Source organism: Nelumbo nucifera, chromosome 1 (genome assembly GCF_055504915.1).
Source record: "Nelumbo nucifera cultivar China Antique chromosome 1, China Antique-T2T, whole genome shotgun sequence".
Taxonomy (NCBI): Eukaryota; Viridiplantae; Streptophyta; class Magnoliopsida; order Proteales; family Nelumbonaceae; genus Nelumbo; species Nelumbo nucifera.
In genome coordinates, this window is record NC_142649.1 from 85854274 (window position 1) to 85924831 (window position 70558).

The 70558-nt window shown below is 37.3% G+C and overlaps 3 protein-coding genes and 2 non-coding genes across 5 annotated transcripts; 4 read left to right on the plus strand and 1 right to left on the minus strand.

The window, feature by feature from the left end:
- The first annotated feature begins 6285 nt into the window (after window positions 1–6285).
- TRNAE-CUC (transfer RNA glutamic acid (anticodon CUC)) lies at window positions 6286–6358 on the plus strand. Its single transcript has one exon. It is a non-coding gene; the product is annotated as a tRNA-Glu (tRNA).
- A 24644-nt stretch (window positions 6359–31002) lies between these two features.
- On the plus strand, window positions 31003–31075 carry TRNAE-CUC (transfer RNA glutamic acid (anticodon CUC)). The gene has a single exon. It is a non-coding gene; the product is annotated as a tRNA-Glu (tRNA).
- A 5036-nt stretch (window positions 31076–36111) lies between these two features.
- LOC148803511 (uncharacterized) lies at window positions 36112–36870 on the plus strand. The gene has a single exon (XM_088896465.1). The coding sequence runs from the start codon at window positions 36112–36114 to the stop codon at window positions 36868–36870; it is 759 nt and encodes a 252-aa protein (XP_088752591.1).
- A 10379-nt stretch (window positions 36871–47249) lies between these two features.
- LOC104599621 (uncharacterized) lies at window positions 47250–47741 on the plus strand. The gene has a single exon (XM_010262229.1). The coding sequence runs from the start codon at window positions 47250–47252 to the stop codon at window positions 47739–47741; it is 492 nt and encodes a 163-aa protein (XP_010260531.1).
- Window positions 47742–60660: 12919 nt separating this feature from the next.
- LOC104599521 (peroxidase 19) lies at window positions 60661–62917 on the minus strand. The gene is made up of 3 exons (XM_010262095.3): window positions 62441–62917; window positions 61979–62173; window positions 60661–61446 (listed from the first exon to the last, which is right to left on the minus strand). The coding sequence occupies exons 1-3, from the start codon at window positions 62708–62710 to the stop codon at window positions 60868–60870; spliced, it is 1044 nt and encodes a 347-aa protein (XP_010260397.1). The 5' UTR covers window positions 62711–62917; the 3' UTR covers window positions 60661–60867.
- Window positions 62918–70558: the final 7641 nt, after the last annotated feature.

Consider the following 70558-nt stretch of genomic DNA (forward strand, 5'->3'; position numbering starts at 1 on the left):
TGTAGTTGGGGACCGTCCATACTTGACTTTTGATTCCTGAAAGACTATCCTATTGTATGTTTTACATTTTAATATTTTTGTTAATAAAATATTAATTATTTTTTTTAATTTTTTAATTTTTTTTAATTTTAATGTTTTATCAATAAAATTGTATTTTAAATATTTAAAATATATTTTTAAAATTTTTATTATTTTTCTATTGTTTTTACAAAAAAGTTAACATTTATTGGTTAATATTAATTCATTGATGCATTTTTCAATATATTTATCATATAAAATGCAAAAATTAGATATTTATGATTAACTATGTAGATCAAGGTTTTTGAATCGTCGTTGACCCGGACGGTCGGACCATTCAGCCCGAGAACCATCCAATCTAGCAATTCCATTTTACCCTAAACCCGATTTTTGGCCAAAAACCATTGAAAAAGTCAACAACCTATTGACCTGAGTGGTCAAACCGTTGACCCATTCAACAGTTTTTTACCGTTTTTTATTTTTAATTAATTTTTTTTATTTTTTTTTAATTTGTTTGCCAGAACAGGCCGTCTGTTTGAATCGAATGATCGAACCATCGACCCGAGAACCAGTGGCCAGAATGATTCCGTTTTCGGGTCGTTTTTTAAAATGTTGGTGTAGATCATTCATAAATATATATGAGATACATGGAATCAAAAAGTGCGGTGTGGAATGGTCCACACCACGCCTACAGAATGCCGTTGTGGGTGTAGACTGGTTCAATCCACACAATTTGTCCATAATTCAAAACAACTATGAGATGTGGTGTGGTATGAATTGATCTCTGCCATAGGGTATGGTGTGACCAATCTACACCCACCAAATGCTGATATAACAAAAATGCTGATAATTTTTAGGGTAAAATATCCTCTACTTCAAATGTTAATATAACAAAAATAAATAAATAAATGAAAGTTATTGTAACTAAAGCAATGCTAATTTGGATCATAAAATGCATTCAAACATAATTTTTTAGGGTAAAATACTAAAACCTCCCTTAAGCTTTTGACAAATAGTAATCCATCCCTTTCTTCTTGAAAAGGATTAAGACCTTCCTTGTTGGGTGAGATGACAAAGATCTTTCCTCTCTGTCAAGATTTGTTTGCATGTGTCATCATGTTCATCTTTTTTTAGAAAACTCACTTTTATCCGTTTATAATTAGGGCTCATTTGGCGCATCTTTTTCTCGAAAGATCTCAACTTAATTTTTATCGACACTCTCATCTGTTACTAACCTCACGTCCAGACCACCATTAAATCAGTCCATTTATTTTCCATTCTGCACTATATTATTCATCTCCTCTTGCATGTGCATCCATTCAACTAGTTTTGTTGAAAAAGAGCAAGCATGTTCACATGATGCTACAGGAACGTAACCATGCATGGGCGAAGTTATCTTTTTATATATCCTATAACATACAAACATTGAATGTATAATAAATTTATCTATTTCTTTTAGAATATTCATTTCTATGGTTGAATTGATTCAAATATATTTGACTTGTAAAATTTAAACGAGAAATGAGAAACTATTTTCAGAAATTAGACCCAATCATATTTGAGGTTTATAAATTACCTGTAATATAACAATATTTCAAACTTAAATTTTGATAATATAACCTTAATAAAAGGGTAATAAATAATAAATTAAATTATATCTTAATAAATTACCTTGTATGTCTGTGGAATATACCCTTTGAAACATAAAGTATAACAAACATTACAAGAAAACTATGATACCTTTATATATTACTAAATGCATAATCAATTCAAAGAAACAAAAACTTGTCATTACCCAATTTTAATCGGGGCACAAATGTGTAAATGTATTTAGTGTAAATTTCGATTTACTATTGCTTTAGGTTTTACTTAGCTTAACGTGTTTGGGATGACTAAAGTTGGAAGTAAAATGATGCAAGTCCCAACTCTATATGATTAAATGAAAGTGGGATGACGGTTATTTATATGGGAATAATTAAATATCACATGGTTTTTAAATCCGACCCGGAGAACGAATCGGTCATGGGTCCGGTTTCTAGGTCAAACAATTCGATTGTTTGAATCAAACGGTCAACCTATTCTAAAAAAAAAAATTAAAAAATAAAAAACGGTTAAAACCATTCGAATGGTTCACTATCTGGATCAGCAGTTTGCTGACCAAAATCAACGGTTTTTAACAAAAATCAGGTTTTGGGGAAAAATGGAACCGGTCACCTGACTTGACCGACTTCTAATTTTTCCGGTCCGATCCGATTTTGAAAACCATAAAATATCAAATAAATGATTTAATTACCAGTAGAAAATGAGAGTAAGGTGATGAAAATTTAATTATCAGTCAAATTACAATTACTTTTCACTTTTCCCTAATATTAACTCTCATTTCTGCCTTACAAATGGGTCAACCAATGATCTCATTGTTAAATAACACAAATCAAAAAATAAATAAAAATATAAATATTACAAAAAATTATAACATTTTGTGAAGAAAAATTAGGGCACACCTCTAATATAATATATTTATCATATTAAACAACAATTTTTATTGACGATTGTCAGACGAAGATCATCACTGTGCACTTGTCCCCCATCTTCTGCCAATATGGCTCAAACATTTTTGGATCACCACTGTTAAAAGTCAAATAAAAAATACCATCAGGCGTCAGTCCGAGAATATGAAATTACTATATCTTGGGAAGTTCTACATATCAAAAACCCAACTTCAATTGTAATTGAAAATGTTGGAAGCAAATAACGCATAGGCTTCGAATTGGAAACTTAATTACTGATCAAAGTTAATAACGGAGTCAGAGGGGAGCTTCTTAGACATGTTGTTTTGTTTCGCTTGGAAAGCAATAGAAGAAGGGGAAGAGTGGCCATTAATGCGCACCTCCTGCTCAGTACCAGGCATCTTTCTTCTATTCTCTGTTTAGTTACCATCAGACGCGAAAACAAAAAACTCCTGAAAACTCGAACAAGCATTGAAGAGAGAGATCATATCCAAAAATCAACACAGTTTCTCGATAACATACTGCTGCTTACCTCTTGCTCCCGATCATCTTTGATTGTCAGAGGGCCCCTGTACTAGCCGTCCGAAGCAGCCATTCTTCATCAACGGAAGTGAGCTTTCCCAGCCATCGTGCACTCCATCCGCCGAAACAATTTCTCGGTTACGTTTAACGGTGAAGACTTTAACGTTTTTCTTATCTTCAAATGAATTTCTTTTGTGAAATACGATTTAAATGGTTGTTTTTGAAATCGATAAAAACGATACTTTTTCCTTATAATGATATGTCCTTTCATTATTCTTTTATATTAATAAAATAATATTAAAATAAAAGTTGATTTTATCAAGAAGTCATCACGCTCAGTGTTTTTGATAAAAATAATATCAATATATTTATTCAATGTGAATAAAGACAAAAGATATAAATGAACATACTCGATTTTATCAAAGTATATCATTATACTTAATATTTTAATATATTAATATATAATCGAATAAGATATTTATCGAATTGAACTTGGTTATATCCGAATTCGATTGGATTGGGTTCCATCAAATCTCAATTCGAATTCGGATTTTTGAAAACAGTTTATACCCCTATTTCGGTTTAATTCATCTATTGCTCATAGAGTGATAGGTTGGCTCAAATCTTTTGTCCTTGAGTTGGACCCAGGCTCATAAGTTTGGGATTATTTTTTTTAGGTTGGGTCCAAGCTTAGCGTTTGATTCCTTGAGTAGCCCATATTAAGCCTGAATACATACATACATACATATATACATACATACATACATACATACATATACATATTTGCATACTTGAATACATATGTAATTGTATACATACATTTATGTTAAATTTTGTTGTGGGGCTGATTGATAAATCTAAAAACCAACCAAAATGCATCAAATTTTAGTGTGAATTGGACCCAAATTGGAAATATCAGGCTTGAGTTTGGTCACATGTCTTAGGCCCAATGCATAGAGTTAGCAGTAGGTTGAGCTTAAAGTTTACCCAACCTAATTGACTTGCAAACATAACAGTTTAATCGTCTGGATAAAATGGGTCAACCAATGATGTCATAATAAAATAATAAAAATTAAAAAATAGATAGAAGTATAAAAAATTACAAAATATATAAAAGTTATAAAAAAAATGACATATCTAAAATATCATAAACTTATCGTATTAAACAAAAACAAGTATGATAAATAAGAATTGCTTTTACAATTAATTATGAAAATGAAATGGAAAATTTAAATGTGCCCAAAAATTATTTCTCTTTTTTTTAAGCCGAATTGGTCAGCACAGCATGTCGTAGAAACTAAAAAAAGATAGAAATAAAAATATAAAAAACCCAAAAAAAAGTGAAAATCCCTAATATTAAATATATGTCATATTAAACAAAAAAATATGATAAATAAAAAACATCTTTACTAAAAATAAAAATGAAATACAAAATTTAAATTCAGCAATACACCACCACGATTTGACTACTTATCATTTCTGGTAAGTTCTAAAATGAATATTGAGATTATTATTGTTATTTGAAATTATCATATGCAATACATGTGCATATTCACTAGTAAACTCAGAAAAAAAGGCCATTCAAAGTAATTTGATAGTTGAAAACCTCAACATTATATAACTAGTATGCTGTTTACGCTCAAAGTTACGTTGGACCAAGATACTCGACCTAAATCCAAACCAAATTCACATTTGGGCCTTGGGTGCAACATAAGTTATTGGCCTGGACTTAAAAGCTTGGAACAAGGCTAATTAAATCGTAAAAGCAATGTCAAAAGAACTTTAACGAGTTATAAAAGTAATAGTAAGGGCATGATATATATATATATATATATACATATAATACTGTGCATAGTGAACATTAATTGATGATATTCTCTTAATAATGTCTTGGATATGGCATTTATGTGAAATGTCAGTAATAGTAGAACTATAATTAACTCATGAAAAAACCAATAAACTAATAAAAACATGCACCACCTTCTAAAGCCTATATCAATGATGCCAACAAAATATGAACTATAGGTTTGGCCAAGGTCTCTCAAGCTACCACTACCGCATTATAGTTAATGTTAAAGAATATGAAATAATGATTTTTCACCTAACTTCAGTTGTTAGTTTAAATTTGTAAAACCCAACTCCTATTAATAGAGTCAAGTGGTATCTATAACTTTTATATATTTTATAATTTTTTATTTATAATTGAAAAGGGATACCCAAGGTACAAATGTCTCTATATGTATCTTAGTGTGTCATATGATGTATATCGATTTTCAAGGTCATCATGCTATGTTTGAATGTTTTGTACACTATTATTAAATTATATATCATACCAAAATAATACAGAGAAGAGTATCCATTGATACATAAACTCTCAATCCCTTAATTTTTGGTAATGCTAATGTGAATGCTTTGAATCTTTAGGAACACTTTAGAAATGCATGTCGATTTCTTACTCAGAGGGATGAAGTCTAATCATTTTAGTTAATGTGACTCAATATTTCATATGACAATACACATCTACTGATCAACCTTTCCAGATAGAACCAGCAAGATCCCAAACACAACATGATCAAAGAATGGAGCCATGGAGGTATGTTGATATCTTTTGAAATTAATATCTCTGATTCGAAATTTCGGTGTAGAACATATCTACCTATAGCGGTTCAACTAATGTTCTGTCGTCCAGCCATGAATACCTAACAAAAGAATTTATATGTCAAGCTGAAAGGAACATATGGATTGATTGTGCCTATATAGGCGGTGTCATTATCACTGGGCGGTACTATATATGTAGTATTAATTGGGTTAACTGATAGGTTGGCTAACAACAGGAATGCATTTGTGCATCTTCATTCACATTGGAAAAGCTTGACATCCCAGAAAAAATGTGCAGAGTTGCTTTCAATTCATAAGTTCCGTGCTACTGAAAGAACGAAAGAAAGATAGAAAACCAAATAGCTGTTGAATAGTTGAAAAAGAAAGAAAGAAAAAAAGAAAACCGTAAAACTTGAAACTTTGGGGACATGCTACCCTAGATTTGTGTGAGAATTGGGGAAATGTCATTTCAAAAGAAATGAGAATGGGATTTCAATTCCGTCCAATTAAGCAGTTGGAATTGAAATGCGCTATTTGGTTTACTATGTCTGAGAGAATTTGGTGCAAGTCGAGCTCGTTCTCGTCCATTGACCTTCCCAGAAGAATCATGTTATTTTAAGTAAGCTTATATTTCCAACAATCCGTTGTAGTCTAGTTGGTTAGGATACTCGGCTCTCACCCGAGAGACCCGGGTTCGAGTCCCGGCAACGGAATTCTTTTTATTTTATTTTATGTACAGTGTACTGAAGAAAATAAAAACCACTCTACTTGCTGTGTGACCTTTTTATTTGTTTTACACTCTTCCAAACTGAATGTAAGGTGCATCCTTTGGAGCAAAGTTTTAAAAAATAACCCAGAAACGGAACCGTTTTGGCCACTGGTTTCTGGGTCAAAGGTCCGATCATCCAGTTCGAACGAATGGCCCGCTTGAGACCTGGGTTTGAGTCCCAGCAACGGAATTCTTCTTATTTTATTTTATGTACAGTGTACTGAAGGAAATAAACATCACTCTGCTTGTTGTGACCTTTTTATTTGTTTTACACTCTTCCAAACTGAATCTAAGGTGCATCCCTTGGAGCAAAGTTTTAAAAAATGACCCGGAAACGGAACCGTTTTGGCCACTGGTTTCTGGGTCAATGGTCCGATCATCCAGTTCGAACGAACGGCCCGCTCTGATAGCAAAATTAAAAAAAATAAAAAACCGTTGAACGGGTTGACGGGTCGACAGTTTGACCGCTCAAGTCAATGATTTGTTGACATTTTCAATAGTTTTTTACCAGATTCTGGGTTTTGGATAAAACGAAACCAGTTATCTGGATGGTTCCCGGGCCGAATGGTCCGACCGTCCAAATCAATAGCGATTCGAAAATGTTGCTTTGGAGTACTCTTGTTGAAAAGACAAAAGATGGTTTTCATAAAAATTTACAAGGGTTTGATTGGTCAAAAGCTTTTTCAATACCATGTCTTTTTGGCATCATAGATTTTTTCTTTGTACTTGCTTATGGGGTAGATTATGGGTAGGGATGGCAAGGGTTAGTTTATTCGTGAAAAACGTTCTTCCATTGATCATTCCCAAACCGGCTTAAGCACCCTTGGTTCCAAATCTGTTTAATATCTCCCAATTTTCCAAATTCAAAAAATCCATCACATAAGTGAAATGTGATGTCCATCTTAAGCAAAAATGGTAAGTGGTAACGACATGTATAATGGGGCATAAGGGGAAGGATTTGAATCCTCTTTTAACCCTTTTCACTATATATTTATACTACTTATAAAAGTGTGAATGAGGAAACATTGGCTTCTGAAATTTTTCTTTACTGAAATACCCATCCCAAATTCAAAAAATCCATCACATAAGTGAAATGTGATGTCCATCTTAAGCAAAAATGGTAAGTGGTAACGACATGTATAATGGGGCATAAGGGGAAGGATTTGAATCCTCTTTTAACCCTTTTCATTATATATCTATACTACTTATAAAAGTGTGAATGAGGAAACATTGGCTTCTGAAATTTTTCTTTACTGAAATACCCATCCTCTTTAATTTAGTCCATCTCCATTGAAAGAGCAAAAAATGTAATTAAAAGAATACCATTAAATACATTCAATTGTCTCTTATTAAGTCTCACATTTAAGTCATTAAATAAATCACATTATTCCTCATTGAATCCAACATTTATACTTTTGTTTATCATTATTACACTAATAAATCCATACACAATAATTATTAATAGAATGGAATTTTATATTTTTAAAATAAACATAGAAATGAAATCATATTTTTCATCTAAATGGTGGGTAAGTAGTTCAACCATTTGGATCAAATGGATAATTTCATGATGTCATAAATAAATAATACAAATTTAGAAATATAAAAAATACTTTGTTTGTCATCATTAAATTCCACCAATAAATCCATACACAATAATTATTAGAAGTATGAAATTTTATATTTTAAAAATAAACCTAGAAATTAAATCATATTTTTCATCTAGATCGTGGCTAAGTATTTCAACCATTTGGGCCAAATGGATAATTTCATGATATCATAAATAAATAATACAAATTTAGAAATATAGGGAAGGTTTTTCAAAAATAGAGGGGAGGTTTTTATGATTGTCAGAAACTTCATAGGAGGTTTTTGTATTTTACCCTTTTAAAAATATTAATATATAGATGTATGTGTACATATATACATATAACGTATGCATACATATATACATATATATTAGTGGGGATCCCACAGGGCGAGGATCGGGGTCCCCACGGGGTGGAGAGTGCTCTCCCATCCTCGTGGGGGGAAATCATCCTCATCCCTACCCGATTCAGGGCAAATCTCCACGGGGATCGGGGAAATGGGGAAAATTGCCATCCCTATTTAAAACCAATTTGAGAATGAAACCATTTTCATATCTAGGTGGTAAGGTAGGTCAACAATCTAATATTCTAGGCCAAATGGGTCAATCTATGATGTCATAACTAAGTAACGAATATTAAATACATACATATATATAAACTCAAAGAAAAATATAAGAATACATGATTTAAAATCAACCGAAAAAGCAAAATGGTTTTTCGATCCAAGTGGTGGGTTAGTGGTTAAACTATCCATGTCAAATGGATGTTATTATTAAATAATAAAATTCATAAAGTTCTAAAAATGTAGAAATTTGTCGATAATTTTGGGTGCATTCTTTAATATTATATATTCATCATATAAAAAAGTGTGATTAATGAGAACTATTTTCATTAATAATAGAATTGGGATAAAAATTATGATAGAAAATAAAGAGCATTAATGTCTAACTAATGACTCGACTAACCATGTCAAATGGTTCAATAATTTAATTAGCTAGGTCATCGTAGGCAAGTGGTTTGGTAGGGATGAAAATAAATCAGATTATATTTGAATTAGGATATATCCAAATATGATCAGACCCAAAGATTCGACCATATCTCATAAATATTGATTTGAATCCGAATCTGATCAAGATGTCAGATATTCGAATATGATACGAACCGATTTAATTTTTTTAAAAAGTAATAAATTGTTAAAAGAAAAAGAAAAATATAATAGTTGAAATAAAAAACAAAAAATATAAGTATTTTCTCAACTATTTCCATCATATAAAAAGTTTACAAAAATGCAATATAAATAACATAGTCATAAATAAATAATAAATAACATATATATTATATATAAATAATATATATACTATATATATATAAATAATTTATTTGACCACAACATTAAAAACCAATGTTCAAACAATATTTTGGAATGCATTTACTCTTGGTAAATAAGTAATTTTTATTATCTCATAAATTAAATAATAAAAAATATAAATATAAAACTTTTTATAAATTTTATAAGAAAATTTGAACATACATTAATATTATATATTCTTCATATTAAACAAAAATATGTTTGAAAAAATGAGAATTATTGTTAGTGAAGATAGAAATGGCTAAAATACAAAGAAAAAAATGAATTAATGTCTTAATCATAGTCCATTTTCCTAGTTAAATAGGTTAATGGTTCAACCAGTAAGGCCCTTTGGTTACTGATTATTATCATCATCATCATTTGATATTGCCATGTGCAAAAATAAATACGAAATAAGAATTACTTTTGTTGATGATGAAAATGTAATACATGATTTAAAATCAACCAAAAAAATGGTTTTCCATCCAAGTGGTGGGTTAGTGGTTCAACTATCCATGTTAAATGGATCAACACATGATATGATTATTAAATAATAAAATACATAAAATCATAGAAAATGTAGAAATTAGTAGATAATTTTGGCTACATTCTATAATATTATATATTAATCATATAAAAAAGTGTGATTAATGAGAATTATTTTCATTAATGATAGAAATGTGATAAAAATTAGGACAAAAAATAAAGAGCATTGATGTCAAACACATGACCCCACTAACAATGTTAAATGGTTCAATGATTTAATTAGCTAGGTCATTATAAGCAAGTGGTTTGGTAGGGATGCAAACAGATCAAATTAGATTTGAATCACGGTATATTCGAATTTGATTCGACCCGAAGATCTAATCGGATCTCATAAATATTGATTTAAATCTGAATCCAATCAGGATGTTGGATATCCAAATCTGATACGATTTTATTTAATTTAAAAAATAATAATAAATTATTAAAAGGAAAAGAAAATATAATAGTTGAAATAAATAAAAAAATATGTATTTTTTCAACTATTTTCATCATATACAAAGTTTAGAAAAATGCAATATAAACAACATATTTATAAATAAATAATAAATAACATATATATTATATATAAATGATATATATATAATTGAATTGACCACAATAAAAAACCAATACTCAAACAATATATTGGAATTGTGTTTCCTCTTGGTAAATAAGTAATTTTTATTATCTCATAAATTAAATAATAAAAAATAAAAAACACAGAATTTTTTTATAAATTTTATAGAAAAATTTGAACATGCATTAATATTATATATTTTTCATATTAAATAAAAATATGTTTGAATATAATAATTATTGTTAGTAAAAAATAGAAAATAGCTAAAATACAAAGAAAAAAATGAATTAATGTCTTAATCATAGTCCATTTTCCTGGTTAAATAGGTTAATGGTTCAACTAGTAAGGTCATTTGGTTGCTAACTATTATCATCATCATCATCATTATTTCCACGTGCAACGCACATATATATATATATATATATAGTAGGGTTTGACTATGATACGAGAAGAGCTGATAATCAATCAATTGGCATCACAAAATAGGAATGGCAATGGGGCGGGGATCATATTTCCCGTCCTCGACTCCCTTCATTGTCGGGGATTATATCATATAAGGGCAACTTTTGGGCCCTAATATCAATAAAAGTAATATATTTAATAAAATTTCAAAAATAATATCAAAAAGGGGCAAGTTACTGTTCATCTTCTTCTTCTTGCCGGTGTTCGACTATTTGTTGTGTCTTTAACTGTTGATCCCCCCTCCTCTCCTCCCCTTCTCATATTTGTTGTGTCTTTAACAATTAAAACACTTCAGACTTCAGAGTATTATGAATATGATTTCCCAGGGGTTCTGCTATAGTATATGGCCAAATTTATGCTTCTAAGTAATTTATTGTTCATCTTCTTCTTCTTTCCAGTGTCTAGCGTTTTAACTGTTGCCGCTTTCTCGATCCTTTGAAGTCCAAACTCCACCACTTTCCAGTGTCTGACTATTAGCGACACTTTCTCGATCATTTGATTGATGCCACCGCTAGATAGGACGCCATTAACTGGATGTTGAAATGTTGCCTTCCCTTGTTTTCTATGGTCCTGTGGCCAGAAACGTTGCTTCTCATGTCAATCAAATCCAACGCCTGATGCCATTTTTTTATTGTTTCGTCAAACAAACAGCATGAGAATGGGTGGTCTCTATAACTGTTGTCGGTGGCGTGCATCTCTATAGCAGCGAAAATGGAGGAAACGAGCGTTCTCCTCTTCTTAGACTTACAGATGGTGGACAGAGGCAGAGGCGGAGGTGTGCTGGAAGCGGTGGCGGGTGGCTCTAATGAATAGTCTATAAGAAGAAGAAGAAGATGAACAATAACTTTGCCCCTTTTTGATATTATTTTTAAAAAGTTAATTTATTTTTGAAATTTTATTAAATATATTACTTTTATTGATATTAGGGCCCAAAAGTTGCCCTTATCTGATATAACCCCTAAAAAATATCATCCATCCCCAATCCTCAATGGAGATGAGTTCGCTGTGGGGGCACAAATCCTCGAAATTTTTTAATTAATTGTATTTTTAAAAAATAATTTTACTTAAAATAAAGGAAAGACTTAAAATTAAATACTATTTTAAATATATTTTGGTATAAATAATATAAATAAATATCACATATAATAATATATTTAATATATATAATCGAGGTCAGGGCGGGGCAAGGATTTCATTCCTCATCCCCAACCCCACTGGGTCAGAGAAGTCAAGTATTCAACAAAGGTGGGGAAAATTGCCATCCCTATCACAAAAGTGCTAACAAATCAAATGTTTTTTGTTATTAAAATTCATAGGGGATTTGATCGGTAAAAATTATTTCAATGTCAAATCCTTTTGGCATCATAGATATCACCATACTTAATAATGGGAGTGGACCAGTCTTCACCATAGATTTCACCATACTTAACAAATCTGGCATTAAGTAAGGGTGTTCACGGGTCGGGTTGGGTCGATTTGAGTCATTTTCTTCATCCAACCCAACCTAGTCAGTTTACTTATTGACTAAACCGAAACTAACCGACCCTGAAGCAAAACCGACCCAAACATGAAGGGTCTGTTTGGGTTGGTTATATATATATATATATAACATAAATATCTATTTATATTTAAGTTTATTTGTTTCTAGTTTTATTCTAAACCAAAAAAAATATATATTTAAATTGATTAGTTTTTCATACAAAACTGAATTTTTTTGTCAATATATATATATATATACAAAACTGAATTAAATATTATACCATTATATTATATTTGTATTGGTTTTGCATTTTTAGTTTTATGATAAATAACCATTTTTTCAAAGTTCAAACAAAATACAAATAAAATATATCAACATTTAACATATAGGATAGGGACTAATTAGTAATTCCTCAAATATATAGGATCACTTTGAATCGATTTCGGTTTTCATGTATGAAAACCATACTTAACATATAGGGTAGAGACCTCAACTTTCTTGAATGGAAGAGGCAAGGACTTGAGTAATAAACTGGTCCGACCCATCATAGATTTCACCATACTTAACATATAGGGTAGGGACCTCAACTTTCTTGAATGGAAGAGGCAAGGATTTGGGACTGTTATTTATTTATTTTTTTTGTCAACGTTAAAATGGTTGATAAAGAAAATTAAATGACCCTAAAAGGGCATTTGTGTCTTTTTCAAATGTCACTTAACGACAGATACTGGATTGTCACATTTTGAAAGTTTGGGTACTGAATTGTTGAATTTTAAAGTTCGATAACTAAAGTGGCACTAAGCCTAAAGTACAGGGTATTAATCGACAATTTTCCCTAAAAATAAAGATTTTTTTCTTCTTTTTGACATAAATAGAAAACTAATTTTCCACATTTTGAAATCAAGAGATATCATGCAAGTAAGTTGCTTCAAAAATTCTGCAATAACTTTTTTCCTAGGTTTTCTTTACAGTGAAAGTAACATAACCAGAAATGAATATCACGATTCAAGTAATGAATACAATGCTACTTTTCAGCGGCTGAAGTGTAGGCTTTATCAAGCCATAGGAATGGGTTTCCTCTTTTGGACATAGAGATGAGCCGGATGGAAATTTTTACCCTACCGGCGAGTATTACTCCTAATTTCTTTGATAAGGTAGTTTTTTTTTTTAAATAGATTTTACGGTGAGAATGGGTTTTGGGAATTTACAACCTGTGTGCATACTGATAGGGTATAGCATTTATTGTTCTCGTAAGACATGAACTTATTGATTATGTGTTGAATTTAATAATACTTTGAATCTTATATGAGGAATAATTGGTGGTTTGTATTTTGTACTTGTTTCAAGTAAAATAATTGGATATTTTGGCATTTGTTCATATTGTGTTGTTTGTTTAATGTTTATATATAACAACAAATTACATTCAGGTTCTGGATCCACCCCATCTTTAAAAACAAAGAAGGTAAGGTTGGAGAGGGTTTTGCATTTTTGTGTAAGAAAAGGGTTTAGATTTTGAAAATCTTATTCATTACTGGTTTTGGAAAGGGTACAAATTAAGAGGTATAAAAAAACAAGAAGAATTTAGAATTTACAAAACCCTTCTTTAACCTACCCAAGTGCAATCCATTTTTGAATGACATTACCATATCAAAATTGGAATTCTTAACTTTCAAAATTCCATAAAATGTGAACGAACTCACTCAAAATGAAAATCGTATCAACGGCTAAAGATAAACACCATTGTCTTACTCAAGACTCAAGAAGATTTAAAAATATAAAATAGAATAAAACAGACGAGAACAACAATAGGGTGGACAACGTAACTTTTGACAATAAGTTTTGGTGTTAATTTCAATTACCCAAAACAACTCCCAACTTCCTTAGCATAATTTGTTTTTCAGCAAAACTTCACCTCATCCTCTAGTATCTCACCCTAGATTTGGGGTGTCATGAATTCGCATCAGCACCCCACAAAGCGTGCCTCACATCCCATCCCAACCGTGGATTGGGAACATCTCCTCCTGACAAGTACAGAAAATTTTTCCAATGCATGCTGAGCTGTGCATGTAGGGCGGCAATGTAGCACACTTTATGGGGCATCAATTTGATCTCGAATGTCATTGGATCGGGTTAGGTGGTAAACCCATATTGATCCCACATGTTGATACCACTGCCTTGAAGATATAAATATAATTGATGAAACGCTTTTTGGCAGCACCCCATTGTTCTAACTACTTCTTGATGTCTGATGACTCAGAGGTCGAGTTGGAGTATTTCTGCTCGGTGAAGGCTTAGATGCCAAACTAACTGCATTGAATTAGGAGGTTGCTCAGGTGCTGAGTTGGGTAGCTCCTCGAAGAAACCTGCATGGAAACAGTGTCAGAGTACCCGAGGTGGCTAACCCGGCGAGGTCGCTCCTCGAAGAGAACTAGAATGTACTTAATCGCATGTCCCTTGTGTCATTGGGGTTGGTGCCTTTATATAGGCATTGTTTGTTGTGTGCATCACGCACCACATCTGAGATTTCCAAGAGGTCGTGCCTAACCAGTCCGAAATCCTCAGAGGTTACCGCCATGCATGTTGACCATCCTCTGGAACATTCGATACGTGGGCCAACTTCCAAGAAACCCAGGAGTGTCAGGATATGCATGCTGAATTTTTCGGTGAGCACGATTCGTAGGTCATCGCCTGGTCCTTAGTCATGTCGATAATCCCTCGAGGGAGGTCACGCCTCGCATCGAGGTCACTTCAGACGATGATGAGGTACTATAGGTTGGCCCTAGACGAAGTGTTGCAAGCCAACCTAAGTTGTGGTCGAGGTCACCAGGTCAAAGGTAAAGGCAGGTCGCCAGGTCGAGGTGAAGACAAATTACGATTTGAGACTCCAAATCATCGCTTAGGTGGTGTCCATGTGAGTGGAGGGCCAAATCTGCCCTCATCAATTTCCCCCTACTCCCAAGCTGAGGGCAGCTCGACAAAGGGAGTAGATCATTCCTTTTGGCCCAGAATGATTGTTTGATGAGCTCGTAGTCGTAAGCGTCGGTCCAATTTGCTTCTCAGGTCGAAAGAGTTCAAGACTTTGTGGCCTTACGCAGGACCTTGCCGTCTTGATTTCCGTGGCATGAGTGCGAATTCATCTACTCGATGAGAGGCGAAGCAGGTACCCCGAGGACATCTACCTTATTAGGGATGTAACCATCAAAGGGTTTTACAATCTGGATAAGTACCTCAACAGCAAAGCTCATCATGCCATCCTAAAGAAGGGGTTCTAATTGCATGACTACTTTATTAGGCCGCTCCACCTAGGTAGACTTTGATGCAGTGTCACTCGAACTGGTTCTCAGAAGAATAGCCAGTGAGTTCAACACAGAGCCCAAAACTGAAGTGAAGAGATCGGCCAAGTTTGCATCCGTCATGGTGCTAAGAATGAACTAGTCTTTCCTTTGTTCTCTTTCTCGTGTTGAATGCAAACTGCTTTTCATTTCGCACATACAAAAGAGGCGACTGGGTCTTATGTGGTGCCGAGGTCTTTTATCAGCTCGGCACCTTAGCCCTTAAGCTCTGCGAGCGACTCGCCGTCCACTCTCCTTATCCTTGATTTTGCCTATGCCGAAGAGGCGACTGGGTCTCATGTGGTGCCGAGGTCTTTTATCATCTTGTCACCTTAGCCCTTAGGCTCTGGGAGCAACTCGTGGTCCACTCTCCTTATCCTTGATTTTACCCATGCCGAAGCGACTGGGTTCTTGGTTGCCTATGCCGAAGCGACTAGGTCTTAGGTCGCCCATGCCGAAGAGGCAACTGGGTCTTAGCACGCCTATGCCAAGAAGGTGACTAGGACTTATTTGACCATGCCGAAAAAGCGGTTGGGTCTTAGCACGCCTATGCCAAAGAGGCGACTAGGTCCTAGCATACCTATGCCAAAGAGGCGTTTAGGACTTATCTGCCCACGCCAAAGAGGTGACTGGGACTTATATTGTGTCGATGTCTTTTGTCAGCTCAACACCATAGCCCTTAGGCTCTGGGAAAGACTCATAGTCCACTCTCCATAATATTATTTAGCTAACGTGTGGCCTAACCAATTCGCTTAAGCGGGTGGTCATTATGTTGTACCCTTAGATATGTAGCTACTTCTACATCATCACTTGAGATTGGCTTCCTCGTGAGGTGCTTGCAAGATCATAGCGTACTGCTCCTAGAACCGCTGACTGTCTGCTTCTATTGGAGTCATGGAAGGTTCACCCTGAGGGGACAACTCTGTTGTTTGTGGGTTGCCTACTCTCACAGGAACCCTAAGGGGCTCGACCTATAAGGGTGGTTCCACTTTCAGCTCGCTTCCAACTCTCATGGGAGCCATAAAAGCTCGATCTGTAGTGAGGCTTCGCAGTTTAGGCTGGACGTAGTTCGGGTCAGATCGCTTAGGCTCACTTGGGCTAGTTATTCATTTCTGTTATGTTTGCATTGGGCTTCTCTCATGCTCAGATCTGGAAATTCATGCTTCATCTCATAGGACTGCCACGCTTCAATCTCGGCGGAACCGCTGATGGTTTTAACGCGGGGAGAGGGGCATTCACATGCGGTAGCGGTGTATTTATCTAGGGCACTAGGAATGTTGGGTTCGGCCTGAACTTGTCCGATTGTGACATGGGAGTTCTCAAGGTTCATCATAGATGTTCTTGCCCCCCCAGTAACTAATATTCGTTCTAGATGTTAGTGCTGCTCAAAAATGCTTTTTAGTTCATAAAAAATAGAAATTATAGAGTGAGAACTTAAATTTTTAAAATGCGAGATCTTAGCTTTCTAGAGAATGAGGACTTAGCTTTTTAGAAGGTGAGAACTTAGCTTCTTGTAGCGTTTTCCACAGACGGTGCCAATTGATGAAGCGCTTTTTGGCAGCACCCTGCTGTTCTGACTACTTCTTGGTGTCTGATAACTCAGAGGTCGACTTGGAGTATTTCTACTAGATGAAGGCTTGGATGCCGAACTGACTGGATTGAATTAGGAGGCTGCTCGGGTGCCGAGCTGAGTAGCTCCTCAAAGTGACCTGCAAGGGAAACAGTTTCAAAGGACCCGGGGTGGCTAACCCGGCGAGATCGCTCCGATGCTTAAGTTAGAACTCTTGTAGTAGATTGCAAGGTAAAAATCAAAAAGTATGAGAGCTAGAATGTACTTAATTGCCAGTCCCCTGTGTTATTGGGGTTGGTGCCTTTATATAGGCATTGTTTGGCATGGGCTTCATGCACCGCATCCAAGATTTCTAGGAGGTTGTGCCTAACTGGTCTGAAATCCTCGGAGGTAACCACCATGCATGTTGACCATCCTTCAAAACATTCGGTACATGGGCCAACTTCCGAGAAACCTGGGAGTGTCAGGATATGCATGCTGAATTTGTTAGTGAGCATGACTCGCAGGTCACTGTTTGGTCCTTGGTCAGGTCGGCAAGCCCTCAAGGGAGGTCGCACCTTGCATCAAGGTCACTTCGGCCGATGACGAGGTGCTACAAGTCGGCCCTAGACAAGGTGCTGCAAGCCGACCTAAGTTGTGGTCAAGGTCGCCAAGTCGGCAGTAAAGGCAGGTCGCCAGGTCGGGGTGAAAACGAACTATGATCTGGTACTCCAAATCATCTCTTAGGCAGTGTCCATGTGTCATCTACCTGTTCCAAGATGCCATGTGTCAAGATGTGACTAGAGGGCCAAATCCGCCCTCATCAATAATAATATAATATCAATTGGATATAGGTTTGTTATACATGGGCGGGGCATGTTCGGTAACCCCCTCTTCATTTAGTTGGTTGGGTTAGGTTTGGAATGGTATTGCTTTGGGTTGGGTTTGAGTTTAGACAAACCCGTACCAAATCCAACCCATTGGCATCCCTACCCTAGATTATAGAAGTTTTTGCTAGGGCTATCAACATGTCAGATTTGGGTGGATTGTAGGTAGAATCAAAGCCAAAACTCATTATTAACAGGGAAAAAAGAGTAAACCCATAACTGTCTCGATTAGTAGTCAGGTGACTCAGGTCCTACTGGTTTTTTACATGGACCTGATTATTCTGAAAGCTATATTTATTTATTTAAGTAATAATTTAAAACATAAATTTTGATAATATAATTTTAATAAAAATGATAGTAAAATACTATACTTTTTATACCTTAATAAATTAAACATTTTTAATTAATATTGTCATATATATTATTTGTCAAATTTACCTTTTCAGACATGAGATATAATAAAATTAGGTTAGGACAATTGAACAGAACTGACTTATTGGTCTTCCTAGTTTTTGCAGAATGCCTTGGATTATAGAAGTTGATTAACACGTTACTAAGATAGTAAGGTGCCAGAGTTCTTAAGTCCCTAGCCAGTGGTAATGGAGATTTGGGTTGAAATCTCGCCCTTGATCATGTTCTCATAAACATTTTTAGGCTTTGTTTTGATAAACTTATATGCTTTTGAGTTTGGGCATTAGCAAACAAAAATGAGCCAAATTGATTTGAGAGTTTGACAAGAGTTTCTTTTAAAAGCATATAATAATTTGAAGCCACAACACTTTCAAGTCCAAAATTGGGGCCCTGTTGTTTTGGGTTTTGAAAGCTCACACAAAATTATCCAAACACAAGTTTAATTAATTAGTTTATTAAAACTTTAATTATCTATATTATATAATACTCTTATTTGGAACTTGATGATGTTCGACCCGAGATAGTTCTTGAATCAAGGTCGCAGTCAGATAATCCTGTCAACTGGGTGGAGCCAAGGTGGTAGGACGAGGTCGTGCTCCAAGATCTGAAACCAAGAAAAGTCAGAGGCCTGAGGAGTTATCCCCGGGTAGATACTCCGACGCTCATGTTAGTCGAGGAAGGTCGTACTGAGAAGTTAGGGAACGGTGCTGGTCTGAGCAGAGTAGCAGTATGGAAATCAAGAGTTGGCTCCCTTACCTTGAGCGAGAAGTACCTTCTTATAGCCGAAGATCAGTGTCCTGGTCGAATGAGGCTTCCGGGGTTGTCTAGATGAGGCTAACTGCTAAGGTCTTCGGGATAAGACTTGATCCTCAACAGAGTCCTCATCCGTATGACGTTCTCCTGTCTAGGTCACGCTTATCCACATGACGTGGTGCCGATGTGGCTGGGAGATAAGATAGGTCGTGGAGGTGATGCGATGCTGATGTGGCTGAGGATATAAGGTGGGCCACGGAGGTGATGTGGCATTGACATGGCCGAGGAGATAAGGTGGACCGTGGAGGTGACGTAGCGCTGTCATGGCCAAGGAGATAAGGTGGGTTGTGGAGGTGATGCGGTGCTGGCGTGGCCAAAATGATAAGGTGGCCACGGAAGCGTCACGAGGCACTCAGGGTTAGCTCAACCATAACCCGAACACCACTCCCCCAGTTCTAAAGTCGAGGAGTGTAGTGCTTGGTCGCAGCGTGATGTGGTTGAGTTCTTCAGTCCTTAATTGAGGAACTCTAGTCTTTAGTTGGTTGAGTGCACCATCTGAACAAGGGACCTTGGAATTAAACTGATTTTTTGGCGAACCGGCCGGTTCGATGCTCACGTCATGCTGATGGAAGCGACGTTTTGTCTTCCCAAGGTTACACGCATGCGACGTTTTGTAGTGTCATTTCGTCTTCTTGATCTGTTAGAGGGCGGCGTTTGATCCACACTATTGATCTTGCCTTGATCCGGACCGTTGGGCCAAGGTTCAAAGTATCGACACGTATCAGCCCGTATCAGTCGATACGTAAAATTCCGGGGCCCCTCTGATACACCCCTACAGTGGGTGTATCGAAGGTTTGACCGGTTCAAGGGGTAGAGGAGACCTAAACGGGCCCCCCTGAACCAATTGCAAAAAAATATAAAAAAAGCAATAAAAGTGTGTATCGATTCTCCCGATATGCCCCTATCGGCGTATCGGGCGTATCGATATTTTGAACCTTGGTTGGGGCTCCCATAAAAGGAGGTGAAGAAAATTTATACTTTGTCATTTGCGAAAGAAGTTGCACTTAGAGCTTGGCGAGAAGTAGTCTCCAGTGCTTGGTGTTTGCTTCAGTTCCGCAGCCCTAACCTTTCAAAGCTTGGTAAGATGTCTTCCTCGTCTTCCTACTCTTCTTCCTCTTCTTCTACTTTTTCCTCTTCCAATTCCTCTTCCGCTTCCTATTTTGAGTTCGAGTCAGGGTCTCTCACCGAGGTTGCCATGCTCGATAAAGGCTAATGGCCAGGAGGGTGGACACCGAGGCTGTCCATGGCTAAAAGATATTAATAGCCATGGTTATAATGTATTCGTGACTATAAGTTATAAAAGCAGAATTTGACCTTTAGCTATAGCTACAGACAATTTGTCTATGGTTAAAAGTTGAGCTTTAGCTATGGACAATTTGTTTATAAAGTTATTCAGTCTACAGTTAAAAGATATTTATAGTCACGATTATAATGTATTTATGGCTATAAGTTACAAAAGCAGAAGTTGAGCTTTAGTTTCAAACAATATGTCCGTGGTTAAAAGTTATTTTGTCCGTGGCTAAAAGATATTTATAGCCACAATCATAATGTATCCGTGGTTAAAATTTATTCTACCCGTGGCTAAAGAGCTATTTATGAGTTTATCACTATAGCCACGTATAACTAAAATTCCATGGCTATAATTATGAAATTAATCATATTTAGGTACAATCATTTTATTCCTCACCCCATCCCTTTCCTTGCCCTATACACTCTACCCAATCCCTGCCCCGTCCCCAATGTCACATGGGTTCAGGGCAAGGTAACCACTCCTCAATGTCGGGTGAGTTCAGGGGCAAGGCACCCCACTTCTCATCAAGGATGGAGAATCTTCAAATTTCCCTACCTCGTCCCCAATATTGGGCGGGTTCAATTAGAGGTGTAAATTGGGTCGTGCCATGCTAGCCCACAAGGCATCCCGAGCTGTGCCTCCCTCCTTTAGGATAATTTGGGGGGTTGATTTGGCACGACTCATGGCCCGAGCCTACACGGGCCCGTGCCGTGCTGTGGGTCAGGCTGGTCCATGGGCTGGGCCTTGGGCCAGACCAAGCCAAGCTCAAGGCAAGGCACCCACTCCCCGTCCAAGGTTTTTAAAATTGGACTAGATTGGGAACCGTCCGACTGTTCAATCCAAACGGATGACCCACTTTGACAAAAAAAATAAAAAATTAGAAAAACAAAAAAAGGCCAAAAGCTGTTACGGGTTGACGATTTGACCGCCCAAGTCAACAGTTCGCTAACCAAATAAACAGATTTTGCACAAAAAGCGGTTTTTAGGTGAAATGGTGTCTAGTTCTCAATTTTTCCAGTCTAACCATCTGGTTTAATCCAATTTTGAAAACACTATCCCCGTCAACCCAATATTCAATTTGATGAGAGAAATGATCAAAATGATATATTGAGTACCAACAACATGGTAAATTTCTAAAAGTACACTAAATTGTCTTTAACATTCAAAAATGCAATTTTATGAAAATTTTGGAAAATGTATTGTACTTGTGTAACTTTAAAATTTTATTCAAATTTATTTAAATATTTATTAAATAATTTATTTTCTTTTTAAATGGTTTACTCACAGAATTATACTAATTTATATTATAATTTCTAATATAAACTAACCAATAATTTCCTTTTTCCAATATTATACTAATTTACCTTAATAATTTGTGTAATTATTTGTTCAAATTATAATTTTCCATTTCCCTAGTCATTTATCTTTAATAATATGCAATGAAAATTACATAATTTTTCAATGGTTTTCCAAAATCTATCAAATGTAATAAAATTTACTAAAATTTCCAAAATATTCTAATAATTTTTAATAATTATTTAATGCATTTTAAATAAACTTTCAAATACTTTATATCTTTTAATTTCAAAAAATGTTATTTTATAAAAATGTAGTTTTATGAAAATTTTTGAAAAAATTATTACATTTGTGTAACTATGGGGATTAATTGATTTTTTTAATTGTTATTAAATATATATTTTTATATGGCAATTTACTAACAAAATTGCACTAATTTATCTTTTATTTTTCAATATAAATTAATTAATAATTTCATTTTCTAACATTATAATATTTTGTTCCCCCATTTGTATTTGGTTTTTAATTATAATAATAACAGTAACTAAAATTTTATACTTTTTGATAATTGTTAAATATAATTCTCAATTTTATAGAAATTAGTTAAAGAGTTTTCAATTTCTATAAAATATTGTTAATGTGTTAATTAATAACAATATTTATTAATTTTTGGTAATTTACTAATTGTATTTATTAACTTTTGGTAATAACACTATTTAATACTCATTGAATATGGGTGGGATTAAATATTAACCATATTTAACTATTTATTAATTAATATGAATATTTTAAATGAGGGAGAGTGGATATAGATTGGGGGGATGCATTTTAGGAATTGATTAAGGAATGGGGCAACATGATACTTTCCTATTGGTTTAAATGAAATACCTTAGGAGAGAGATTATAGGAATATTTTTAGGTAGTTGTGTGACATGGCTTAATGGGAGTGGTGGGGAAGGGGAATGATAGAAAGTGAAAGAGAATGCAAGGGGGGGGAGGGGGGATTATAGAGCAAGGAGAGGCATGGTGACTGGAACTCGTACGATGCCCGGGCTTTGTTAAGTGAAAGTTAAACAATAGAAATACATAAGAGTATATAATTGTTTTAAATTTTAACTTTTTAATAAACAATACGATCAAACTCAACCCGAGTTGGTCGGTTTTCTAGTATTTCAGATCGACTTTGGTTTAATAAATATATATTAATATTTTATATTTTAAATTTAATTCTTTAATACCGGAAAGTAGGAAATTTCCATATTTCTTATTCTAAAATATTTTATACCATAGATTTAATTTTTGTAATTTATTTTTTAATAATACCATTGTAATTTATGAAATTTAAAGTTAATTTTTTAAGTTTAAATCTTTTGAACAAACAAACAAAACTGAAAATAGACTCAAATCGATACAACCTGAGTTGGTGGGTTTTCACTAATAGTTAATCGGTTTCGAGTAACAAACTACGAACTTGACCAGATCAATTTGGTGGCGAAACAACTTGCAATTGAACTGACCCAATCATTGAACACTACTAATTTCAACTAAATTTATAGTGTAATCTCTAATAAATAACAATAGGATAATCTCCAATAATTATTTAAAATTTATAGAAGATGTACACAATCATTGAAAAAACATTTATAATGAAAATATAATAGATAAATAATAAAAATACAATAAATACTGAAAAATATACTAAATTAGTCAATAAATAGTGTAATCTCAAATAATAGTTTAATCTCTAATAAGTATTAATCTATAAATTATAAAAGATATATAATTACTAACAATAAATTTATAACAAAAATACAATAAATACGATAAATTAAATTTCAAAAGTTAAATAATAGTTTTTTAATCTCCAATAATTATTGATAATTTTCTATAAAATAACAAAATAAAAATAGATTTATAAATAATTATTGAAAGCATACATATAAAAAAAGAATAAATAATTACTGAAAATAAAATAAATATTAATTATAGTATATATGAATATGTAATGAATATACACTATTATTGTTAAGTTATTACAAATAAATATAATTTTTTTGATAGTTATTTTCTATAATTATTAATTGATATAAGTTAAATTAGTTATTTACAATATTATTTAGTTATTGAAATAATATTGTTATTTAAATTCTTAAAATATAAATTATTTATTGAATTTAATAATCCATAAAATTATAATTGAACTATTATTACATAATTCGTTATTAATTTTGTAAAATACTAAATTACTATTAATATGAATATTATGAATTCTATTTTAATTATTTTTCTACTTTTAAGAATTTTTTTTTTAAATTTATTACATAATTCCGTTATTTAAACTATTTAAAATTTTGTCACGTTAAATATTTTTTATTTAAAAGTATTGAATTATTAATAATATTAATATTATAAAATCTATTAATTATTTATGTTTTGAATAAATATTTTAAGTTTAGTATAGAATTTCGTTATAACATTTAAATAGTTCTGAATTTTTTTAAGGGTAAAATACAAAAACCTCCCTTGAATTTTCTGACAATTATAAAAACCTCCCCTCAGGTTTTAGTTTAACAAAAACCTCCCTTAAACTTTTGAAAAACTCTAAACCTACCTCACTTCCGTCACTTACCCAGACAGAAAACATTCAACCGATGCATTAAGTTTTACAAAATACCCATTCTACCCTTTGCACTGTATCTTGAAATAACCCATCTGTCATCCTCTTTCTCTTTTCAATCTCCTACCGTGAAACTCCATCGAGTCACGAAGAGAGGTAGCATTCAGCCACCATAGACTCTTTCTCCCCTAAAACTTCCTCCGATCAAGTACAAATAATTTTTCTACACCGAATATAGAGGATGCGAGCTCTATTCTTCCCATAAAAAAAGCCCTTAATCGTTGCTTCCGTTAATTTTTCTATACGAAATACAGAGGATGTTTGCTCTGTTCTTCCTATCAGAAAAGCCCTTAATCGTTGTTTCAGCTGTTGACAACCCAATGGGGATGGGTGATCAGTAGATTCTAGAAATACTTGCAAATCAACACAGCTTATTCGAAACCCGACTCCTCCACGGCTACAAATTCCATCCTTTCTCAAGCTAAAGCCCCAACTCTAGAATATCCGGACCTTGCTTTTAATTCTCCTGAACTCACACACAAACGTTGCTCCCATTAAGCTTCAGAAATGGAACCACCTACCTTTCAATGCCCACCTCGACCAAGCTTATGCCAAAGGATTACAGTACGTAAAATTTGTTGGCATGCAGTGAGGACCATTTACTTACCTTTTATCCCCGATGAGGAAACCGGAGGTCATGATTCTTGCCAAGTGAATTTCCTTTATTAAATCAGATATGCCAAGTGAATTTCATTCTTTTCCTCTTCCTTGATTAATACTACTTTAAATATTCATCACTAGTTATTGTCTCTTTGATTTTTTATAGAAGGTAAAATTTTGTGGCACCAGTCATCATTATCTATCATCTTGACAGGACTGGGTGAGCAATTCTTCCTCAACCAGAAATGAATAATGGATTTCTACCTAAAACAAGAAAAGAAAAGGAAAATGCAAACCAGGACATAACGCAAAAATCCACATAGCCATCTGCAAGTTGTCCTAACGTAACCAAACATACCGATTCTAACCATATGAAGTTGAAACATTCACATCATTCTGATATAATAGTTACAAATCAAAGAACTTCGCTTGGGTTCATTCTACAACTAATCTTTGTAAAGGTCCGTCGGTAAGCTCCTCTGTTGTTGCCGGTGGTGACAGGAAAGTCTCTAAGAAGTCATACCAATGGCACAATGGCACTAAAGATGAGGATGAAGAGAGATATTGTAGGGAAAATGTTGTTCAGCTTTCACTCTCTAAATCTTGGCCAGAGTTGCAGAGAGATGCCAATGGAAAAGCAAGAGCAGCTTTCAACTAGAAAGTCTTCTATAGTGACGGGTATTTTATTTTAGTACCCAGGAACATCTGATTTCAGTACCCATTTTACATAAGGGTAAAATGGGTATTTTGGAAAAAAAATATGCATGGATTTAACGTTTTTTTTTTGTCTTGCTTAACGGAAGGGAGGTTTTTGTTGAATTTTTTAAAAATTAAGGGGAGGTATTTGTCAAAGTGAAACTATGGGGGAGGTTTTTATGATTGTTAGAAACTTCAAGGTTTTTGTATTTTACCCTTTTTTAATTGAAACTTTCTTTAGATAGATATAGATAAAAAAGTGGGGGAGAGGATAAATAGGAATTAGAGATAGTTTAGAAGAGAATCTCTCTACTAAATTAAAGATAATTTAAGAGATAAATAGGAGTTAGAAATAATTTAGGCGATAAATAGGAATTAGAGATAATTTACGAGGAAGTGGGGGAAAGTGGTGCCACTTGGCTAAACATTAGAAAAGCAAATCCCTTTTTCTTTATGGTTGTTAGAAATAGTTAAGCATATGTGATTTCCTTATTGGTTTAATGGGTAATTATGTGGAATTAAAAAAATAAAAAAAATTCAAAAAAACAGAATTAAGAAGGAGGGTTTGAAGCAAGGAGAGGTATGGTGACGTGGACAGACCAATTTTAATATATATACTAGCAGGAACCCATGCGATGTACGGAATTTATTAACAAAAAGCTAAATAATAGAAAGGGTCCTATACTAAAATACCCCTTATAGTTTCAAGGATTTACTAAAATCTACCCAATAGTTAGCATTTTACTAAAGCACCACTTATAATTTGGAATGGATTTAATTAATCTTCCATTAGATGATAGTGGAAAATGATAGTGTTAACCCTAATGTTTATTCTAAAAAAATTAATCAAAAGAAAGTAAAAATTAAAATACCATTTTTGCCCTTAATAAGACATGGGCAACCACTCTATTGGCTATATTTGTTCAATTTTATTTTTATACAAAAAAGTGTTAGGGGTATTTTTGGAATAAAAAATATGGGCCTAATGGCAAAACAAACACTCCTAAATGAAATGTTGATTAAGTAAATAAGTTGTAAAATATATGGGATGTTTTAATAAAACGAAAACTATAAGGTAAGTTTAAGTAAATATGTAAAACTATAAAGCGTGTAGGAATGGCAACGGGGCGGGGATCATATTCCCCGTCCCCAACCCCGATTCTAAAATTAACCCTCATCCCCGATCCCCGACAAGGATGGATTCCCCATGGGGACCCAAATCCCCGAAATGTTTTAAGATAATAGTATTTTTTAAATAAATTTATTTAAAATAAATAAAAAATTTACTTTATGAATAATGTTTTAAATATGTTTTCATATATATAATATAAATAATATAATAGTATATTTAATATAAATAACATTGCATATATATATATATATAATCGGGGTCGGGGTGGGGCAGGGACCTCAATCCCCATCCCTAACCCGGACCTCGACTGAGAATTGCTATTAATCCCCATCCCCACCACCACCCCGCCAAAACAATCCCTATCCTAGCCCCATCGGGTCAGGGAAGCCGGGTCCCTGTCAGGGAAAAGGAAAATTGTCATCCCTGAAAGTGTGTTCTAATAAAATTTTTATAATGCAAAAATAACAATAATTAATTTCAATTAGGTTTATTTATCAAACTAATGAAACCAACCAACCCGATTAACTCGATCCGAGTTGGTCGATTTTCTAGTATTTTAGGTTGGCTTTAGTTCAAAAATTTCCCAATTCGACCAAGTTGACTCAGTTTCACTTTGGTCATTTGTAAATCAACCAAAATCGAATGACCTAACCATGGATACAACTTGAGTGGGTCAGTTTTCACAAAAGGTTAATCGGTTTCAGCTGAGCAAATGACCAGGTCAATTTGGTTGGCCAAATAGCCTATGACAGAACCGAACTAACTCATGAACACTCATAATTTTAGCTAAATTAATAATCTTATCTCTGATAAATAATAATAGTTTAATCTCCAATAATTATTGAAAATTTATAGCAAAAATACACAATTATTGAAAATATATGGATAATGAAAAATACAATAGTTACAAAAATTACAAAAATACAATAAGTACTAAAAATATATTAACTTAGTCAATAAATAGAATAATCTCAAAAAATAGTTTAATCTCTACTAAATATTAATCAATAACATATAACAAAAACACAATAAATACAATAAGTACAATAAATTAAATTTAAAAGTTTCAATAATAGTAATTTAATCTCCAATAATAATTGAAAGTTTTCTATTAAATCACAAAACAACATAAATTTATACATAATCATTGAAAATACATTTATCACAAAATATTTAAAATCTAGAATATTAAATTATTATTATTATTATTATTATTATTATTATTATTATTATTATTACTATTATGGTGATGATGATGATTATGATTATTAAAATATTATTAATTTAAATATTATGTTATAATGATTTTTCTACATTTTAGAGTTTTTTAAATTTATTACAATTTATTTATTTTAACTATTTAAAATCTAGTTGTGTTAAATATTTTGTTATTTAACATATTTAGTTATTTAAATACTTCAATAATATGTAAAATATTTAAAATTTAAAATATTAATTATTTATTGAATTTAATTATCACTAAAATCATAATTTATACGATTATTACATAATTTCATTATAAATTTTGTAATATATTAAGTTATTATTGGTCCCCAAAGTTCTAGTAATGGATATGTATCTAGTATGCGATCACCATGGTCCATGGCCAACACTTATTCTCTAGAACAGTGCCTTTGAAAAAGTTTTTAAATTTACTATATAATTTCGTTATTTTAACTATTTAAAATCTAGCTATGATAAATATTTAGTTATTTAAATATTTAAATAATCTATAAAATATTTTAATTCTTTTGTTATTTGAATTTTATTAATGTAGGAATTAGAGATGATTTTGGAGATAAAATCCATACATAATCATTGGAAATAAATTTATCACAAAAGATAATAAATATTAATTTTAGTATATATAATTATATAATAAATACATATTAAGAGTTTAAAATTACTATTAATAAATATTATTTTTTGAAGGTTATTTTCTCGAATTATTGTTTGATATAAGTGAAATTAATTATTTACATTATTATGTAAAAATATTAAATTATTATTAATTTCAATATTATGTTATACTTATTCTTCTACATTTTAGAATTTTTTTAAATTTATTACATAATGTATTTATTTTAACTATTTAAAATCTAGTTGTGTTAAATATTTTGTTATTTAACATATTTAGTTATTTAAATACTTAAATAATATGTAAAATATTTAAATGTTAAAGTATTAATTATTTATTGTATTTAATTATCCATAAAATCATAATCTATACGATTATTACATAATTTAATTATTAATTTTGTAATATATTAAACTATTATAGTTTAAATTTTATGTTACAATTATTTTTCTACTTTGAAGAAATTTTTTAAATTTATTATATAATTTGGTTATTTTAACTATTTAAAATATGGTTATGATAAATATTTAGTTATTTAAATATTAAAATAATCTATAAAATACTTTAACTTTTTTGTTATTTTAATTTTATTTATTTAAATCTATTGCATATTATTAAATATTTAAAAACATTTAAATTGATAATCTAGAAAAATAATTATTTAATATGTTTATTAAAAATAATTATATATAAAAACATTTAAATTGATAATCTATTGCATATTATTAAATATTTAAAAACATAGTTTTGTGATATATTTTATAAAAATATAAAATTATTTTTGTGTTTTTAATAAATATTTTAAATTTATTTTATATTTTTTAGAATATTTAAATAATTCTTAAATTTTTTAATCCAAACTTTCTTTAGATAGATATAGATAAAAAGTAGGGGAGAGGATAAATAGGAATTAGAGATAATTTAGGAGATAAATTCTCTACTAAATTAGAGATAATTTAGAAGATAAAGAGGAATTAGAGATAATTTTGGAGAAAGTGGGGGAAAATGGGGGACGTAGTTTAGGAATAATTTTATGAAAAGGGATTATTTAGGTTATTTGGAAATTGCATCTAGTTGGTTGTTTAAAAATGACATGGAATTAAAAAATAAAAAATTCAAAAAGGGGAGAAAATTTCTAGACTTCCTTGTTAATATAATAAATTATTATTAATTTGAATATTATGTTATAATTACTTTTCTACTTTGAAGAATTTTTTTTAATTTATTACATAATTTCATTATTTTAACTATTTAGTTATTTAAATATTTAAATAATCTATATAATGTTTAATTTTTTTGTTATTTTCATTTTATTTATTTAAAGCTATTACATATTATTAAATATTTGAAAATCATTTAAATTGATAATACGGAAAAAGAAAAACATAATTTAAGTTGTTAGTACATAATTTCGTGATATATTTTGTATAATATATTTTTTTTGTGTTTTTAATAAATATTTTAAAGTTATTATATAATTTTGTTAGAATTTTTAAATAATTCTTAAATTTTTTAATCCAAACTTTATTTAGATAGATATAAATAAAAAGTATGGGTGATGATAAATAGGAATTAGAGATAATTTAGGGGAGAAACTCCCTACTAAATTAGAGATAATTTTGAAGATAAATAGGAATTAAAGATAATTTTGAAAATAAAGAAGAATTAGAGATAATTTTAGAGAAAGTGAGGGATAGTGGGGGAGGTTGTTTAGGAGAAATTTTAAGAGAAAAAATTATTTAGGTTATTGAGAAAATGCATTTCATTGGTTGTTTCAAAAATAACATGGAATTAAAAAAATAAAATATTCGAATAAAAGAAAAAAAAGGATAAATAACTTCTCTCAAAGAGAGCTATGTTGACATGACAATGACCAATTTTAATATATATATATATATATTCTCATAACCCAAACGTTAACAGCCCTTTGTTTGTCGCAACAACCGCAGTCATTGATTTACTATTATATCTGAGAGAATTTGGTGCAAGTCGATCTCGTCACCTTTCTATAACCTTCCCAGAACAGTCAAATTTAAGAAAGATTATGTATACAGGATATCAACAATCCGTTGTAGTCTAGTTGGTTAGGATACTCGGCTCTCACCCGAGAGACCCGGGTTCGAGTCCCGGCAACGGAATTTTCTTAATTTTATTTTATGTACAGTGTACTGAAGAAAATAAAAATCACTCAGCTTGCTGTGACCTTTTTCCATTTTTCAGCATTCTAACTTAACACCCTTAGGGCTTAGGCTGTGTTTAGTTTGAAGGGTAAGAGATGGGGAAACCTAACAGCCTTATTAAATAAGGACAAAGAATTAACCAATGAAGTGGGTTTTCATCGAAATTCTTGATAGGCCAAAGAGCTTCTATCTTATGGGGCACCTTTGTACTGTATATATTTGTTTCACTCTCTAAACGGAATCTGAGGTGTATCCTTTGGAGCAAAGTTTTAAAAAATGATTCGGAAATGGAACCGTTTTGGCCATTAGTTTTCGGATCAATGGTTCAGTTATCTAGTTTGAATGAACAGCCTGTTTTGACAACAAAATAAAAATAAAAATAAAAATAATTAAAAAAATAGAAAAAATGGTCAAAAATTATTGAACGGGTTGATGGATCAATGGTTCGACCGCCCAAATTAACAGTTTACTGACATTTTCAATGATTTTTTACCAGATTACAGATTTTAGATAAAATGGAACCGATTGCCTGGACATGGGCCGAACGGTCTGACCATCCGAATCAACGACGATTTGAAAACATTGCTTTGGAGTACTCTTACTGAAAAGACAAAAGATGATTTTCATCAAAATTTACCGGGGTTTGATTGGTCAAAAGCTTTTTCAATACCATGCTTTTTCGGCATCATAGATTTTTTCTTTGTTACTTGCTTATGGGGTAAAGATTATGGGTAGGGATAGCAAGGGTTAGTTTATTCGTGAAAAATGTTCTTCCATTGACCATTCCCAAACCCGCTTAAGCACCCATGGCTCCAAATCTATTTAATTTCTCCTCCCAATTTTCCAAATTCAATAAATCCATCACATAAGTGAAATGTGACGTCCATCTTAAGCAAAAATGGTAAGTGGTAACAACATGTATAATGGGACACAAGGGGAAGGATATGAGAAGAGCTTATAATCAATCAATTGGCATCACAAAATAGGAATGGCAATGGGGCGGGGATCATATTTCCCGTCCTCGACTTCAATTCTTGTCGGGGATAAAAGATATCATCCATCCCCGATCCTCGATGGAGATGGATTTCTTGCGAGGATCCAAATCCTAGAAATTTTTTAATTAATAGTATTTTTAAAAAATATTTTTACTTAAAATAAAGGAAAAACTTAAACATAAATACTATTTTAAATATGTTTTGATATAAATAATATAAATAAATGTCATATATATAATAATATATTTAATATGAATAATATCTAATATATATAATCGAGGTCAGGACGGTGCGAGGACTTCATTCCCCATCCCCAACCCCACCGGGTCGGAGAAGTCAAATACTTGACAAGGATGGGGAAAATTGTCATCCCTATTACAAAAGTGCTAACAAATCAAATGTTTTTTTATTAAAATTCATAGGGGATTTGATTGGTAAAAACTGTTCAAGTATCATGTCTTTTTGGCATCATAGACTTCACCATACTTAACGAATGTGGCATTAAGTAGGAGTGTTCACGGGTCAAGTTGGGTCAGTTCAAGTCATTTTCTTGACCTGACCTACTCAGTTTACTAATTGACTAAATCGAAACCGACTGACCCTAAAGCAAAACCAACCCAAACATGAAGGGGAATTTTGGGGTGGTTTAGTTTTTATGCAAAACCAAAAAAGATATATTTAAATTTACTAGTTTTTTATGCAAAACTGATTTTTTTTGTCAACATATATATATATATATATACAAAACTGAATTAAATATTATACCATTGTTTTATATTTGTATTGGTTTTGCATTTTTAGTTTTTATCATAAATAACCATTTTTTTTTTCAAAGTTCAAACAAAACACAAATAAAATATATCAACATTTAACATATAGGGTAGGGACTAATTAGTAATTACTCAAACATACAAGATCGGTTCGGTTCAATTTCGGTAACCGAAACCGAACCGTGTTGTCGGTTTATTTTCTCACACAAACCTAAACCAATTGATGGTTTTATAAAACTGACCAACTCAGGTTGGATCGGGCCGGTTTGGTCAGTTTGACATTTAATGTGAACAACTCTAGCATTAAGTATCTTAAAGACAAAACCCAAACCCTATGGATTTTTAATTTAAAATCCCAAAGCTTTTGATAAAGGGGTCCTATTAGAGTCAAAACAAGTCAAATGTACAAAAAATTCAGTACCTGCTGTTAACTAGTTGTTAATCAGCTGTTAAGTGCCATTCGAAATAGACACAAATGCCTTTCTAGTGTCATCGAATTTTCTTTATCAACCATCCAAACATTGACAAAAAATTAACAGTCCCAAATCCTTGCCACTTTTATTATAGAAAGTTGAAATTACTAAAATGCCCACTCAAGCGTGACCCCAACTTTCTTGAATGGAAGAGGCAAGGATTTGGGACTTTTTTTTGTCAATATTTAGATAGTTAATAAAGAAAATTAAATAACACTCAAAGGGCATTTGTGTCTTTTTCAAATATAACTGAACGACAGATACTGGATTAATTATTTGAAAGTTTGTGTACTGAATTGTTTCATTTTAAAGTTCGGGGACCAAAGTGGCACTAGGCCCAAATTACAGGGTACTACTAATCAAGAATTTTTCTTAAAAAAAAAAGATTTTTTTCTCCATTTAGACATAAATAACAAATAATTTCCCACATTTTGAAATCAAGAGATACCACAAAAATTCTGGAATAACGGTTTTGTTCGGTTTTCTTTATGGTGAAAGTAACAACCAGAAATGAATATCACGATTTCAAGTAATGAATACAGCGAACGTGCATGCTACTTTTCAGCAGCTGAAGTGTAGTCTTTATAGGAATGGATTTGCTCTTTTGGACATAGAGATGGGCCGGATGGAAATTTTTACCCTACTGGCGAGTATTACTCCTAATTTCTTTGATAGATTTTAAGGTGGGAATGGGTTTGGGGCATTTACAACCTGTGTGGATATTGATAGGGTATGGCATTTATTATGCTTGTAAGACATATGAACTTATTTATTATGTGTTGAATTTAATAATATTTTGAATCTTATATAAAGAATAATCGGTGGTTTGTGTTTTGTACTTGTTTCCATAAAATAATTGGATATTTTGGCATTTGTTCAGATTATGTTGTTGTAATCTCCCGTCGTAGTGTGGGTTTTCCCTCCTGTCTTCGCACAGGCTTCTCCCTACTTTCACACCCTTGATTCCCCTCGGTTCATAAGCATGGCTGAGGAGGATCTACTAAAAGATTTATCTCACATTCTTCTCCCTACATCCAATCATGCAGTTGAGGCTAACTTGGACGATGCTCTTCCCAATGAAGCTTGGAGACGATAGTTAGTTTTCAGGGTCCTTTCCGACCGTCCTGTTAAACCTGCAGGTCTAAAGGAAATGGTTTCAAAAGCTTGGCAAATCAAACCATCAACTATTTCAGAGTTTACATCAAATACTTTAAGAATGAATTTTCCAAGCAGTTTTGAACGTGATCAAATAGTGGATCGAGGCCCGTGGCTCTTCGAAAATGATCTCATCACTATGCAAAAAGGTGAACCAAACAAGAGTCCTACAGACTACATTCTAGATCGTGCAGATTTCTGGGTGCATCTATATGGCTTCCCTGTTGTGTACCTCTCAGCAAATGCAGTCAAAAAGGTTGCATCAGAGATAGGTAAACCATATGAACCCGATCCTAAGGATATCCCGAAGTGGAGTCAATTTGCTAGAGTTAAAGTTTCAATCAATATTTTTGATCAGCTAGTGCAAGAAGTTCCTTTTACTCTGTTAAATGGCGAAACAATTTCTATTGGTGTTCAATACGAACGTCTCCCTAGATTCTGTGTTTTTGTGCTAGAATTGGACATGAAGTAGTGGGTTGTAAAACAAAACATAGGTTGCAGGTTGCAATTGAAGATTGTTCTAACCAAGAAATAAAAGCTAAATTTGAAGCAATGTTGGTGGATAAAATATCAAGGACTTACGAGGTTTGAATCAACCTCGCCCTGCAGCTGGCCAAAAGAGACAAGACCTTTCATCAGGCCCCCCTACATCGGATTCTCACCAGAATCCGAACAGCATCTTACCGGAAGGGACATTGAATCCGAACGGTTTGGAAGCAACCACTGAAGCTCGAGCACTCCCCTTGGATGGCGGAATTTCTGCCGATGAAATCAGAGGCAATCTTGCCAATATTGGCAACGCATCTTGAATGCCGCCCTCCCAGTCAGGAAAACATGTCAGGTCCCACCCCAATCCTTTCAGAGATGACTCCACAAATTCAGGCTCATCTCATTTAATCAATTTAAATGATTCCAATCTTTCCACTTCAACTTCCAATCCTACTGTTATAGGGGTTACTTCCACGTGCATGGATCACATTATGAAGGAGCAATTACTTTTGGACCATGAAGCTGCTCTCTTGGAACTTCCAGGGGATGGGGAGCCCCTGTGCAGTTCGTCACATTTCAAATCTCCTCGACAGCACTAAGCCTGATATTATTTTCTTATCTGAAACAAAGGCTAGAGAACAAAAAACAAGGAGCTTAATGGCCTCTCCGGTGGCCTTTGTTTAAGTTGGTACAGCAATATTCATCTTCAAATCTTGAGCTCTAGCCACAATCTCATTATTGCAAGGATCGATGATCCCATTGGAAGAGGGCAGTGGGATCTTCTGTGTGCCTATGGTTTCCCCAACAGAGAAGATATATCTAAGCTCTGAGATTTTATCAGTTCTTACCATGCTTCTACTACAGTTCCCTGGGCTATAATTGGAGACCTGAATGCCATTATGAACGACAAAGAAAAAGAGGGTGGTCGCCAAATTTCCATCAGAAATACAAGAGAATTTAACTCTCTCATTCAGAACTGTGGTTTACTGGATCTTGGCTTTCATGGCCCAGTCTACACTCGGACGAATAGAAGATCGGCCCATCTACTCATTAGAGAAAGGTTGGATAGGATATTAGTGCAACCTCTGTGGCTAGAACTATATCCGAAAACAATGATCAAGCATCTCCCTGTTGTTGGTAGTGACCACAGCCCTATTATCTACAGTTTGGTGGGTTTCCACAAGAAGTTTAAACCCACAAGACGTTTCGAAGCGGCATGGCTGACCTATGCAGATTATTCTGAGAATCTTGTTCAAGCTTGGAATTCTAGTGAAGGTTCTTTCATTACCAAGTGTAGTCAAAGTAAAAGCAAGTTATGGCTTTGGTATTCGTCTAAGCTGAATTTTAAAGCTAAGATCAAGGATTTAACTCACCAAATTGAAGATTTACAATGCAACCCTTCTTCTCCATGGACTATTGCTGAAGAAACTAAGCTAAGAAAAGAGCTCGAAGAATGGTATAACAGGGAGGAAATCTATTGGAAGCAAAGAGCAAAATGCAACTGGTTAAATTATGGAGATCGCAGCAACCGTTACTTCCATATTTCAGCTACAAATCAGAAGCACAAGAATGGTATATATTGGCTCAAGGACTCTCATGGTGAGTGGTGCTCTGACTTTGATGATCTCAACGAACATTTGATAATGCCTTGCATCACTGATCATGAGAACTCGATGTTGTGCACTCCACCTCTTAACCTGGAAATCCAACAAACCCTCTTCAGTATGAACCCACTAAAGGCTCCCGGCCCTGATGGCCTACATGCTCTTTTCTTTCAGAATGGTTGGAATGTTGTGGGGGAGGACTTTTGTCATTTCATTCGCACCCTATTTGTTGAACCTTCCCGCATTGCATCCATTAATGATACCTAGATTGCTCTTATTCCAAAGAAAGGAAAGGTGGAAACTGTAAGTGATTTTCGCCAAATTGATTGCGAACGGCCTTAAACCTCTTATGCAGAAAATTATTTCTCCATTTCAAAATGCTTTACAGATAATTGATAATGTTGTGGTAGCTCGTGAACTTATTCACTCGATGAATAGAAACAATTGCCGAGAAGGTTTCTTTCTATTGAAGGTGGAACTGTCAAAGGCCTACAATCGGGTGGAGTGGCCGTTCCTCATTCAGTGTTTGAATCTATTGGATTTTTCTTAATCTGTTTACAAATTAATTAAGGCTTGCATTGCCTCTAATTCTATGAAAATCTTGATTAATGGAAAGCCAAGCTATGGTTTCTCTCCTGAAAGGGGCTAAAGACATGGTTGTCCACTTTCACCCTATCTTTTCATCATATATTTGGAAGTTCTTTCTCCGATGTTATCTAATGCCTTGGAGACTGGCATGTTAAAAGGCTTCAGATTCGGCATGTCAAATGTGAAAATTAACCACTTGATGTTTGCTGATGATTTAATATTTGTGGGAAGAGTTGAAATTGAAGAAGTCCAACATTTGAATGCCATTTAAAAAAAAAAAATTATGTGATTGGACAGGTCAAGTGATTAACCTTGAGAAATCATCTATTTTTTCAGCAAAAATACCCCTTTATCTACATAAAACTCAATTAAGAATTTGTTGGGTGTTGCTGATATGAAAAAGGAAGATACCTACCTTGGTGGTCCACTCATTGGAGTTAGCAAAAAATTCTCTTCTTGGTAGTTTTTGTTGGACAAAGTTAAAGCTAAACTCAAAGGCTGGAAGATGGGGGCTCTCTCTCATGCAGGAAGATCTACTCTCATTAAATCTACCCTTACCTCAATGCCCATTTACCACATGCTATCTTACTCTCTGCCCTCAACCATTTGTAAGGATTTAACTGCCATCTACAGAGACTTCTGGTGGGGTGTGTCTCATGGGAAAAAACCTCTTTACCTCATGGCTTGGAATTCTTTTTTACTTCCTAGTGAGAAAGGTGGTCTAGGCTTCAGACATTTTGGCTTGGTCAACAAAGCACCCATAACGAAGATTTCTTGGCATTTCTTAAAGGAAAATAATTCTTTGTGGGCCCAGGTTCTCCATGCAAAATATCTTCTAAATGGTTCTTTCTAGCGTCAGAAGAAAAAATCTGGTGATTCACCCCTTTGGACTGCTATTCTTGATTGCAAAAATGATTTAATTAAAGAGTGTAAGTGGATTATCTGTAGCGGGTGGAATGTTAACACTTTTGATGATCCTTGGTTGCCAAAGGGCCTAATTGACAAACCTACAACTTGGAACCAACCCATACACATGGTGGCTACTCTTATAGATCAACACTCTCATAATTGGAGTAATGTTGTGTGCACACAGGGTTTCAATGAGGAGATTGTTAATATGAATTTGAGAATTGGTATCCCTTCTACTTCTCATTCCCATGGGGATACGTTGGTTTGGACTTTATCTCCCCATGGTAACTACACCTGTAATTCGGGAAACAAACTTATTTTCAATTCTCCAGAATCTTCACACTCTATGTGGATTTGTCCAGGACTGAACTGGAAATCTTTTTGGAAGATAAAATTCATCCTACCCAGAATAAAAACCTTTGTTTCACGTTGTTGCAAAGGAGCCCTTCCTGTGTCTGCTGACCTTGCCAAGAGATCGAATCACATTGATCCTACCTGCAGACTTTGCCATGAAGATCTTGGACCACTTATTTTTCCACTACCCAGCGGTTCAACCAATTTGGTTTGCCTCATCCATGGGTTTGCGAGTCAACATTTGCAATGGTCAAGGTTTTCTTTTCTGGTTAGAGGAATGGAGGAAAATGGATAACATTATTGAAGAGGAGTCTGATCTCTCCCTATTTACTAGAGGCACTATTCTTATGTGGTATATTTGGAAGGCTAGATGTCAAACCTATTTTAATGGGAAGCCATTCACTCATTCAGCCATTCTCATTCCCTATAATTCCCACCTTGGAGACTTGGTGAAAATGCGTGAAAGACCTTTGTTAACCCAGCCAGAAAACTTGGGATTTGCTCCTTCTTCTCTTCAAAGAACCTCATCAGTTTGGATCAAACCTCCTCATCTACACACTAAAATTAATACTGATGGAGCATGGTCACCATCAAAAGCGGCAGTTGGTGTCATTGCACGAGATGAATTTGGATCTCTCCTGGTTACTAGAGCCTTGTTGGTGAAGAGTTCTTCTCCCATTAAATCTGAGTTCAAAGCAATTCTAGAGGGTCTTCGACTAGCAAAATCTTTCATCTTGGACCCGATTATCTTAGAAAGTGATGCAAAAGTTACTATTCAAGTCCTCTCTTCGGATCTGGAACCCCCTTGGAGTTCGCTGCTAGTTGCCTTGGATTGTAAAACCATCTCAAAATCCTTCACATCATGTTCTTGGAATCACACCCCTTGGTCCTGTAATAGAGCAGCCCATGGGCTTGCCCAATTTGCACTAAGACAAAACCGATCATTTACTTGGTCCTCTATTCCAGATTATATCCAATCTATTATTTTGGATGAGATGTAACCTCCAAGTTGAAAGTTAAATAAAGCTCTTGCCCTATGGCTTCAAAAAAGTTCATATTATGTTGTTTGTTTAATGTTTATATATAACAATAAATTAGATGCAGGTTCTAGACTGACCCTGTTGTTGCGCGATCTGACTACTCCTACCTGGAGGGCGATCTGGCTTCCAATCGAGTAGCGAGCTGGATCTATCTACAAGACAATCTATCAAAGAATCCGGGGTGGCTAACCCGACGAGGTCGCTCCGATGTTTAAGTTAGTATGCTGTAAACGCAAGCTAAGTGCTTAAGAGCTTGAGAGCTTGAATGCTATAGAGTAGAGCAATCACGCGTACCTTTGCCTTGAGGTTCTTGTCTTTATATACTGGAGTAGTCGTTCTCACGAAAGAGCTCTGGGATCTTCAGGGTGTAGAGATAAGATTCATTCCGCTTCCAAAGAAGCAGTACGTAGATAAGGGTTATCGTTTCACTTTCATCTCTAGCGGAGCTGGGATGAATCCTCATCGTGATCTCGAGAAATTCGGGATCTGTTAGCTCATCGTGATCTCGAGTAACTTGGGATCCGTTGGAGAAACCTCTGGAGTTGGTTACATGGCGATTCGGGTTGTTAGCCCCGAGCTGATACTTCGATTCTTTAGTTCCGAACTGGATTGGATGTCGAGGTGCCTCGACGCTGAGGTGAGTTTTGGGCCAAGGTGGCTAAATACCCGAGCTCAAGAGTTGCGAACTAGGCTTGCCAGGATGAGCTATCATCCTTTAATCAGGCCGCGTCCATGTGTCCCCTTCTCGCTAGGTCAAGCCAAATCACCCTTCATCAATTGCCCCCCACTCCCCGAGTCAGGGGTTTCAACCAGGTAAGGAAGTTCATGACGAGTCTAGGTGGATTGACGGGTGAATCGTTGGTCGGACCTGTTCAACCGCTCGGCTCAACCAGGAATAACCCAGGTCACATCTAAGTTACACACAGACGTCACACCGTTTTATAAACTCCGCGGACATCAAAACACGCGCTAAATCGATTTCAACCACGGGGGTCGTGCAACTGGTTTTCCTAGGAGTCATTGGATCGTGTTGATCTTGACCGTTGGTCCCCGGATACACTGGCTATAAATAGGGGCCAAGGGGCACATTTTTCTCGCCACAAGTCCGCAAATCCACAACCTTTGAGGTCGCGTTCAAGTCTTTCCATGGTCGCTTTCCTTTCTTCGGTCTTCCTTTTGGTGAGTCTTCCTTTGCTTTTTCTTTTCGATTCCGTGTCTTTTAATATGTCTACCTTAGTTTTGATAGTCTCTTAGAAGGAAGCGGTGAATCCGCCGGAGCCGAGGTGGGTACCTCGGCTCAGGCCGTGGATCCTCATCCTATCGAAGAGGTTACTTCGGGCCAGGATGCGGTCCACGGTCTTCCCGAGGTGAACTCAACTCAGCGGAAGCGAGAGGCTTCAGGTAACCTGGCTTCCACCTCACATCGACGTTGGCCGCCAGATAACTTTGGCCCGTCGACAATGATGGTGGACAGGCTCCTAACCCTAGTAGCTCAGTACAGGGTTCCCAACAACTTTGTGAATAGCGTCCCCTTAGGTAACTTCCCTTGGGATCATGATCTTCGGGGAGCAGCTCACAGTTGGTCTTCGCCTCCCACTTCACCCTCTCATAGTCAAGATCGTAAAGTTTTTCAACATCACCATAGCTCAGTTACACCCGAACTCTATCCGCAACGTCGTACGGACCATCTCACTTTTCCAAGATTACAATCTTCCCCTTGACCTCGACATTTTTTCTTCTATTCTTTCCATAAAGAAAAATTTGTCTTGTGTTTTGCCCGAGCATAGGTGAACTTATTATCTATCACCTCATCCCGGTTTCAAACTTTTGCACGAGCTCCCTAACAAGGTCCCGGCCTAGAAGAGGCGCTATTTCGTGGTCTGCAACACTGAGGGGTGGCCTTTCCCGACTCATTGGAGGGCAACCATCCAAGACCCCAGTGTTAGGCTGGACCTGAAGACAAGGGAGGCGCACCGATCTTGGGTGGAGCTCGACCTGATGTTCGAAGACTTCGTGACCGAGGAGAAGCTCGTGCAGGCCGGTCTAAGTCCTGGTAAGTCATTGTTTGTTCTACTTTCTCTCTATTTTACTTCAATACTGTATCTGACAGTTCATTTTTTGTTGCAGCTATCATGGACATCCCTACCAACGAACTCTTCGGGAGCATGAAGAAGGGGAAGAAGAAGAGAACCACCAAGAAGGCTCACGTTGAGCCCCCACCAGCTACCGTTCCAGAACCTGAGCAGCCGTCAACTGCCGATCAGCCTCCTGTGATAAACCTAGTTGAAGAGGACTCGGGCAAGCCCTCCCCACCCCGCATGCCCGAGGAGGCTACGTCTTCGGAGCCCGTCCCTGTAACTGTTGCTTCTTCGGGCAACGACGACACAATTCGAAGTATTTTGACTCCGAAATTCGGCCTTCTCAAGAGCAAGGGCGCGGTATTTGCTGGAAAGGTCGCTAGTTGGCCTGAATTACCAGTTGCTCAGCTCGGAGCCCGAGCGGCTACTCGCTGCATGGTGGTAAGTTCTCGGACTTGTCTCTTCAATCAGTCTTGTACTTGGATTTTCGTATACTGACGCTTGTTTTCTTCTCTTGGTAGGTGAATTCCACCATCCACACCTTGGCTTATCAGTCTGAGGTAAACTTGAAGCGGGCCCTCGGAGCTGAGGAGTCTTCCCGAAAAGCTCATGCCGAACTGAACTTAGCTCGCAACGAGAATAACCAGCTTAAGAATGATGCGTGGGCTAAGAAAGAGCTGCTCACTTTGCTGATGTGAGAGAAGAAGGAGCTCGAGGAGCGTTAGGTAGCATTGAAGAGGGAGGTGGAGAACCTCGAGGCTCATGTAAAGGAACGAACCGAGCTATTTCTTCAGTTAATGGAGGAGGCCAAGGCTAAGGTGGTCGAGGAGTACAAGTCCTCAGCGGAGTACCGGAAAGAGATGGTTGAGGTAGGGATGGCGAGCTACCGCAAAGGATTCAAACTTAGCAGGTTGCTAACCTGACGTGAATTTCCTCAGCTTGACCTCAGTGTCATAACTACTTCAAGGATCATAGAGGAGATGGCCGTCGAAGCTTCCCAAGATCCAGACTCCGAAGCAAAAAGTGACAGCGACCTGCTCGATGAAGGTGAGGAGACCAGTGTTGGCGAGAGTCGCATGGAGACGTATCCTCCTGCCGAAACCTCTAATAAGGATGAGGAGCCTCGAAGCGACTAGATGCCTCTTTTCTTGGGCCCCCTTCTATAATACACCAATCGGTCTATTGTAATTTTTTTTTGTATCTGAAATTCTATATCAATGAAATACAAATGTTTTTGCAATCTTTGTGTGCAAAAATTTCTTTTTTCCTTCAAGTGTAGATAACTCCCGAACTGACGAACTAAACCAAATAGGAGTGAATTTTTTTCTAAGTGTAGGTTACCCCGAATTGTCGAGCTAACGGGCTGGACTCCATGTAGGGACAACTTCGTATCATTGTACGCCGAGGTGGGCAGACACTGTAGGGTATATACCCGACCGGTTTGCACACGGGATACTCACTTAGGTGTTGGTTATCCCTTAGCTCGAGCCATTGGGCCTGACTTCAAATGGGATTAACCTGTTGTTATACGCGGAGGTGGGCTAGACATCGTAGGGTTTGTATCCGAACTGTCTATGCCTCAGGCGTGAGAACTGGTCTGCCTATGCCAAAGAGGCAACTAGGACTTGTCTGACTATGCCGAAGATGCGACTAGGACTTGTCCGCCTATGCCGAAGAGGTGACTAGGACTTATCTGCCTATGCAGAAGAGGCGACTAGGACTTATCGTAGTGCTGAGGTCTTATGTCAGCTCGGCACCATGGCCCTTAGGCTTCTAGGAGTGACTCGCAGTCCTCTCTCCAGTTCGGTGATCCTTTTTGACCAGTTCGGTGGTCACAAGTAGTACCTTCTTAGGTTGTTGATATTCCATGCTCAAGGTACCTGCTTCCCTTCCAAAGTCTCGAGCTCATACGTGCCTTCCCCGAACACCCGTCTTACTCAGTACGGTCCTTCCCAATTCGGTCCGAGCATACCAACGCCGGGCTCAGGTACCATAACCTTCCAAATAACTAGGTCACCGGCACAAAAGTGTCATTTTCTGACCCCGGGCGTTATAGTACCGAGCTACTCTCTGTTGCTAAGCTGTAGTCCGTATGTAAGCCAGGTCTCGTACCTCTTTTACCAGGTCTAGGTTGGTATGGAGCTCGTCATCATTCATCTCCTTATCATAAGCCTCCAACCGTAGTGTGGGCACCTCGATTTCCGCTAGGATCCGCTTCTATACCGTAAGTGAGGTTGAAAGGGGTTTCACCTGTGGTGGTCTTAATGGTAGTTCGGTAGGCCCAGAGGACACCAGGCAGTTCATCTACCCACAACCCCTTGGCTTGAACTAAGCGAGCTTTTCAGTCCACGAAGTCTCACTCTGTTAGTGACTTTTACTTGCCCGTTCGCCTGGGGGTGTGCCGCCGAGGTGAAATTTTTTTGAATTCCCATTTCGGCACAATAGTTTTGAAACTTCATACCCTCAAACTGCTTCCTATTGTCGGAGATGAGTACCCAAGGTAGCACAAAGCGACATTCTATGTTTTTCCAAAAGAAATTCTGTATGTTGCGGGCTGTGATCGTTACCAAAGGTTCAGCTTCCACCCGCTTCATAAAGTAGTCCACTGCTATGACCAGGTACCTCCTCTGCCCTGTCGCTGGCGGGAAAGGGCCAAGGATGTTGATTCCTCACTGTGTGAAGGGCCATGGGATAGAGAGGTATTTCAAATCAGCAGCAGGTCGATGGTGAATGTTGGCGTGCCTCTAACACCTGTCACACTTCTTGATGAGCTCGAGTGCATCTGCCTTCATCGTGGGCCAATAATAGCCTTGTTGTAATGCTTTCTGCGCAAGAGCCCTGCCCCCCAAGTGCCCGCCGAACAAGCCTTCATGGGTGTCGCGGAGTACATGCTCGGCCTCTAAGGGTTGCAAGCAGCGCAAGTAGGGGAGCGTAAAAGACTTTTTGTACAGCTGTCCGTCTATAAAGACGTACTTAGCTGACTAGCGCCCTACCCTTCGGGCCGCATTGCGTTCTGCAGGTAGGGCCCCGTGAAGCAAAGAACTTACAGGTGGCTCAATCCAGCTCGGTTCTACTTGTGATACTGGAGCGACCTCTTCTGTCCCCCCCCCCCTTGCCTGAGAATGTTGGGCCGAGGTAAGTCCTCAATGTACACGGTCCACATGGTATTACTGCTTGTGCTGGATAATCGGGACAAAGTGTTGGCCTCAGCGTTCTCGGACCTCGGAATATGTCTGATGAAGTAGGAGACAAAGCCGCATAGGATCTCTCTGACTTTGGCCAAGTAAACAGCCATAGTGGGGTCACGGGCTTCGTACTCACCAGTAACTTGGTTGACCACCAGTTGTGAGTCGCTGCAGATGACGAGGTGTTTTGCCTTCGTTTCCCTTGCTAGGGTTAACCCGGCGACCAATGCTTCGTATTCTACTTCATTGTTTGATGCCGCGAATCTGAACCGGAGTGCGTATTCTAGCTTCACCTCGCTTTGATAGTACAGAATCAGTCCTACACCGCTTCCCTGCTATTTGAACGAGCCATCAACATGGAAAATCCAGGGCTCCTCGTCTCAGGTTGGTCCTGCTCTGATTGGGACTGGCGCTACACTGGTTGAAGCTTCCGTCGTGTGTTCGAGCTCGGCCCGCTTGGGGGTCATGGTACTAAACGTGCATTCCACTACAAAATCGGCCAAGGCTTGGGCTTTGATTGCCGTTCGAGGTTCATAATAGATACCGTACTCGCTTAGTTCGATAGATTACATCGTCAATTTGCCAGACACCTTGGGTTTGAGTAGAATCTGCCTCAGAGGTTTGTTGGTGAGGACGACGATATTGTGGGCTTGGAAGTACGGGCGAACCTTGCGAGCTGCTATGATTAGCGCATACCCTAATTTCTTGATCTTCGGGTACCTGATTTCTGCATCCTGCAAAATTTTACTAACATAGTAGATGGTTCGTTGGACACGATCTACTTTATTGATTAGTACCGAGCTGACCACCTCGTCGCTCGTAGAGAGGTACAGCTTTAATACGTCCCCTTCCTCGGGTCAAGTTAAAACTGGAGTGGTTTGGGCTCTACAAATAGAACCCCATACACACACACACACTAGCCATCCATCGGTTAAGAGCAACCGTGACTAGAGAGAAGAGTTCCCACTATACTCTATTTTTCAGATTTTGCAGTTCAGCAAGGAGCAAAGTGTTCACTGGTTCGTTTTCTTACAGAGAAGAGAAAGAGAGAAAATAACAAAACTGCAAGAGGCGTTTCTGAAGGTCTCTAATGTCGGAATAGAGCCATGGATGCCAATTTCACATCAACAGCTCAAGGCCGGTTTTACTTATTTTAGTCCATTTCTAGAGCAAAGAATGCTTCTATAGTCATCATCATATCTAACAATTGGTATCAGAGCCACTCTATGCTTTGAAATGGCTGAAGCTTTGCTCTTTTCTTCTCTGTTTCTCAAGGAATCTCAGACTTGAAAAACATCAGATTTCGGTCGTTTTATTGTCGGAAAAGACCTTTTGGGTGGTCGGCGGTGACATTCCGATCAGTTCGCTGTCTACCATCCGCCCTTCAACACTCGTCCAGTGCTGCCGTGTTCGCTCGGTTGAGTGAACACTGTAGCACCAAATTTGGGCAAAGAAGAAGTTGCTCGAGGGCCAGGTGCCCGAATGTCCAACCCGACCCGGTAAACTTATGGTGCATGATTTCGGTTTGACCCGTTCCAACCGGTCCAACCTAGTTCAGTTTGAGTTTTACATTGAACCGGATCGATTTCATGTGGGTTGGATCGGAGTTGTCAGAACCGGTTCGGTCTGGATCAGGTTCGGTTCGGCTCAACCCAACAGACTATGACAACATCATAGCTATGTGGCTGGTTCAAGGTGTTTTTGAACTCCGATTTAGCTGAAATTTTGTGGGCCCCCACTAGACCCTATGACCCTATTATGTAAGAAATTTCAAACAAAAAAACCCTTTGGATAAGGAGATATTGGACCGGTTTAGTGACTGATCTTCCGGTTCACTATCATATTAATGACTTCTTGAGGTCGGTTCAAGGAATTTCCGACCTCGGATTGAGCTGAAATTTGGAAGGATCATAGAGGACCCTATTGTGTATTTTTTTTTTCAAAATTTCATTCAAAATGAACCTATATATGTATATATATTGTCTTTATTTGGACGTGATTGTGAGGTTCTCTATAAATAAGTCACATATTTACACTTAACTACGATGGGTAGCAGATCGACCCAACAAAAGAATGCTACCTTGAATAGTTAGAGTGGGATGGAAAGACTAAATAAGGGGATCTGCTTGGGGAAACTTGTAACCCAACGGTGATGAGCTTACCCAACCGACAGAATCACTTACATAGTCTGGACCATTGAGATCATTTGTAGAATTATTGTTCAGCCCAACGGAGGAACGATATCCTACATCGATCTTGGGTCAAGACCCAATCAGAATTATGCAATGGTCTTGATGAGATCTAACTAATGATTACCCCATTTTTAAGTTAGATTATTGATATGTGTGTGTATTTTATGTGGCATGACATTTTGTATGAAACTTGCAGTTATTAATCCAGCAATGGTTACTAGTTATCTATAAGGCATTGAAATATTAACTGCTAAAAACTTTAACAAGTGGAAAGACCAAATTATGATTGTTCTATGGTGCATGGATTTAGATCTTGCAATTAGAATAGACAAACCCACTAGAATCACTAGTGCCAATACTGGTGAGCAAAAGGCACTTTATGAAAAGTGGGAACGTTCTAATTGCATGAGTATCATGATCATAATGAGCACCATTTCTACTGCAATCCGTGGTGCAATTCCTGAAAAGGAAAGCACAATGGATTATTTAAAGGCAGAAGAAGAACACTTGGTTGGCTCCACAAAAACATTGGCAAGTACCCTCATGATCAAAATAATCACCATGAAATATGATGGTCGTAGTGGGGTACGTGAGCACATTATGAAAATGAGGGACATGGCGAACCAGCTAAAAGGAACGAATATGGAAACATCTGAAGGTTTCCTTGTGCACTTCATTATGACTTCTCTTCCTGCACAATTTGGTCCATTTAAGATCAACTATAATACGCAGAAAGGGAAATGGAAAATGAGCGAGCTAATTGCCACGTGTTCAAGAAGAAGAAAGGCTTAAGAGTAAAATTCCTAAAAGTGCTCACCTAACCACTGGACCACATAAGAGACATTTCAGGAAGAAAACTCAGAGAAAGGGCAAAGAGAAGGTCATTGTTGCAGAAAATGGGGATCATAAAGCCCATTGCTTCTTCTGTAAAAAGAAGGGACACGTAAAGAAAGAATGTCCCAAATATCCAACATGGCTCAACAAGAAAGGTAAGAAGTATGCCATTATGTTTTTTGAATCCTATTTGGTTAGTGCACCTTCTAATACTTGGTCGGTGGATACGGATGCTACAACTCATGTCACGGTTTCTCTGCAGGGCTTTCTGACAAGTCGACAGCTTCATAAGGGAGCACCATAGCCGTTGGAAATGGAATAGAGATAGATGTTGAAGCCGTAGGAACATATCATCTTATTTTGGATACCAGCTTTCATCTAGACTTAGTAGATACATTATATGTACCTACATTTAAGAGAAATCTTATTTCAGTTCCTAAACTTGATTCCTATGGCTTTGAATTTAAGTTTAAGAACAAAAGTTTTACTCTACTCCATAATTCCATTAAAGATGGGAATGGTGTATTATGCGGAAATCTTTACAAGATTAATTTGCACCTTATCTTTGCTCATGGCCTATATAGCTTGCATGAGAACTATAAGGCCAAAAATAAAAGAAATCGAGCGAATGAGAATTCATCCATTCTGTGGCATAAAAGATTAGGCCACATTTCTAAAGAAATAATGGAATGTCTTACAAAAGATGGAATCCTTAGTTCGTTGGATTGTTCTAACTTCGACATATGTGTGGATTGCATAAAGGGAAAATTCACCAAAACCACTAAAAGGGGAGCCACAAGATGTGTAGAGTTATTGGAAACAACATACAAATATTTGTAGACCATTCCCTACTACTATGGGAGGACACAAATACTTCATTACCTTTATAGATGATTTCTCCAGATATAGTAACGTGTATCTAATTCATTAGAAATCAGAAGCACTTGATGTTTTCAAGATCTTCAAGACAAGTTGAAAATCAACTCAATAAGAAGATCAAAAGTATATGATCTGATAGAGGAGGTGAATATTATGGTAGATACACCGGAATAGGCCAAAATCCAAGTGCTTTTGCCTTATTTTTACAAGAACATGGGATCGTTGCAAACTACTCTCATGGACATGGTAAGAAGCATGCTGAGTAATTCAAGTCTACCTAAGAATTTATGGGGAGAAGCCTTAAAGACAGTTATACATATTCTCAACAGAGTTCCTACTAAAGCAGTCCCTAATACCCCATATGAATTATGGACTAGTAGGAAACCCAAATTAGGGTATCTACGTATTTGGGGTTGTCCAGTTGAGGTAAAAGCACATAACCCACAACCAGGTAAACTAGATCCCAAGACAATTAGTGGTTATTGTGTTGGTTACCTTGAAAGATTTAAGGGTTATAAATTCTTTTGCCCTACTTTAAATACTAGAATTGTGGAATCCAGGCAAGCCGAATTTCTGGAATTTGGGTATTCTAGTGAGAGCTCTGGATCATGGCAGATCACCTTTCAAGAAAATCCAGTGGTCATACCTGTACCAGTCATACAGGAAAGAGTTATACCAAATGAAACTCTTGAGGCTGATACACAAGGTGTACAGAATAATGAAACTGCTGAAAATACAATGCTAGAAGAACAAATCCCACTTAGAAGATTTCAAAGAGCTCGAAGATCGGCAATATCAAATGACTATGAAGTCTATTTAAATGAGTGTGAGCATGAGTTGAATTTAGAAAATGATCCTGTATCATTTATTGAGGCCATCAACTCAAGGGAATCAACTCATTGGTTGGAAGCCATGAAGGATGAGCTTGAATCCATGAAAAATAATGATGTCTGAGATCTTGTTGTTCTACCTGAAGGAGTTAAGCCAATAGGCTATAAATGGGTTTTTAAAACCAAACAAGACTCTAAGGGGAACATTGAAAGATATAAAGCTTGGCTCGTTGCAAAAGGATACACTCAAAAAGAAGAAATAGACTATACAGAGACCTTATCTCCAATATCAAAGGACTCATTTAGGATAGTCATGACCCTGGTTGCTCATTTTGATCTAGAACTGCATCAGATGGATGTTAAGACAACCATTCTAAACGGAGATCTACATGAAGAAGTCTACATGCAACAACCAGAAGGTTTTGAAGTAGACTACAAAAAAGGTTTAGTCTGCAAATTAAAGAAATCCATTTATGGTCTAAAGCAGGCATCTCAGCAATGGTACCTAAAATTCCATAATATTTTGTGTAACTATGGATTTAAGGAAAATATTGTTGACCAATGTATATACCTGAAGGTCAGTGGGAGCAGATACATCATCTTAACCTTATATGTTGATGATATCCTGATTTCTAGTAACAGTCTTGCAATGTTACACGAGACCAAAAGTTTTTTATCAAACAATTTTGATATGAAGGATCTCAGTGAGGCCACTTATGTTTTAGGTATTCAAATTTTCCAAGATCGGTCTCATAGTATCCTAGGATTAACCCAGAAAGCATATATAGAAAAGGTGCTTAAAAGATTTAACATGAAAAATTGTGCTAGCATTGCTGCCCCTCTGGTAAAAGGAGATAAATTCAGTTTACTTCAATGCCCTAAGAACCAGTTAGAACAAGAGCAGATGAACAACATTCACTATGCACCAATCATGGGAAGTCTTATGTACGCAAATGTGTGTACCCGTCCTGATATAGCATTTGTTGTTGGTATGCTTGGAAGATACCAAAAGAATCCTGGTATCGACCATTGGAAGGCAGCCAAGAAAGTCATGCACTATTTACATGGAACTAAGAATTATATGCTCACTTATAAACACTCGGAAAATTTGGAGGTAATAGAATATACTGATTCTGACTTTGCTAGAAGTCAGGATACTCGTGCATCTACCTCTGGTTATATCTTCATTATGGCAAAAGAGCCTATTTCATGGAGAAGGGTGCAAAACAAACTACAAGAACTGCTTCATCTACTATGGAAGCAGAATTCATAGCTTGTTATGAAGCAACTAGTCATGCCATATGGTTGCATAATTTTATCTCAGGTCTTCGAATAGTGGACTCGATTCAGAGACCAATGAGGTTTTATTGTGATAATGTTGCTGCCACGTTTTTCTCAAAAAATAACAAGACAAGAACAGGATCGAAGTACACTGACATCAAGTACCTCATTGTGAGGGAAAGGTTCAGGATCAGATTGTGTCAATAGAACATATTAATACTACACTCATGCTAGCTGATCCATTAACAAAGGGACTCCCACCCAAGCTCTTTCTGGAGCATGTAGCGTGCATAGGGTTGGTGGATAGTTTTGATAAATTGGATATGTATTTGAGTGTGATGATTCTTATTGACACCACTGCATGTGATCACAATAAAGTTACTGATTCTGATAAACATATATCTAATCTTCCTCTCAAATTAAATGTATACAAATAACATGAGACAGAGAAATATGGGCCATGCTTAGGTTGTCTAAGCATTGTATGCAGTTTGTTCAGATTGGTTGAAGTTGCTAACTCTATAACCATCGATGGTCATGAGACAAATTAATAGAACTCAAGTGACTTTGATGATTTGGGATAGTCATAGAACATATACCCTTAGGTTTATCATACTGGGTCATTAATGGCCATATAAAGTAAACAAAAAGATTCATCTCAACTAAGTGGGAGATTGTTAGAACTTAAAGCTTGAGATATACCAGCAACTGGGACCCAGTAGTGTCTAGAACTAGCTGCTGAAATGGCAAGCTATTCTAGAAGCCCACCCAAGGCTCCTGATGTAACCGTTTCTAGTCACGTACCAATTTTTTTCATGATGTATCAATTTTTGGCTAAGTATTTCGTCATTTGACATGCTCCCAGGTGGCCTGTGACTCAGAGGATGATGGAGATCCCTAGTGGCGAACTGCCTGGTGGTGAGCTACTTGGTGGCGAACTACCTGGTGGTGAGCTACTCGGTGACGAGCTCCCTGGTGGTGAGCTACTTGGTGACAAGCTCCCTGGTGGTAAGCTACTTGGTGACGAGCTCCCTAGTGGTGAGCTACTTGGCGATGAGCTCCCTGGTGGTGAGCTACTTGGTGACGAGCTCCCTAGTGGTGAGCTACTGGGTGCAGTGCCCTGGTGGCGAGCCTCCTAGTGTAGTGCAACCCGACTACCCTCTGCATGAGATGATCTTCTCCACTTTGTATACAGTGGGAGCCGATGAACCTGCGAGAACTGAATCAGAGGACCCAGGGGTGTTTACCTGGAGAGGCCACTCCGATGGCTAAGTTAGCACTCTGATAGTAAAGAGCTTGAAGATGATATTAGAGAAATGAGAGAGCTAGAGAGCAGGGGTTACCTCCATTTTTCATCCTCCTTCCCCTCTAGGGGGTCGAAGCTCTTATATAGCGGTGCTCTGACAGATCTGGCGTAACCGCCTCTGATTCTCTGTCGTAGCCGTTACTTGCCAGGGCTGAGCTGGTGGGCGCAGGTAACCGTTGCAGAGTACGTCCCTCCCAGACAAGGGACAACCTCTTAAGGTTGGCAGGCACGATGCTGCCTGGCGAGAGATGAGGGCGTAGGTCTCCAGATTTGGTAGGTACGGTTGTCAGGTAGGAAATCTTCTTGTGATACGCCGAGCTGCTCTGCAACGAGCTACCTTGCACCGAGCTACTTTTCACCGAGTTGCTTTTCACCGAGCTACCGATAATGTGCCGAGGTGCTTCTACTCGAGGAAGGTCTCCGTGGCCTACTAAGAGGTGAGTTGTTCGTAAGATGCCAGGCTTCTTGTGGTGAGCTGCCTGTAAGTGGCCAGCTGCCTGTGGCGAGCTGCCTATAAGTGGCGAGCTACCTGTGGTGAGTTGCCTATGCCGAGCTGCCTATAAGTGGCGAGCTACCTATTTCGAGCTGCCTGTAAGTGGCGAGTTGCTATATCGAGCTGCCTGTGGTGAGATACCTATGGCGAGCTGCCTGTAGCTAGCTCGAGCTGTCTAGTTGTCAAGAGGTTGCACTTATTTGGCATGAGGTGCCAGGTGTCATCATTTCACTAGAGGCCAAATCTGCCCTCATCATTTGCCCCCCACTCCCAAGCTAGAGTAACTCGGCGAAGGGAGTAGGTTTCTCCTTTTGGCCCGTAAGTCAACGAGCTAGTAAGTGCTAATACAATTTCTTAGGCTTCGGGAGCTACCTGTAAGTGGCGAGCTACCTGTAAGGTGAGGAGGTCTTCGCCAGTTCAGTATTGTAGCCCTTAGGCTCTGGGGGCAACTTATAGTTCACTTTTGCTGATTTTGCCCATGCTGAAGAAGCGACTGGGTCTCTAGCAGTAATGTGGCCCATAGCCTTTGGGAGCGACTCGTAGTCCACTCTTCTTGACTTTTCCCATGCCGAAGAGGCGATTGGGTCTTAAGCACCTGTGTTGCCCATGCCGTAGAGGTGACTGGGTTTTTCAGCAATAATGTTGCCCGTAGGCTTTGGGAGCGACTCGTAGTCCACTCTTCTTGACTTTGCCCATGCCGAAGAGGCAACTGGGACTTATGTTGTGTCGGGCTGACCAGGTGTCGAGCTGCCTGTGAGGTGCCGAGCTGACTAGGTGCCAAGCTACCTGTGAGGTGTCGGGCTGACCGGGTGCCAAGCTGCCTGTGAGGTGCCGAGCTGACCGGGTGCCGAGCTACCTGTGAGGTGCCAAACTGACCAGGTGCCAAGCTACCTGTGAGGTGCCGAGCTGACCAGGTGCCGGGCTGACCGGGTGTCGAGCTACCTATGAGGTGTCTTAGAGCTATGACTGCGTTGCATCAGCCTCGTAATGTCGGTCACCCACTCCTACAAGAAGCTACTAGGAGCTCAACCTTTGGGGGCAGCACTAGTAACTTTAGGTCACCATCTCGTGGGGTAACCCACGAAGAGGACTGACGAGGTTTTATTTGAATTGAAAGTAAAGTTGGTAGAGTTGCTTAGTCTGTTAGCTCCCTGCATAGTCTTTGAGTTCATAAAAAATGGAAACTATAAAGTGAGAGCTTCGGTTTCTAAAAAGTGAGGACTTAGCTTTTTGTAGGGTGAGAACTTAGCTTTTGTAGGATGAGAACATAGCTTTTTGTAGCGTGTTCCCACAGACAACGCCAATTGATGTAACCGTTTCTGGTCACATACCAATTTTTTTCATGATGTATCAATTTTTGGCTAAGTACTTCATCATTTGACCTGCTCCCAGGTGGCCTGTGACTCAGAGGATGATGGAGCTCCCTGGTGGCGAACTGCCTGGTGGTGAGCTACTTGGTGGCGAACTCCCTGGTGGTGAGCTACTCGGTGACAAGCTCCCTAGTGGTGAGCTACTTGGTGACAATCTCCCTGGTGGTGGGCTACTTGGTGATGAGCTCCCTGGTGGTGAGCTACCTTGATGAGTTGTTGGGTGCGCTGCCTTGGTGGCGAGCCTCCTAGTGTAGTGCAACCCGATTGCCCTCTGCATGAGATGATCTACTCCTCTTTGTAGATGGCGGGAGCCGATGAACCTGCGAAAACTGAATCAGAGGACCCGGGGGTGTTTACCCGGCAAGGCCACTCCGATGGCTAAGTTAGCACTTTGATAGTAGAGAGCTTGAAGATGATATTAGAGAAATGAGAGAGCTAGAGAGCAGGGGTTACCTCCATTTTTCATCCTCCTTCCCCTCTGGGGGGTTGAAGCTCTTATTAGCAGTGCTTTGACAGATCTGGCATAACCACCTCTGATTCTCTGCCACAGCCGTTACTTGCCAGGGCTGAGCTGGTGGGCGTAGGTAACCGTTGTAGAGTACGGCCCTCCCAGACAAGGGACACCTCTTAGGGTTGGCAGGCACGATGCTGCCTAGCGAGAGACATGGGCGCAGGTCACCAGATTTGGCAGGTACGGTTGTCAGGTAGGAAATCTTCCTATGATACGCTGAGATGCTCTGCAACAAGCTACCTTGCACCGAGCTGCTTTTCACCGAGCTGCCGGTAATATGCCGAGGTGCTTCTACCCGAGGCAGGTCTTCGTGGCCTACTAGGAGGCGAGTTGTTCGTAAGATACCAGGCTGCCTGTGGCGAGCTGCCTGTAAGTGGCCAACTACCTGTGGTGAGCTACCTGTAAGTGGCGAGCTACCTGTGGCGAGCTGCCTATGTCGAGCTGCCTGTAGCGAACTGCCTATGCCGAGCTGCCTGTAAATGGCGAGCTACCTGTGGCGAGCTGCCTATGCTGAGTTGCCTGTGGCGAGCTACCTGTGGCGAGCTGCTTATGCTGAGCTGCCTATGGTGAGCTACCTATGCCAAGCTGCCTGTAAGTGGCGAGCTGCCTGTAGCTAGCTCGAGCTATCTAGTTGTCAAGAGGCTGCACTTATTTGGCATGAGGTGCCAGGTGTCATAATTTCATTGGAGGGCCAAATCCGCCCTCATCAGCTCCCATTGAGAGAGGGAGTACATGGTTTTATATCCAATGGTTTGTAAAACAGAGATTGATGGAGCCTCTAGTTACACAGTTCCTTAACCATTAAGGAAGGCCCCTCTCTAGGTGGTTCGGGCTCTACAAATAGAACCCCATACACACACACACTAGCCATCCATCAGTTGAGAGCAACCGTGACTAGAGAGAAGAGTCCCCATTATACTCTGTTTTTTAGATTTTGCAATTCAGCATGGAGCAAAGTATTCTCCAGTTCGTTTTCTTACAGAGAAGAGAAAGAGAGAAAATAACAAAACTGCAAGAGGCGTTTCTAAAGGTCTCTAATATCGGAATAGAGCCATGGATGCTAACTCCACATCAACAGCTCAAGGTCGATTTTACTTATTTCAGTCCATTTCTAGAGTAAAGAATGCTTCTATAGTCATCATTATATCTAACAGTTCAGTCTTAGAATTAGGAAAACCCCCACGATTTTCATCAACAATCTGACATTTATATATATATATATCAAAAAGGGAGGAAAAATGAGCAGAATAACAACCATGTCATTTAGATCAGAGTTCAAAGAAGCAAGTAAGCATCATACCAGAAGTAGCTTGGCCATTGTCAACTTCTCATCTCCATTGAACTTCTTGGAAGCACGTTTCACTCGACCTAAGACGATGAAAAAATAGAAGTTGATTTGTTTTGGGCAATGCCATGTTACCAGAGAAGTAAATATAGATTGATAAGTATTTAAAAAAAAAAAAACTTGTAGCTTTAGATCATTGAAGAGAAAATGAACTTGGTGGAAGCAATTTTTTAGAAAAAAAGCTTCTTAGTGGCTAGTCTTCGGTTCCAGTCGAAGAGCTGAAAGAAGATACCGACGCAACCACCAGGTCTCTAAGGCCGCTTCTCTGAAATAGCTAATGTTGAGCATGTTTTCCGTGGGGTATTGTTCATTTCTCTCCCGCCAAAGAAGAAAAATATAGAGCGCGAATTAAATGTTCTTCACAAGTTCTGCTCTTAAACTAAAGACTAAAAATGTTAATAAAAAAGTCTCCTTTGAAGATCTACCAAGGTGAAGAATATATCCTTGAGATCCCTAAAATGACCCTTGAAGGCACTTGAAGCATCATAGAGAAAGATCTGTCAACTCCAGAAAGACTGACTATACACGAATCTTCATTTCCATACATAACCCCTCCCCAATGCCCTCAATCTGAGCATCATAGAGCAAGATCTGTCAACTCGTGCACATGCACGTGCGCGTGCTAATCGGGGGCCTGCATCTGGGTGTAGAGACCCACTAGACTGCTCTGAAGCTTTTGCAGGCAGAACTTGATGCTTGCATCACCGCCGAAGACTTAGCATAGGTAGGTGCCGACATCTAGTGAGTCAATGCCAGCGAGTGAAGTCAGGTGCTACAGGATTGAGTCTAGAGGAGCAGGGTAAATCTCGACTAAGGTGAATCAAATCAAAAAATGGGAGGGGGTTGTCGCTGTTAACTCCTGCTACTGCCGCTGGTCCTGATCGTATATTGGCCTGGGTTCACTGCTTGCCATTGCTGTGCTTCGTCTTGAACAGGGGAGTGTTCCAGATCTTGACAGTGACGAAACAAAGAACGAAAGAAGAGGAAAAGGGAGAGGAAGACAAAAGAGAGAGAGAGAGAGAGAGAGAGGGAAAGAGAGGATGAGAGGCTAGAGGGGAACGACTCCATATCACTTGTAATGCAACATAAGCTGGTATTTTGGTTATCTGGAGTTTTTCTCCGGTCAACGGTGTCAATAGTTGCCGATGATAGCTGTTGGTCGCCGTCGGTTCGGTTCAGTGTGGCGAGAGAGTAAGTGAGAGGAACTTGGGAGAGAGGAGCAGAAGGATCGAGGAGATCCACCTCGCATGTTTTAAGTACACACACGTTTCAAAGACGCATGATGTGTTCTCATGTGCCCTAACTGAAGCTACCTAGACTAAAGCCGGACTCGCCTTCAGCATAAAAATAATCATGTCCCATCATCTTGCTCATTTCATTCCTTGAAGAAACTCTACCTATAAAACTATTGTCATAGATGTTTACTTTTGGAAAGCACTTTTACAAAAGTATTTTTAAGAAAACACCTTTATAAAAGTACTTTTACGAAAGCACTTTTATGAAAGTACTTTTACATGAAAGCACTTTTATGGATTTACTTTTACAAAAACATTTTTACGAAAGCACTTTTCTGAAAGTACTTTTATAAAATGAGTAAATTCATTTTGTGAATATTGACACTTTTTTTTTAAGAATGAAAATGAGTAACATAGGACACTTGTTAGTCTAAAAAGAATTCATTTTTAGGAAAAAATCATTTGGTTCATAGCAATATTTTCTCATTCTGCCTATTTTTATCCATTCTTTTCCATTTTAGAATTTCATCTTGGGTAAGAATGAGAAAGATTGAGAATTGAACCAAATGTGGCCTTAGTTTTTATAGAATGCCTTAGATTATAGAAGTTGATTAACACATTACTAAGATAGTAAGGTGCCAAAGTTCTCAAGTCCCTAGCCAGTGGTAATGGAGATTTAGGTTGAAATCTTGCCTTGATCACGTTCACATAAACATTTTTAGGCTTTGTTCTGATAAGGTTATCTACTTTTGAGTTTGGGCAGTAGTAAAATAAATAAGCCAAAAAATTGATTTGAGAGTTTGACAAGAGTTTCTTTTAAAAACATATAATAATAATCTAAAGCCACAACACTTTCAATCTCGAAATTGGGCTCTATTGTTTTGGGTTTTGAAAGCTCAGACAAAAATTATCCAAATGCAAGTTTAATTAATCAGTTTATTAAAACTTTAATTATCTTTATTATATAATACTCTTATTTGGAAATCATATGCATTGTAGGTTAATCCTTAGGCTGAGTTTGAGAAGAGTATAAATATAAATATATAGAATCTAAATACATACAAAAATAATACAACATACAAGGCTTTTCACTCTACATATTTGTATTTTTACTTCTTCCAAAGTAGTACAGAGATAATGGGTGGAATGGGCCTTAGTTTCTTTGTTTTTCTTTAAGTTATATTTAGGACTTGTGTTAGTAGGTAATGGGCCCATTTCTCTTTTTTTATTGCTTTTTATTGTTCTCTTTAATGATGGATGCCCTACTAGGGGCACTAATGTAATTGTCATTTTTACCACAAAAGAATAAAAAAGATCATTAGGGGCTGAAGAGAGGTTTTGGAACTACTCTCTCCTCTCCCTTCCATCACTTCTCTCTCTTCAATTTCCTTTTCTCTTTATTTTTTTTAATTCAGATTATTGTAGGTGTGATTTACAACTTGGTATCAAAACATGTTCTCACCTTCTTTTCATTCTTCTCTCTTTGCCCTTACATAGTGTGTATAGAAAATTGATTGGATAATTAGGAAGCAGCTTATATAGCCTAGTTGGGAGGGTTTTTGGAGAGGTTTTGTGAAATTTTCCATCCCTAGTTGAAGCCTAAGGTAGGTTTTTGGAGTTTTTTCCCATAAGCCCTCAACAACTAGAGAAAACTAGTTACAGGTCTTAGAAACACTTTGAAGCTAGTGTTTGGGAATCAAAGGGTAGCCTTTCAATTGGGCTGGTTGTATTGATAATAGGAGATCTATATCAGGTTATCGTGTCTTGGTTAGGGAACATTGTCTCTTGCAGGATTAAGAAACAATTAGCAATAGCCAGATCTTCAACTAAGGCAGAGCACAAGGCTACATGGAGTTTACAGTTATTATGACTCAGGTCACTTCCAAAGGAGATAGGTATTACACATGATAAGCCCTCAATGCTTTATTATGATAATTAAGCTGCAATCAACATAGCACACAACCTAGTTCAACATAATAAGACAACATATTGAAGTTGATCAACATTTTATAAAAGAAATGGTAACTTCTAGAGAAATTTGTCTTCCTTTTATTGCCTCAGAGCAACCGTTTTGACCAAGCGTGTCCCCCAGGCAAAGTTACAATATTGTGTAAGCAAACTGGGCATGATTGATATCTATGTCCAAGTTGAGGAGAAGTGTAGAGATAATGGACCAAATGGGCCTTAGTTTCATTGTTTTTCTGTAAGTTATATGTGTTAGTAGGTAGTAGGCCTTAGTTATGGGCCTATTTTCTCTTTTTTTATTATTTTTATTATTGCCTTTAATGATGAACGCCCTACCATTGGCACTCATATAATTGTCCTTATTGTTCGCAACAAAAGAATAAAAGAGCTTATTAGGGGCTGAAGAGAGGTTTTGGAACTACTCTCTCTTCTTTTTCCTTCCATCTTTTTCTCCATCACTTATCTCTCTTCAATCTCCTTTTCACCTATTTCTTTTCCTTTAATTCTAATTATTGCAAATGTGATTTACAACTCAAAGCCTTATGTTATCTACTTATCTTTGGTTGATAGAAAATAAGGGAGAAGTCCAAACTAATTTTGTCTTGTGAAACTCTTGAGAACGTCCCTCAACTTTATGTTTCCCTCTTATTTTCTTAAGGCTCAATTTGGAAGGAGTACAAATACATACAAAATACAAGGTTTTGCACTCTATGTATTTGTATTTGTACTCCTTCCAAACTGAGCCTAAGGCTCAATTTGAAAAGAATACAAATAAAAATACGTAGAATGCAAAACCATGTATTTTGTACTATTTTGTATATATTTATATTTATACTCTTAGAGCCTAGGATCAAATTGGAAGGAGTATACATACAAACATGTGGAGTGCAAATACATACAAAACACATGATTTTGCACTCTATTGTATTTACTCTTTCTAAACTGAGCCTAAAGTATTATTTCTAACTTCGGTTTTTTCAAAATTTTGGATGGTTATGCTCTGAAAAGTGAAAACAACACATGAAATCACATGCACGTGAACATGTTGATTTAATGATTTTCTTATACTGCTATAGGAGTACAGGACCCACTAATCAGACAAGTATGTAACTTGCGAAAAAGTTATCAAGGCCCAAGCCCACACTATCCAAGACTTAAGACAGCCCATCATTGTGCTTTCAGATTGTTTATATTCCTCTATTTCATTAGTCTGGAACGAACTTGATTAGTAGCAAAAATAAAAGGAATTAGCATGCCCTTATTTCAGTATGTTTACCTTTTTCTCTGTACATAACCAAACAACGGAATTAGACAAGGGGAAAGATTCAAAAGAGTACCTTGGTACGTATTGAGTATGGGACATAGGACGAAAGTCAGGAAACCCAGGCTGGGGCCCTGATAACTTGCAACTTGTCACATGTACATGGGATCAATACAAACCCATTAAGATGGGTCCTACAAATACAGTTGTCAATACCACAAGGTCCCGTTCATTTGCCAGTACCTCGTTGGGTAATTGACCAACTCCGTATTCTATTTTACGGAAAATGAATTATGAATTATCCACCCAAGGAATACGTTAATCCCCCTCCAGGCCCCAGCCTCTCTCTTTAGGAAAAACAAACGAGGCCAAAGAGAAAGGGAAAGAGCTCAAAGTAATTCTTTAATTTCCCTCTCAAGGTTTAATTAACTCAGAATCAGAAAACATGCACATAGCCTCCCTCATCCATCAAACTCAAATAGTGGATGGCAAAGCCCAATTACCAAAAAAGAAAGAGAACAGGCCCATTATACACCCAAAAGATGGAAGAATGAACAAAATACAACAAAGCAGAGGAGAGCACAGCCTATTAGCCGCCTTCAGTTCAGTCAGGGATGCACACCGCAATCCTTCCTCATCTCCCCATGTTTCCTTCCCCTCTTCACTCCTATTGAGCCCATTTTCTCCATGGCTGCCGAAAATGCCTGAAAGAACTTCTGCTTATCCTTCCCAAGCTCCAGCACAATGGGCCTTGTTCTTGGGTCCAAGAACAGCGCTTGGTCTGTCGCCAGCAGGCCCATTTTGGCCTGCAAATTTCCATAATACGCGTGATCGAATGAAAACGGGGTCGTCACGTCGAATGGTGCCACCACATCGACGTTGCCACCAAAATACGGGCACGACATTCGCAGGGCCTTTAGGAATCTCGGGTCGATTGACGGGTCCGGTTGTTTGGTGCCCCGATAATTATACAGTCGAGTCACAAAGTGCTCACAGTGGGCGAACCCGATGGTGTGCGCACCCGACAGCGCCACTAGGTCTTCTAGGCTTAGCCCCTTGGAGGTGAAGAGCTTGAGAAGCTGGTCCACCGTGGAATTCGCACGTGGGAGGTTGGAGCTCACACGTGATGCCATTGAAATCCTGCCATCCCACCTACCCTTCTTCACTTGATAGTAAGGGCCCCCGGCCTGCACTCAACATTGTACAATCAAATCATACAAGGGCATTCTCGGAATTTAATAAACACTTGTTAGAATACAAGCAAATCATGTAAGGGCATTCCGCGGCCCGATTGGACACCCGATGTGTTTATGTAATTAGATGGAATTTGGATTTTATAAACTTCATCTAATTAATAATCATATGGATTTGGATTTGAAGATTTGACTTTATATAAATATTATATTATAATATCTATTGATTTTAATATATATAAAATTTATATAGTTATATTTAAAATTATAAAAATACATTTTTGCATATTATATTATGTAATTATCCTCTGCCATGGAAACATCTAGAAAAAATGGTGGAAAGGACAAAAATTTACCAGCTAGTCATCAAAATGTCAAAAATTACAATAACCCCTTGACCATGTCAGGTAATGTGTGTCCCACCTTCAGGGGTTGTTTATTTATTATAAATAAATAAAATTTCGAAAATCTCAGCTCACCCCCTGAGCGCAAGTTAGAAGAAGAAACTAGTTAATGGATTGTTTACCAAGTGAACGAAATCTCTGGCTGCAATTGCAAGAATGTCAGCACAAGACACAACGCCTGGACACTTTTCTTCCACCAGGGCCTTCGCCTTCCTTATGCTACCGAACGCCTCCACCGGTAGGTTCTTGTTATCCTGCGCATCCTTCTCTGCCATGCTTCCCGGCCTCGATGCTATCAGGATTGACGCATCGCAACCCTGCCAAAACAAAAACCAACTATTTCATTCAAAACGCAGAAACAACAAAGGTAAAGACCAATGGTCCTCGCTAAGATGCACCAGGGTCACCAATTTGCAGTCCTATCGGAGGCAGACTGACTGACAGACGTGAACACGAGGAACGTACTACTAAACCGCACAAGGTGTCTGTCTATCCGTCATTCAGCCCTTGAGAGGTAAAGCGCTCCCTGGTGCATACTAGCTGCAGCCAATATATTTTTTATAAGATGCGCTACAATGCTTTACTTCGACAAAGCAGTCATGGAAGAAGAGACGAATCGTGGAGGGTCCGGAAATGGGTGATTCACGATATTGCTGAGAAGTGACGGAGGCGACGAGCTGCTCGAGTTGAGGGCAGGTCTTGGCGTGGTAATCGTAGGAGAGCTGCCGGTGGTGGCGGGTGACGTTGGTGGCTCTGGGTTTGTTTATTTTTACAGATTCTGAGGTGGGTAGGAGGAGAAAGATGAAGAAACAAACACAAAGAGACAACAACGAAGAAGAAGAAATAGGAGACATGACTGTAAACTGCAGAAGATTGGGAAAAGCAGAGAAGAAAGGAGAGACAGTGAACGATATATATAGGTAATAGAGCCTCTGGGTTGAAGCTCCTTTGATGGTTAACAGGTGGCATACCACCCTTATTATACGAGAGAATCAAAGACCCGTGAAGCCCAAGTAGTAATAACTAATAAAGCTGCACAGGAGAGAGAGAGAGAGAGAGATGTGCAGTTCGCAGAGAAGAGATTAAAGAGGAAGCATGATAATGTTAAAATCCAGTTATCCAGACTTCCAGAGAAATGGAGGGTATGAGGAAACAAAAACAAATCAAAATACCCTTTGAATTCAGAATTATTACATAAAATTCCGGCCAGGTTTAGGGATGTTGTGGTTAAAATGCGAAAACAGTTAAGGCGTTTTCGTCAATCGAATTGTTAATCTATCTGGTCAACTTGTTCATTTACGCCACCGAGTCTCGGACTCACGGGTTTTGTTTCTATTCCTATTTTCTTATTTCAACCGTAATTAAAAATGGCAAACAGTCCCTATTCTAGTTCAAGAGACAGTTCAGTTTCTCAGTCATCAGAGAGAGAATCTAGTGGATTTAAAAAATCAAAACTAGATACCCCGAAGTGGGCAATGCTAGATCATCCGTACTTCCCAAACTATCCAATCAGTTCCCCGCGTTTGACAGTTTGGATCTATCTCACAAGGTCCAATTTGTTTGAGGTTCGGATCCAGGTCTCGGAGCATCAAGCATTGCAATTTTGCAATTTTGCTAGTGTCATAGAATCCGGATATGGGTATTAGAAACCCGAACTTTTTACAACCCACACTATCAGTGGCATTTTTGGAAGTTTAACAAAAGAAGCAAGGGTGAATAGGACAATTGTCAGTCCAATCCGGTTACCAGAAATAAACGGCTGAGCCAAGCTGACAGTGGATAGATTGTGCCCCACTTGCCATCCACACACAGACACAGTGAATCAGTGAAAGTCCTTAAATGCACACCACGTGCAAGGAGGGGGTGTGACAAGATCAGAAGAACGCTTTATCAGCAGACGAATCACAACGGTCCACCCACATTCTCAACGGCTTAGATTAAACAAGGGTCTTTTCAGTTGAGAGGAGGAAAAAAAGCTGTGGAGCATACCCATTTTTTCCCTATGCGTTTGGCTTTTTAATTGGATCTTCTGAAAAGAGAATCAAGCCCACAAATTTTGTCTCCACTGTCGAATATACGCCCTTGTCAATGAGACGATGAGTCATTGCCTGACCGAAACCGATCTCCCCAGAAGCTTTGATCTTCTCTGTTTGTTATTTTTTAAGTTCCTAGTTGGTATTGTGCTCTGTGGTGCAGATTGCAGAAACAGGAAGAGATCATTAGTTAATTACATAAAATGTCCAGGTGAACAGTCAGAAACATGTTTCCTACGCGTATCTTAACTCTTAAGCACCAACAGTTGTTTTGTTTTGTCCATTTTTCTCATTTCTTTCTAGTGTCTCATTTTAGGGTCCGTTTGGTTTGGTTCACAGTTGTAATCACAATCAGAAAATGAATGGTCTATTCTTTTCATTTTCATCTGTTTGATTTAAATGGAAATCGAATCTGGATTTCAAATTGGCTGGATCTGGATTCTTATCTCCAAGGAAGAGAGAGGGAATAGTCATTCCCTCAAATGGGAGAATGCCATTCCATCAACAATAAGAATGGAATTCTGATTATGTTCTCAAATGGTTGAACCATTTTAATTCCAATTTTAGACCCCTATTCTGGCAAATCAAACAGACCCTTGGATTATGAAAACAGAGTTCCGACTTCCAAGGCAAATTTTCACAGATTTCTCAAAATTTCAGAAGATGATAGTGGTGATGATGGTGGTGGTGAAGACCGGAGAACTGAAAATGGATTTTAGTAATTGAGAAAACAGAATATTGGGCCTAGTGGGTGGTTATTTTAACTGACATTTACATCTTTACAGCCCATATGCAGAGTTAATGGTTCGGTGCCTCAGTGGACACAGTACATCTAGTCAGTCATGTAGATAATTCAGAGCCCTTGGCAGGGTTCATGGGAATGTGATACTGTGCACAGTTAATGCCAATAGAATGTTGAATCGTTCTCCTCTGGACCAATGAATTAGCGGTTCAATCATCTGGGTTAAAGGATCAATAAAATGTTATTAATACAAAACTTTTCAAAAATATAAAATAATTAAAAAAAAAAAACTAATAACCACTTGATCAGTTGGATCAACAGTTCCACCGGGATTGGCAGGTTGGTGATTGACTCAACATAGCGGGTTACATATTGAGTGAGCCAATATGGGTTTTTGATCAAATCATCGCTCCGACCACAGAAGACACAATTTGTCACTAAATAGTAGGGGTGGCCACGAACCGAATTCTTTACGAGAATTATATATATATTATCATAATTATTATTATTATATAGAAAATAACATATATAATAAAAATATTATATATATTATTTTATTTTTATATAATAACAATTAATTATTATAATTCTTAATTTTTTAAATATCAAATAATATATTTGTATATATAAAACATTTTTCTAAGTTAAACTTGAGCCGAGCCGAGTTCAAGCTCAAGGTTCTAGGTCAAACCGAATTCGAGCTCGAATCCACCCCAGTAAATAGGGATCATTAGTTTTGAATTGGGATCTGCTCCTTACACAGTGCATCTCACACCGATCATACAGGCACATCCCTGTGTCCTCGTGTACTGAGAATATTTCCCATGAATAATAACGATTAATTATGGGAGATGTTCCCAATACATGGTGGGGTGTGCCTGTGAGGTCAGAGTGAGGTGCATTCTATGAGAAGCTGATCCAGTCTCGTTAGTTTCATTTCTAATGATAAAAAAAATATTCCCCAATTTGGCCTTAGCTGAATGTAAGGATCTACATGGAAGACTGTGTGTAGCATCACTCCGGATCTCCTGCCCACAAGAATCCTACCCACGTCTACTCACATGACACTACATTATACATTGGGAATGGCAATAGGGTGGGGATCATATTCCCCAATCCAGCCCCCAATTCTAAATTAACCCCACCCCCACCCTAAATCCCCATCAGGAATAAAATTTGTCCTCCATCCCCAATCTCCGACGGGATGGATTCCCCGCAAGGACCCAAATCCCCAAAATTCTTTTATAAATAGTATTTTATTGAAAAATAAATTTACTTAAAATAAATAAGAATTTTAAATTATAACTAATGTTATATATATATATATATATAATATTTAAGTATATATATAAATATATAATCAGAGTCAAGGCGGGGCAGGGCCGGGACCTCAATCTTCATCCCCGACTTCGATTGAGAATTTCTATTAATCATATCCCCTTTCCCGCCCCACCAAAACAATCCCCATCTTCGACTCCATCGTGTCGGGGAAAACAAATCCCATAAGAGATGAGGAAAATTACCATCACTAGATAAGATTTTTGTGAGCAACAAATCCGAGCTTGTGTAGCACGGGGATCTAGTAAATTAAGGTAAACCAGCATGGATGATTATGGCGTATATAATATATTTTAGGCAAAAATCAAAACCTATAATTCATCAATTGCACCGTGCAAGGAGAATGTGAACCCATAATAAAATAATGACATTTTACACCCATTACACGTTGATAAAGTTTTGATAGTATGTAAACATAAACGAATGAAAAGTAATTAAGTAGACTATCTATTGTAATCTTAATCTAACAAACTTCAAATATTAAAAAATACATCATAATTGGACTCTATATTTTATTGTTAACTATCATTGAATCCATTGACTAATAAAAGCCACCCATTGGAAGTTGTAAGGGGGTTCGCACTTTAGCTTTTGGTGTGTGGGTATGGGAACTGTTCGTGATGATAGGAGAATATGATGAGAAGAGTTGAACATTATAGAAGGTTGAGAGACTAAGAGGTAGGGGTGTCAATTGGACTGGATTTGGTTCAATCCCATCCAGTCAAATGTGAGTCCATTACAAATAGACTAGGTCCAATCCAATTCAATGAATATTTTAGGCTATTTTGGATCGGTCGAATTTAATGTTTGAATCGTCTAATCTATACAAATTTGTTTTAATTTAGATTGATTTCAACCTAAATTCGGTTCATTGACACCTATACTCTTATCTATCAATGGACTAGATATTGGCTTAATCCAACCCAATCACATATAAATTTATTACAAACGGATCATGTCCAATCCAATCTAATAAATATTTTGGATCGGATTGGTCCAATCCAATATGTCTTATTGGTCCATCCGCTTCATCCAAGTTGATTTTGGACTAAACGGGGTCCAACCTAAAACCGTTCTGACAATAAAAATTACAGGAAAAAAATTGAGTGTGGGAGGTCCATTAAGCATTATTATACATGTTATGTCATTCGAGTGTGTGACTCATACGACCCAAAAACGGAACCGTTCTGGTCATCAATTTTTTGGTCGATGATTCGACCGTCCAGTTCAAACGAACGGATGGCCCCATTTTGACAACAAAACTTAAAAAAAGAATAAATAAATAACGGCCAAAAACCATTGAACGGGTCGACGGTTCGACCTCTCGAGTGGGTCATTGACCAATTCAATGGTTTTTGGCTAGGGACCAAGATTGGGGTAAAACAGAGCATGTTGCCTGGACGGTTCCCAATTAAAAAAATAAAAAAACGATTTTTCGACAGACGACCCATTCTAACAACAAAAATTATAGGCAAAATATTAAGTGTGTAAGCTCCATTAAGCAGTATCATACGTGTTATGACATTTGAGCATGCGACTCATATAACCCGAAAAGGAACCGTTCTGGCCATTGGTTTTTGGGTCGACGGTTCGATCACGTGGTTCAATGGGTCATTCACCAATTCAACGGTTTTTTGCCAGGGACCAGGATTGGGATAAAACAAAATCAGTTTCCTAGATGGTTCCCAATTAAAAAAAATGGTTAAAAACCATTGAACGGGTCGACAGTTGAACCACCCGGGTCAATGGGCCGTTGATCGATTCAACAGTTTTTGGCCAGGGACTAGGACTGGGGTAAAATGGAATCAGTTGCCTAGACGGTTCCCAGGCCGAAATGTCCATCTATCCGAGTCAACGATGGTTTGAAAACCATGGTTTTTTGTGCTTTTGGATTTTCATTATTCAAAGGTTTCTTCTACTATTGGCTTTATTTGAACATATGCGGTATGTTCCTTTTTTTCAATTTTTGTTTTGTTTTTTTTTTTTGTGTTCGGTCTTCTTCTTCTTCAAGATCCTCCAAAACGGTCTAGGGTTTACCACCATTTTATTTCTTCCATTTTGCTTTTTCTTTGAGTTTTTTTGTGCAATGTTTTTTTTTTCTTACAAGACGACATGCTTTGTCTCTTTTTTCTATTGCGTGTATGTTTAGCTCCATTTGAAAGCGGAACTTTGAAGTTGATTTTCTGATTTTTTTTCTTTGGGTTTTCTAGTTTGGTGGATTTACTGCCAATTTTTTTTGTGTTTAAGGTCATTTTGGGTTTATCTTTGAAGGTTTTGAAATCCTTGCAATGTCCACCCTTCCCATGACTATGACTACTAAGTTATTTCATCTAACTATTGACATCTAAAAAAAATGTCCCGAAAATGGAACCGTTCTGGCCACCGGTTTCCAAGTCAATGGTTCGACCATTTGGTTCGAACGGATGGCCCATTCTGACAACAAAAATTAAAAATTAAAAAATAAAAAATGGCCAAAAATCATTGAATAGGTCGACCACTCGGGTCAACGGATCGTTGACGGATTCAACGATCTTTTGCCAGGGACCATATTCGGGGTAAAACAGAACCAGTTGCTTGGATGGTTCTCGAGCCAAACGGTCCTATTGTCTGGGTCAATTGGGAGTTCTCAATGTAAAATAATGGACATCTAAGATCATATTAATTCTTTTATATGAGATACTTTGCTGAAACAATATTTAAAAAACAAACACATAATAATCTCTTTTTAAATCTTTATATAAGTTTCAATACTTATGTATTTATAATTAGAAACCATTATTTTTTTTAACATATTAAATAGTAATATTGCAATTCCAGCCCCTGGAAAGTAGTGCCCCTTCGCTAATCATATCTAGACCTGTTCATGGGGCAAGTCAGGCCGGGCTTTCACTCTGTATTAACAGATTTTTCTAAGGCCCGAGCTCAAGCCCGGCCCGACCATCGGGCCTAAAAATTGGGCCCGAGCCCAAAATTTAGCCCATATTGTTACTACTGCTGAAGTGGCTGAATAGAGAGAGAGAGAGAGAGTGAGAGAAAAATTATAAAGAAAAAATAAAAAAAATGTATATATTAAATTATAAATATATATATTTCAATAAATATTATATTATTTATATATTTTATATAATATACAAAATACATATTATGTATTTTATAAAATATATAATGCTGAGTTGGGCTGGACCGGGCTCGGGCCAAACTTTTTTGACAAATCCTGAGCCCGACCCGTAACATAGTCAAGCTTACTGTGTTAGGCCCAAGGTCAGGCCCGCAGGCCTAATTACATGACCAAGCCCAATCGAAATGCAGGCCGGGCCATCGGGCTACCCGGCCCATGAACAGGTCTAATAAGAGAATTAAGGATTAAGTGATAGGGAGAGAATAAGTGCATATGATGTGAGATTCACTATCGTTATCAGTTACCCCAGACCCTGTTCCTCCGTATTTGGAGGGACGCCAAATGACCATCCAACCACTGAGTTATTCTCTATGGTAGGGCATTATATGATATCATCTTAGATATATATATATATATGGCTCCAAAAGGCTACACAGTAGGTGTAATTAGTCTCCCAAACCCATAAACCCCCGAAATCTGAGCCCGCACCGTAGGACGTTAGTCTAGTAGTATTTTTTTTTTCTTTAATTTCTTGTTTTTTCTTTCTATATTCAAGCAATAATTAATTAAGTAGAAAATAAAGCTTCATGAGAATAACGCCAACTAATAGAAGATGACTGTTGCCTGACTTAGCTTCAGTTTTTGGGGTGGCAGCCTGTCTTAACTTAAAAACAAAGAGAAGATATATAAATTTGCAAGTGTTGGGAACCTAAGATTGCCCAGCAACCAAAAAAACCGTGTACTTATTGATGAAGAAAATGATGGGTTATGAATTTTATTGAACAAAATCTCTATTCATATTTTTTTCATTAGAATTACATCTATCTGTTGTATGTATATGTGTAGGAGGGAGAGAGGGAGAAATATATTATTTTTATGACAGAAGAATCTTTTGGCTTTCCCTGTTGGGCACCCATGTTGGACTCTTTTCAGTAGTGCTTCTGTATTAATCTTGTTTCTTTCTTGCTTATGTTCTTGAATCAAACATTGGTGCCGCTGATAATAAAAATGGAGCTTATATTTCAGCCCATCGTTTCTTTTTTTTTCTTATTTTATTTTGTTTTATTCAAATAAATAGAAATAAACCCTAATCAGAAAAAGGGATGAAGGATGAAAGATGAAAGATGTCTGCCTTGACTTTGAAAAGATATAAATATAAGTCGGAGTCCAAGGTGCTTAGGGCGGATTAAACCTAATTACGTATTCATTGATGAAGACAACCATAGGTTATGGATCTCGTTAACAAAACTGTTTCTTCCAATTTTTTATTATATTGAAAAGGGAGAGATGGAATGTGCGATTACTCTCATTTATTGGGTCATTTGGGTATGAGCAGGTTGTATATAACATGGTTTTTGAACAGTTGTTGATTCTGATGGTTGAACCATTTGGCCTATAAATTATTCGGCAACTGGTTCTATTTTATCGCTGAACTGTTCTCAAATAATAATTTTTGGTCATTTTTATTTTA

What these genes read in the sequence shown, in the direction of transcription:
- LOC148803511 (XM_088896465.1), top strand. Translation starts at nt 36,112, where the DNA reads ATGATCAAGCATCTCCCTGTTGTTGGTAGTGACCACAGCCCTATTATC.
- LOC104599621 (XM_010262229.1), top strand. Translation starts at nt 47,250, where the DNA reads ATGGATTTAGATCTTGCAATTAGAATAGACAAACCCACTAGAATCACT.
- LOC104599521 (XM_010262095.3), bottom strand. Translation starts at nt 62,710, where the DNA reads ATGTCTCCTATTTCTTCTTCTTCGTTGTTGTCTCTTTGTGTTTGTTTC. An exon ending in TCCATGACTGCTTTGTCGAA is followed by an intron (nt 62,174 to 62,440) that starts GTAAAGCATTGT and finishes TTGTTTTGGCAG; the next exon opens with GGTTGCGATGCGTCAATCCT. An exon ending in CCAGAGATTTCGTTCACTTG is followed by an intron (nt 61,447 to 61,978) that starts GTAAACAATCCA and finishes TGTTGAGTGCAG; the next exon opens with GCCGGGGGCCCTTACTATCA.